Source organism: Typopeltis vanoorti, chromosome 21 (assembly GCF_054136105.1).
Source record: "Typopeltis vanoorti isolate ZY-2024b chromosome 21, IOZ_Tvanoo_1.0, whole genome shotgun sequence".
Taxonomy (NCBI): domain Eukaryota; kingdom Metazoa; phylum Arthropoda; class Arachnida; order Uropygi; family Thelyphonidae; genus Typopeltis; species Typopeltis vanoorti.
In genome coordinates this window covers 17744485-17816573 of record NC_143569.1, presented here as the reverse complement: position 1 = coordinate 17816573, position 72089 = coordinate 17744485, and the positions used below count along the sequence as shown (strand labels likewise).

Genomic DNA, 72089 nt, shown 5'->3' with positions numbered 1-72089 from the left:
TCGTCCCGTAAACTCAAGAAAATCGACCGTAGAACCCACAGTATTTCAGACATTAAATATATTGTGTTAGGGTTAGGGACCACGAGATGGCGGCACATTTGAGCCATCTCTCTTTACTGCGTACTGCTTAATTAGTGATAGCCTTGGGCCATCTATCTCTGATTGGTACCAGTGGAGATTGAACTGCCCACTCAGTCTCCAAAAGTTAGATAGGGCTAAATGGCCTCGCCTACTCCCCGTATACGGGAATAAAAAGGCGTTAGCTGATTTTTTTTTATATATAATTTTTTAATTATAAGAATAATTTATTACATTATTTTTTCATGTTACATAAGAGTATTATATCAATGATATTATCACATAATAGTCAGTATCTTCTTTATTGTTGTATACTTTACTAACTGTTTTATTACATAATCTGCTTCTTTGGTTATAAGGATTACGTGTGGTTGAGTGAGGCGAGTTAATCCCACCTACTTCGAAGCTTGGGTTAGCTTTTGTGAAGAGAGTGGGATTTAGGCTTCACTATTTTTGTTGTTGCTACTGTTTATGTATGGGATGTTGGCATTGGATGCTGGTGATTTGTGATGTGTATATTAGTGTTAATGGTATATTAACTTTGTTGATATATTTTCCAGAGTTCATGTTTTAATGTTCTGTAGTTATCTATGTGTTTTAAATTTCTTGGTAGGTTGTTGAGTTGCGTAGGTATCTGATGGGATCTCACAAAAGAACCGTATGAATTGTTGAAGGGGTGTAGGGATGTAGAGAGTTGTTGTAGGTCTTGTTATACGATATTTGTCTCTGTTGTTTCGATAGGTGATGTTGAAGTAATTCTTTGTTAATATCATGACACGATTTTCCTGTGTAATATTTCTAATTTTGTTAGGTGGATGTTTGATGTGTTTGCATAGACTATTATTCCGTATCTGAGTAGGGATTCGCAAATACCGTGATATAGGAGTTTTTTTATATTGGATGGAATAATGTCTTCAACTTGGAAAAGTTTTGCTGCGATGATCCTGAGTTTGATGTGTAGGTATTCTATATGTTTTGTCCATTTAAGGTGGGAATCTATATACAGACCGAGGTATTTTGCATGTTTTACAGGTTTGATTTCGGAACATCGGCAGGTATTTTTGTTGTTAATGCAGCGGTATGTGTGACAGTGTATCGATAGTGATGCGGGACGTATGATTCTTGGGTTGTTTATTATCAACAACTGTGTTTTGGTGCCGTTGATTAGAATTGCGTTTTGGTGGAAGTATGTTGTGATTTCATTTAGGTCTTGTTGTGTTTTGCAGAGAGCCGTGTTGATGTCTTTGTGGATTGCTAGTAGTGCAGTGTCATCTGCGTACTGAAACATTTGACTTCTTATGGATATGTTATGAACATCATTAATGTATATTTTGAATAGAGTGGGTGATAATATGGCACCTTCAGGTACGCCGTATTTTATTTGTATACCCCGACTGTGACATGTACCTATTTTTGTTACTTGCGTTTTGTTTGAGAGGTAGTTCTTGAACCATGTATGCAGTGTTCCTCTTATACCTATTGAGTATAGTTTGGTGAGTAGTATGTCATGTTCAAGTGTATCAAATGCTTTGGTTAGGTCCAGCAGTATAAGGACGGCGAACTTGTTTTTGACGAGAATTTTGTTTATTGTGTCTGCGATGTCTTCTAATAAAGTGGTGGTGCTTTTTGTTTTCTGAAAGCCGTATTGGTTTTGTGAGATGATGTTGTACTTCTGTAAATAGTTCTGTAGTCTGGTGTGTATTATTTTTTCTAGAATTTTTGAGATGACTGGTAGGGTAGCTATTGGTCTATAGTTCTGAGTATCGTTTCTTTTGCCGTGTTTGTATATTGGTGTAATTACTGCAGTTTTTAGTTGTGGAATAATGTCTGTGTCGAATATTATGTTCACGAGTTTCAAAGGTATTGGATTTATTTGTTTAAAGTGTGTTATAAGGTCTGTGAGTCTTATTTTGTGTATTCTTGGAGTAGTCTTTGGTTTTAGTTGTAGGTGTGCTTCTTTCAGTTCCTGTTTTGTTATGGGTGGAAAATACATCGTTTGTTGTTGACTTTGTGTCGGTAGTTTTTTGTTGATCGTTGGTAGTTTGTCTTTTTTTTTGAGTTGTGTGATGTTGTTTGTGAAAGCATGGTTGAATGAGTCTGCTAGTTCCTCTTGGTTTGTGTCCTGACCGAATCTTTTTGCAATAAAATCTTGTGCTGAAGTTTTCTTTTTTCGAGTTACTAATTCGTTGAGTGTAGCCTATGTTTGCTTAATGTTGTCGTTATATTCCATGAATTTTTGGAAGTAGTAGCGTCTTTTTGCCCTACGAATTTTTGTTGTTAGTTGATTTCTTGTGTTTTTGTATAAGTGTAAATGTGTGTTACCGGGTGACTTTTTAAGTTTTTTTCCATAGATTTTCTTTTACTGTAATAATAATAATAATAATAATATATATATATATATATATATATATATATATATATATATATATATATATATTGCATAAGGTCTTGATCAGGCCTCGTATGTATTATTGTGCACACATTTGGTCCACTGAATTTCACGGTGATGAGGATATGTTACAAATGCTCCAGAGAAGACTCACTAAGGTCGTAATTTGTCTTTGAGATATAGGATATGAGGAGATATTGAGGGGAATGCAGTGTGAATGGACGTGTGAATAAGAGGAAGAGAGGGTACACCATTGAGATATTTATTATCATTATTATTACGTGACACCTCCAAAGAGTCCAAAGACTCATCGAAGGGCACCTGCTCTACAATTCTTCGTCTCTACCACTCATTCCACCAACTAAAGCAACCCGCGTCATCTACACCAACGCCATCTACTGCCCGCCACCACCACTAGTATTTTCACAAACAATCACAAACATCGATGCCCACGGCGGGTTTCGAACCCTCAACCTTATGGCTAGAGAGCAGATACTCTAACCACTCGGTCAACCAGGGCGGCATTTAAGTTGGTAAAGGGTTGTTTCCAGGTTAATGTGGAAGACATTTTTCATGGAATAGGGGAAGGGGATATAACTGAAAGTTGTATAAGGAGGGGTGTGAGAAGTGGTATAAGGAGGTTCTTTGCATTGAGAGGGATTGGCCAGTCGAATGGTTTGCCTGACATTGTACATTGAATTAGTTTAAACCATTGCCTGATGGGCTTTGTGTGTGTAAGTGCTTGCCTCCTGTGATGATACTTTAGACTCTGTTTAGATCTGTTTTTTTTTTTTTTAACATTTTATTATTTCTCAGATAAATTACATACATTACATAAACATAATCGTGCATAACGGATACTTGCACGTACATAATGTTTTTTAAATAATAATAATAATAATAATAATAATAATAATAATAATAATAATAATAATAATTGTTTACAACGTATATTATTATAATATTAACAATGATGATTATTACAGATGTTTTTTTTTTGCATTTTGTACCCTATATATACAATATCAATGGATATAATTACTCTATATAATAATACTGTATATATTTTTTATAATAATAATTTTTTTATTATCATCATACAGAATATTTACATACGCACATTTAAGACATATTACATTTACTGCTCTGTACAAAATTCTGTACGCAGTTTAAAACACCTTATTTCTTTTTAATATTTTTTTCTTTAAATACAAATACACGTAATTTTTTTTCATATCAGTATCATCATTTATTATTATACTCAGTATTGACATATACATTACAAGAATTTGCAGTCTATGAGGATTAGTTGAATGGGGGGGGGCTAATCCCCCCTTTACCTCGAAGCTAGGGCTAATTTTTATGAAGAGAGTAGGATTAGCCTTCGCTAGGTGTTGGATGCTGGTGATTTGTCATGTGTTAATGCTATCTTAACTGTTTTGGTATAGTTTCCAGAGTTCGTGTTTTAATGTTCTGTACTTGGTTAGATGTTTTAAATTTGTTAGTAGGTTGTTGAGTAGCGTGGGTATCGATGCGATCTCACAAAAGAACCGTATGAGTTGTTGAAGGGTCTAGGGATGTAAAGAGTTGTGGGTCGTGTTATGCGATATGCGTCTCTGTTGTTACAATAGGTGATGTTGAAGTAATTTCTTGGTACCATTATGTAGTGTTTCAGATTTTTAATGCTCAGGATTCTGTGTGTGTCGCCATAAGCGTTTCGGATATTGGCTATTGTGTATAAGGTCTTCAAATCACTGTTGACACGATTTTCCTGTGTAATATTTCTAATTTTGTTAGGTGGCTGTTTGATATGTTTGCGTAGACCGTTATACCGTACTTTGTATACTGAGTAGAGATTCACAGATACCGTGGTATAGGAGTTTTTTTATAAAAATAAAAAATAAAATAAAAAATAATAATACTAATCTGTTGGAGGATTAAAAACTCAGTTTTTTTTAATCCTCCATAATTCGGAAAAGTCAAACATGGAATTTACAGGACATTTATATAATTCAATGCTGATTAGGATGACGAACATGACATGGTGGCAGTGAATTATTCTTGCCATCTTCTCATCTAACTCGCTGGTTGGTAAGAACTAATACAGAGTGCAGTGATCCAAATACGTTGTCCTGGGGTATACTCTTCCTTCCAAGTGAGCTTACCAGGCACCTTTCTATCCGAGAAAGATATTTTGTAGTCCCTACATTTCAAGATTCGAATGGTTTTAGTTCCTATATCAGGCTCCGATATATATATAAAACCCCTGGATCAGTTTCCCCATATTTTCTTAGCGCGTCTAAAAATCCAGCTAATTCCTTAGATACCCCATTCCCTGGTTCTAGATTTTCTTAGCGTCGAAATTCAGCTTATACCTTAGATACCCCATTCCCTAGTTCTAGATCCCTGATCTCCTTTGGCACTCTTTTAGATCCGGGCGCGATGTTTTAACCAGTTCTTAGCCAGTAATATGTACTGAAGCCTCTCACAGGTAAGAGGTTTAAATTTTTTATGTAGCTTCCATCTACGAAAGGTTTATTTGTAAACCTATAGTACATTCGTACCATGGGCGGGCTAAGGATCCCCCCCCATTTTTATTGATGTATATATATATATATATATATATATATATACACATGATATATGTGTATATATATATATATATATACACATATATAATTTATATAATTTTTACTTATTTTTTACATAGTCTAGAAACCCCGCTCTAGAGACCAAACATGGAACTTTTTCAATCCACTTCATGCCTCCAATAAGCAAGGGGATAGTCTCACACCACGTGAGATCAAATTCATCTTTTTCGTAAAGAAAACCGCCAACATCCATGCCCACAGCAGGTTCGAACGGGTAGCCTGTTGGTTGGAGAGCGTAGATGCTAACCACTCAACCAGTAAGGCTGAGTAGTTAGCTAGCGGTATCCGCTCTCATTTTACTTCCATCTATTACTCCTCGAACTGTTTTTAGTGTGCTGTTTACACACATCTGCTTCTTCCGATTCAGTACCGTTTAAATTAATACCAAGGCGAATTTTTATACACAGTTATATAAATTTTTAAAAAAATCCCTTTTCACTATCTCTGTTTATCAAATAACAAGTTGCATGAAATATTCTAATTCTTATCTTTGATTCTTCACTATTTTACACAACATGTAAACAACTCTTGCAACGAACCACAGAATATAATTTTGTCGTTAATATACGGTGTCTAAATGCTTCGCTCCTTTAACGCCAGGGACTACTCCTTCCATCGAAACAAAACAATAGTTCATATTGAGTTATGTATGTTTGTGCTTTCCTTATTTTTAAAGTTGCTATTTATGTTTTGAAATATAAATTTTTGTTTCTTTATGTTATTAATATTTTTCCTTTCAGAATCCAATTTTGTGATTTTATGTAATATTTCATGTTTTAATAAAATGTTTGTTTATTAATATTTATTAACTGTCAGTGTATTTATTTTTGAAAATGTAAGAAATTACCGGCAAAGTGTATTTATGAAAAACTTTATCGAATTTCCAATAATTGAAAAATTTGGTGAGTTTGCATTCCCTAGGTGTGACTAAACCAATTCAACTGTTGTCGTTTGCTATTATCCATAATTGTATGTGATCAGTCAAGTTCATATCTAATATCTAATTTGTTCTTTTGTTTCGAATTCTGTCCAGTGTTCTTTTTTTTTTTTTTTTTTGAGACACTTCATTTCGAAGTCCAGCTCATCATCTCTTCTAATTATCCAAGATGTCTTACCTTGATAAAGGCTAGCGGGAATGACGGCTGAATGATAGATATTTAGTTTCAAATGATTAGATACTTTATTAAGTTTCCACATTTTTTTATTTTTATTTATTTATTTATTTTTGTAATTTAGTCGTCATAGTCAACCCTATTGAGATTATCTGTTTAATTTTGCAGTGTCATTTACATTATATGTGATCAATGAAGCTAAGTTGTTAAGACTATTTACTTCTATTATTCTGATCTATATACTTGAATACTTAAAATTATTATTTCCTCTGTCTTTCTTCCCACCTTCATTGTTTTTGTTATGTTCATGTTAATTGACATCTTATATTTATTACAGATTTCTTCTAATTTTCTTATCTGACTTTAGTTTAGTATCTGCAATTATGAAACTGTAATCTGCATATTTTAATGAGTCCCATATCTGCCGCTTATCATTATCCCTTCCATTTCCTCTATCGCACTATGAATAAGATAAGATATTCTATGAGGAAGTTAAAAAGTAGGGATGAGAATGGAAACATCTGGGTGACAATGGGGACATTCCATTGCACATCCATGTGACCATATTATACAGTTAGTATTTTAAGTATTTCGTGATCTATATATTTGAGAAATCTCAAATCCAATGAATTTGAAAATTATTCCTAATCCAATGGAAAATTATTCCTAATCAAATTCAAATGGGAAAATTACTCCAAGTTCTAACATATATATATATATATATATATATATATATATATATATATATATATATATATATATATATATATATATATATATATATATATATATGCTAGAACTTGCACACACACACACACACACACACACACACACACACACACACACACACACACACACACACACACACACACACACAGTGACGCACCCTCCCTGGGTGCGCCACTACTTGAATGCTTGAATTACTTGAATTCAAGAACTCATTAAAATTATTTTTTTTTAAATTTATGTTGTGTTGTGTCTTCTATTTCTATACTTCTTATGAATTAGTGGTCGCATAAGGTGGGAATACCCTATAGCTCTCGGGAATTAAAACCGCAGTGAACGCAAGGAGAACGATGCAGTGCTAGGGCGGACTGAGCGCTACATCGTTTGCACGAGCCGGGCCAGAGGAGATCACGGGTATCATATATTGGCGAATACTGCAGATGCTCAGTCATAATTCGTATGCAATGCGTAGTGTGTATTCTTAGGATTTCTAGTATTTTTAGGATTTCGGAACATTTTAATAATTTTTATTATTAATGCAAACACTTGCTGAATCACTATAATTTTATAAATAAATAAATATATATATATATATATATATATATATAGGTTAGGGTTTGGATAACATGGATATACTGTATTTCATTTCATAGGTTAGAAGTTATGTAATTCAAACTTTTTCAGCGACTAGTAAAAGTATAATAAACTAATCCCCCCCCCCCCTTTATCTGACTTCTTATCCCTTCTTTTGTTTGTAATGTCTGTAACTATGTTAATCATTTCAGACCGGGCTCCTTTTATCTGCCCATCCACACTTGAGGATAGTCTTCCCGGATACATTCTGACTGTACAACCGAACCATTCCAGTTATCGTAGATTGATATTATTCATAACTGTATGCGATCTGTCAAGTTCGTATCTTATTTGTTTTGAAGTTTGTCCACTGTGTTTTATTAATTTTCCTTGTGAGACATTTCATTTCAAATTCCAGCCATTTTCTTTTAGAACATGTTTTTGTCATAGGTTTTCTTGAACTCCTACTACTTTTTCAAAGATATACTTATTATGAACCTCCTGCAGCAAAGCGATACTTGCTAGAAATTGCTTTGCTCTAAACAGGTTGTGGAATTCAGTCCAACTGTGGCATGGGTATTATAAATTCTTTCCTGCTTAGGGTTGATAATAAACAAAAAATCTTAATGGTTGAATGAAAATAATCCCGGAAGTTTATGTAAACCATGTTTGATTTTCAGAACTGGATTATTAGCTTATCTAACTCTTATTCACTGTACTAATGCGCTTTATATATTCCTTGCATTTTTTGAGATGTCAGTTTAAAAACAAGTAAAATGAAATTCACTTTAAAAGTTGAACCAATATTAAGCTAATGGAATGTTTAAATTATCTAAACAAAGTTGTATTTTTAGGATTTCGGAACATTTTAATAATTTTTATTATTAATGCAAGCACTTAGTGAATCACTATAATTTTATGAATTAGAAAATTGTTTAACTGTTTATGACGCGATCATAGAAATGAAACTGAAATGAAAGTAATTTACAGTTGTTTATTTTAACATACATATCGTAATCATTACAGAGAGAGAGAGAGAGAGAGAGAGAGAGGGATACAGTATATGATAAGTACATAAGTGCGTGTAAAAAGTATGCAAATACCATTCTTATGCCACTTTTTATATATTTAGTACTTTTTGCGAACTAACTCATCATCCTTTACCTGTTGATTGAGGTTCATACATCCGTAAGTCGAAAGAACGATAGCCAGAAAGACTGAAAAATCTAATCTCGTCAATGGTTTTTGTATGGCTTTTTTACACGGTGAATTGGCATGTCTTATAGAGATATCGACAAGTTTTTTACCTATTGAAAACTTTGGATTATTCCGCCCATTCAGTACGAACTTGGCTGATGAATATATGCAATTATCAGACAAAATACACTGTCCTCATAGCCTTAACTGTCTCTGTATTTATTATTATTATTATTACCTGACACCGCAAAGCAGCCCAAAGGCTAATCGCGAAAGAATACTTCACTCCACTTCACATAACCCACTGTCACACTACTTAATCCATCTGCGTTATTATCCATTATTCTAAAGGACCGTAAGTTTCATATCCTAGTTCAAAAAGAAATACCTAAAACATGTACAACTGGATTAGTAATTACTAGCAAATTTTATATTCTATATACAGTAGATTTAATTAATTTTATTAATTAAATTTGTAAGGAAAAATATACTTATTGAGCGCAGTGTTCACCAACTTGATTAGATTCTTTCAGATGGCACTGGCATTGTATGACACGCTTTAATTTGTGAGGAGGATAGCGAATGAACATGGTAAAAATTAAATGAATGAGAGTAAATAAAATAAAATAATGAAAGACTATTTTAGTATAGGAGGTGTATTGTCGTGTGCGTCACAGTATGACGTCATGTCAGTTACTGAAAATACGCAAGTTTAATTTTCTGAGAGGTAGTTATTTATTATCGTCTTATAATAAATACTAGTAAATATTAGTTAAATAATTATGACTTATCCAATATGTGAAGAATTAAGACTTGTGAATTTCCTCTTTGTTCGAGTATTTTCCAGCATGGCATTAAAATAATAATAATAAACACGAGTGAAACGTTATTTTGTAGTATCCTGAAGTTAGAAGTGCATAGAATGCATCTGTTTTCTCTTCGCTGTAAGTTCCGGATTGTGTTTCCAGGTAAAATGTCTGTAAGGAAAGGTACTGTTTTAATTTATTTTAATGTCATTAATAGGTTACTGGATCTGCTTGATTTTCTCCCCTCGTCATTGTAATGCACATAATAAATGCAGATATGTATTGTGTTATAAATAACATTCTACTTTATGCATGTTTAGTTCTTTTTATTTATTCAGTTTTGGTACGCGTTAAGAAAGCATAGAATTGGTCAGTTGCTTTTACTTGTATACTGCTTGTTTATCCTTAAAGCTCATTAACAAATCGGTGAAGTTGATCGACCAATGTCGTCAGGTATTAAGCATATATATAATTCAGTGCTATAATTAGACAGAATTGACGATGATTTTAATGAATTTCGGTTAACGTATTTATTGCAGTCTCGAAGAATTACTGGGACAGTTACTGCTAGTAGCTGATTTAATATGTCCACGGCGTCCATTAAGAATAAAGCGCCTGTTGTATAGTATAATTTATATAATTTGTTTTAATGATAATTTAAAAAAAAAAAAAAAAAAACAATGTTCGTCATCTACAAAAACGAAATAGTACATGCCTTAGACGTTTCCTCCACCCTCCCTTTAAGTACACACCTTTTTTAAAATGCGCAGTTCTAATCGTGCCTGACGGCTGCATTTTAGCTAACAATGAATAGTGAAGGTATCTGGGCTGAAATATTGAAACAGCTGTGAATCGTTAATGTCTTAAATTTATCCTGGCCAGGACATGCGGGTTTATGTCGTTAGTGTAGGATTTTTATTTATTGGGTTTAAGCCAAGCTGTCCATCACAGGAACTTTATTTTCATGGTAAATGTCAAGAACTTTTGACTGGCTAAAACGCTGCACCATTTTCTGCTAGTTGAAACATAACTTATTCCACTTTGAACTATTCGTTTCTTCGAGTACAGTGTTTATATGATTGGAAACCTAGTAAGAGGTAAGCTAAATCGAACAGAATCTGTTATTCATATTTGAACGTTGCGTGTTATGTTTTTAAGCGGATATGTTATCCACTCTTTTGGTCTACGGAATAACATACACGTTCTTCAGTCACTGAACTACAGGTAGGAATCCTGCTTATATCATCAGGTGGTACGGCGAACCATGTCTAGCCATAGTCCCTCACTATTTGGTGGGATATGCTAAGCTTAAGTGCTCGAAAATGTCATCTGCATTCGTATATGGAAATTATCAACAAAAAATAAAAAATAAATAAATAAATTACTTCAAACAATGATTTTTTTTTCTTTAACGATAGATAACAAAAATAAACTTTCCTTCAAACTGTAAGTGTAGATTAGCTGCTCGATCTAATAATAATGTACTTTATGTTTCGATAGTTTTATCAAAAACCTAGGTTTGAATCAGGTTTGCGAATTGAGTAACATTTATAAATGTATTTAAACCAAAAGTGAGTCAGCCGATCTCATACGGATGTGCGAGGGGAGGGGGTTTCCTTCTACAAAACAGAGAAACCTGCCAGAGATCATATGAAATTAACAGACGCAATACTCCCATAACGTTAATTGCTTTGGTGGGCGTTCCAAGTAGACCCAACCAGTATTTTATACGTAAAAACAAAAAATAATTCAGTGCATTGCCCAGCGAGAGTTTCCAAGTAGACCCAACCAGTATTTTATACGTAAAAACAAAAAATAATTCAGTGCATTGCCTAAAGAGCAACTACAGGAAGATAAATCATTTATTTTCAGTGTAATCTCCCCTTAACTGAATACAACATTTAAATCATTGAGCTTTTGGTGGCCATACCCTTCTAGATGACTTCCATTGAATCAAACAATCTTCCTTCGAATTTTAGACTCAATTTCGGAAACAAAAGTCTGTCAGTGCCATATATAGCGGGTGTTCGAGTACTGTGGTGTATTTGGAAGCGAGAAACGGTTTCACGCTTAACACGCAATGTGTAGGCGCATTGTCGTGCAGCAACAGCCACCTGTTTTGCTCGGCACTGCTCTACCTCTTATGGTTGGATTCAGACATCGCCTGACACCGAAATAGTACCGACTGTTTACCATTTGGTCTTTCGGAACAAATTCTTTATGAACAATTCCATGAATGTCGAAAACAACCTACATCTCGAAATCGTGCGAACCATCAGACACTCGTGGACTCACGTGACAGGTAGCACTCCCTGTACACCATTTTAAGATCATGACATGCTTCTGAATGGATCTGAATAGGAGTTCAAAATAAAATTTTATCACCGCTCGTTGTTTCATTCTCGAATTTTTGACACGAGGAACAGCACTGTCTCGCTTCAACAGCCTTTACGCATTAACTAATGAAGCTATCGCCACGTGTACATGCTCAACAGAAAGAGCACATAGCGGTTAAAATGGTTAAACACTTGGCAGTGTTTCATCTCAAAAAAAGAAAAATAAAGTGGCTTGTTAGTTTTTAACAGATACACTTCACTGTGTATATTACATACGTAAAAATAAGTGTGTTATATTTTTTATATATTGATGTTCATTAATGTATTATTTTGTATTTGATTTTCTAAGCAAAAATTATGAGCTAAGAGAGGATTTTGAATTTGAGGAAGGTATAATATAAATTCGTATATTACTCTCGTTTAAAAATCTGGGTATGGCTCCCACTGAGAGGAGACTTCAATAAAGGTCGGAACCGGTCTGGGTAGTGACCCTTCCCATAATGCATAGCATTATACAAGTCCATAAGGAGATGTGCTTTGCATTATAAGATACTAAGGAAAGTGATGAGAACTTAGTCCGCCTTTGCCACGAGTTGCCCCAATCCTGAAGATACTTCAGGTGCAAACTGTTTGCTTACACTTGGATAAAGGATTAAACTAAATATATAATTTATAGTCCAACCAAGTGGGAAAAAACTTCCAACATCTTTCTCTAAGCCAGAAAAAAAAATTTTAGCCGGCCTGGCTGGCCGAGTGGGTAGCGGATCCGCTCTCCAGCCAAAAGGCTGTGGGTTCGAATCCTGCCATGGGCATGGATGTTTGTGATTATCTGTGGAAATACCTGTGGTGGTTGGCGGTAGATGGCGTTGGTGTAGTTGCGGTCAGTTAGTGATTGGATGGTGGAGACGTAGTTGTTGAGCCCTCCTTCGATGAGTCCTTTAACTCCCTGGAGGTGTCAAACAATAATAATAATAAATATCCAGTTACTGCGTATTGTTTTGGAGTACTGTGTAGTTAGAGATCTGTATCTCTATTTGTCTCCTGAGCAGGGGCGACTCGTACATCGGAAATGCAGCACCCTATATTTTTCTCGATATATAAATATATTTATTAATTTATTTATATTTGCTTGTAATATTTAATTTTATCACCAACAATCCTATACAGTTCCCATATTTTGTATAAAAAATAATAAAAATCCATCTTGTAACACTTAGGAGGGCGAAGGACGCTAGCGGCACTGTGTTTCCCACAGTGTCATATTGCTTCGCGCGCAAGCCTATGCACGTCATAGTGAGATGCGAGCTATTAGTAATACAGCACTGTCCGTCGCGCAGTTCCACTGTTGTTTATATGCAGTTTGCGCCAGTAGTAGTGCTTATCGTGTTTACTCTGCCTCTTTAAATATTTGGACATTACAATTAAAGGATTTAATTGTAATGTCCAAAAATTGTAAATCCATTCCTTTAATTACAATTAAAGGAATGGATTTTATTTTTAAGTAATTTTTAATTATACCAAACTGTATAATTTTATATAATAAACAATATTTTTCATGTTTATTTTTTTTTTTTTAATTTTTACCATAATTTTGATATTTTATCCAAACACGTATACACTGTACTTACAGTGTGTATGTATATTTTGAAAGTTGCAGCACCCCAACGATTTCAAGCCACGAGCCGCCACTGATTCCAGCTGTTTTGAAATATGAAATGTATTTATTTGAATATTAAATGAAGTAATTGTCATGTTTAAATCTACAATAAATCCAGCTACTATCGCTTTAGTAACAAGAACAGACCATTAACTGATATTTGCCTATTAAGTAGGTCCTAATGATAGTTCAAGGATACATCTGCGTAACCTCATTTCGCAAACTGGGGTATGTTGTTCACTTCAATGGACTATTAGTAATAGCGGGAAATCCCAATTTGTTTTAAAGCTGGTTTCAAAAAATTAAATGTTTTTTTGTCGTCATAATAAATATAATCCTAATTTACGCTCACGCTTAGACCTGCACTTTTTACCGTGTAGGCATTCGGAACTGAAATCCTACGGAATAGGTTGGTTACTCCTTATTCCTGGAAGTATCCTATGACTGTAGCCTGTGTGTTCACGGGACCGGTTTGTCTGCTTGCGAGATGAAAAACTCCACTGATATAAAATAACATTTTTCTTAATCAATAATTTTCTAGTTACAAATGGCCAGAACTTGCGCTAAACAAGATGCTAAGCTTCCATATATATATATATATATATATATATATATATATATAGTGATAGTGATAGTGAAAATTTTATCAAAATGCGATGAAAAATATCACATATTAGAAGTAATGAACTTTTTCTAATTAAGCCTTTTGTTCGAAATCATAGCTGTTCGAGAATGTTAACAACTTATATTTTCAGAATTACAAATATGTCCTATATGTTGGGTAGAACTAAAAAGACAGTTATTTTTAGAGCAAAGTTATCTTTGTTACTAACTTTTTAAATGTGTTTTATTAATGTGTACTATGTATCAATTTGTCGGTCTAATTTAAGACTGGACTATTATACAGTTTCGAAGACCAGATTGTTAATATTTTATAATTATTCCTAGGTTCTAAAACAGTATTAAAATAATGAAGGTATATTAATGCATTATGATGTTTGTTTCAACTTGAAATTGGACTTTCAAGTTTTTCAGTACAAATTTTAGTTGTAAGAGGATGTACAAGCCATCGAAGAAAAAATTATGTCATATTCGTGCCTGATTGACCTAAATTGGATTTTAACTGAATATTAACAGGTCAGCTGCTAAACTGTTATTCCCTCCTGATAACTAACAAGGATTTTTTTTTTTTCGTCAAAGTTCTACGAGAGGATTAGTAAATATTTTAATTTTCTTCTAAATCTGAAAGTATCAGCATAGGCTGAAACGTTTCGGAACTTTTTTCATTCATTTCGATAGTTAGCCGATCGTTGGCACATGTGAGTAAGTTTTTTTTCCCTTCCAAGAGGAACTCATTTATAACCCTGCGCTTTTTTATAATTGACTGTATAATTCACACGAGTACATACAAATAAATAGAAGTTGGGTTTCGTAACAGCAGGTGACACCCAGTTGTAGTGATGGCAACAAAAGCCAGTGCCTAAGAGAGGCATTTTATTAAATAAGAGGAAAAAGTGAAACATTTAGAATCAGTCTGATGTAAAAATAAATTTTATGTATTGAAAATAATAAATATATATTAATTTATGAATTATGCATGTTTTTATTTTATTACTCGTCCAAACAGCGTCGACCCTTCACTATACCCAGATATGCGGAATAATAATTAAATTCAGCCATCTTTGATATTTTGCGAACTTTAAATAATATAAAAACCAAAGTTTTGCTTATATTTTTCGATTTTTGTCCTTATGAAGGTGTATTTTCCAAAATAGGGGGGAATGAAAAGGCGCTCGATTAATAAAAGCTAAATAGTTATTGGTATTAGGCAGATCAAAACTACTGTTTTCATAATTATCATAATCATTTTATATTGGAAGAGTCTGGGAAATAATTGAAAAGGAAGCAAACAGTTTCAGGTATATAACTGTGTATTTATCGAACCAAGACGTTTATTCTGTAACAGGGCATAACCTTTTATATATTGCATGATCAATTTCCTGATATGTATCCCTAAGACGTGTTCAGGTTACTATGACAGCACTACATGATTAAGTTTACAGTATTATTAATTTCCTATCAACAATTTTCCTCCAAATCAATCTCTTACTTGTAAGCACTCCAATATTGTTATATCTAACATTTCCTGCTTCTAAGGCACTTCTGACTGAATCAATCCATGTACACCTTGGTCTTCCTCCTGGATCTCTATCTTGCCATTTTGGCATCGAACACCTGTTTTGTTAACTTTCCTCACCCATTCTATTTAAATGGCCATACTACCTTAAATTAACTCTGCTTACATATTCTTGAATGCCAATAATGTCAAATTTCTTTCTAATATCTTCATTTTTAGATTAATATTAATAATAAAATGATTCTGCCATTGATGCCATCAGTTCACTTCCTTAATTTTTCTCAGAACCCTCATATCTGTGGTCTCTAGTCTTTAATCAAGTGCTTTATTTCTAACCCAACTCTCAGATCCATAACTTAAAATTGGTTTGAACACTGCCTTGCATACTTCTAGTTCGGTATTTCGTCTAATTTCTCTCTTATTTCTTATAAAGTTATTCAGCCTGGCTACCCACCATACCAGCTTTGCGTATTCTGTTGTCCAGATTTAATCTGCCATTTTCACTAAAAACTGTGCCTAAATAGCTGAAATATTTTACTTGTTCTATAGGATCTCCATTCAGAATGCAGATGAAGTTTTCTATGTTCCTGCTTATTTTCATAGTTTTGGTGTTTTTATTCCTGATTTTCATGCCAAATTTGTTACAGCTGTTATTCAATTTAGTTAGTGAATCCTAGAGACTTGCGCTAGATGTGTTTAGGAGTATAACATCAGAATATAACATAAAGCACAGAGATAAGTTTGATATCTCATATTTTAATATCAGATTGAATACCACTTCGTTGCATAATGTGATCCCTATAGATGAAGAATAAGATTAGAGATAATGTGCATCCTTGTCAACCCCCCCCCCCGATGATTTTACATCAAACCACCTTCCTGTATTTTCTTCGGTTCTAACTTTAATTGGCAACTTAAATATAGACTACGAATTACTCTGTATAATATTCATTCACCCTACAGAATTGTAGTGTTTTGAAAAGCTTTTCTCTGGGCACCTTGTATTTCTTTTCCAGATCTACAAAACGTAGGTACAGATCCTTGCCATATTCTCGCGATTTCTCAACTATTTGTCTTAAAGTGAAATTCTGATCTTGACTATCTCTATTTCACCTGTACCCAGGTTGTTGTTCTTCAAGTTTCTCTTCCACAACATTTCTTAGCCTCTTCAAGTATTCTTGCATAAATCTTACTTGGAACACTTAGAAGAGAAATTCTTCTGTAATTATTACGTTCAGCTTTATTTCATTTTTAATAGATGAGTACTATGAAAGCTCTACTCCAATTATTGGGAATTTGACCTTCTGACCAGGTCCTCTGAATTATGCAGTGTAGCCACTGTAAAACTTTCATACCTCCATACTTAAGCATTTTTGGTCGAATATCATCTGCTCCAGCTGCCTTTCCATTTTGATGTTTTGACGGTTTTTTCCCCCTCCAATATTGACATGTACTCGTCTTTGCATTCCTCCTGAAAATTTTCTAGTGTGGTTCTGTCACTGCTTGGTTCGTTTAAAGTCTTTCAAAGTAATTACTTCAGACATCTAGAATGTCCCTATCTTCAGTTTTCATGTCACCATAATCATCTTTGATTCCTTTTACAGTAGTCTTTCTTCCATTTCCACGCTCTTTCAACAGCCTCCATAACACTTTGCCATTTTCCTGATATTTAATTTCCATACTCTTGCCAGTCTTCCCATGGCTTTTGTTTAGCTACTTTTACACATGTCTTAGGGCTCTTACATTTTTCTCTGTATTCTTTTAGAGTATATGCCTACGTATTTGCTAGGAACCTTTTGGTATGCTTTCTTCTTTTCCAGCACTGCTTCTTTAACTTCTTGTGTCCGCTTTGGTGTTTTTATTTTTATATTCTTGCAGACAACTTCACACACCTTCCTAGCTGAATCAATCAATGTTTTCTTCAGAGTTTGCTGCGATACTCCAAGGTTTTGTTCTTGTTTTCAGTTTGTTTCATTTTTTTCTTCAATAATGTTTGCGTAGTCGAGTCTACAATTTACCTTTAAAAGCTGCTCAACTTTAATTCTTTTTAAAACTTTCTTACATGCTGTTCTTTTCAATGTGATATCCATTTTTATTCTGCTTAGTACTAAATAATGGTCACTTCCAATTTCAAATCCTCTGTACACTCTTGTATCCTGAACAACCATGAAGATATATCACTATCAACAATGACGTAGTAAATGGGGCTTTTCTTAATTTTCTTGTTTTCTCTCCATGTGAACTTGTGCACATCTTTATGTTGAAACGTGGTGTTAGTAATTATTTGTCCGTGCCCTGAGAAGAAGCCCAGTAAATGCTTACCATAATTATTAGCCTTTTTATTATTACCCTTTTCCATTATTCTATTTTATTATTATCCTTTTCCATTATTCCATTTTATTATTACCCATTATTATTACATTTTGTCCAAATTTTTCCAAAATGCCTCTATATTCTGAACAGTGCTTGGAGCGTTTTAACAAGAATAAAATTGATTTTGTGCGTCGATTTATTACTATGGATGAGACTTGGATTCACCATTGCACACCAGAATCCAAACAGCAGTCAAAATAGTGGACAGTAGCCGGTTATTCAGCACCAAAGAAGACAAAGTCGGTTCCATCAGTAGGAAAGGTCATGACATTGGTGTTTTGGGTTGCTAAAGCATTTCGTTTATTAATTATCTTGAAAAGGGTAAAACAATAACCGGGGAATATTCCGATCATTTAACCAGACTAGACGAAAAAATTCCTTAGAAAAAACCCAGTTTGAAGAAAAAAATCATCTTTCATCAGGACAATGCACCTGCCCACAAAGGTGTTTTGGCAATGGAAAAATTAAGGGATCTGCATGCACTATGAATTGTTGGAACATCCACCCTAAACCCCAGATTTGTTTCCCTCAGACTTCTATCTCTTCCCAAAACTAAAACCCTTCCTCGCTGGTCAGCGTTTTTCTTCGAATCAAGAGGTGATTGCAGCTGTAGATGGGTATTTTGCAGATCTTACTGAGAACCACTACAGGGACGTAATAATGGCGCTGGACTAAATGTATTTTTCAACATGATCTCCTTTAAGAGATCATGTTGAAAAATAAAAATAATTTTGAAATTATAAATTCGTTTTTTCATTGTTAGGCCGATAACTTTTCAGACCACCCTCGTATATCTGAGTGACTTTCTTCTTCTAGATGCTGAGTTGGAGCTTGGTTATATGTATATAAATATTTTTATAATACATTACAATAAATAGAACTCTTTCAGGTGTCATTATTATAGCACCTATCGATTAGAATAATCAATATAAAATTATAAGGAATATTTTCCATATCTTTATTTAGTGTTTATTATTCCTGACATTTAACACAGACATTTCCAAATGATCTTATCTAAGAGGAAATTTGCCCATACTTTGGTTTTCGAGGTTAGTGTAATATTTCCGGTGATAGCAGTGCAGTCTTGCAGGTTTAATTCTTCCCGATACGGTCACAAGAATGAAAACACCTGCTTGTACATTTGCTGATAATTATTGTGATAACCGGTTTAACACTCTACGTAAGTGATACGAAAACAGAAATATGAATTCGAGATCGTGTGCTAGTTCTCATAATCAGGAAGCATGATTCGGCAAGCGTTATATATATATATATATATATGATAGATTGAAAAATCAGTGAACGAAGTTCTTCACTGGTTTTCAGGTGTATTTCGCAATACATTCAGCCCTAGAAACATAGATTCTGCATAGTGATACATCTGTAGAACAGAATTATGGTTTACAAGCTAATTGGTTACAAAGTATTTTACACGATTCTTGGCCTTTGGGTTAAGGAGTTTCTTACCTGAAATTCTAGTTTGATATGCCACAAATCAACTGACTGCATTTTCAGCCTTATTCACAATTAGTTAATTTACACAGACACGCATGAACAAAGAAATATCCTAATTAATAGGCTTCGATATTACTGGCTGGCTGTTGTCTCTAATACGAATTTTTCCTCCTCAGTATTTTAACAGCATGATATTTGGTCATCTTTGTAATAGCAGCCAGCCAGCGAGATCTGATTTGGTAAACATTTAGCAAGCGCACTGTGGTTTTTTGAAATGTCTGCGTAACTATGAATCTGGACATCGGTTTGGGATATTTTTAGAGCAGTCTTGCCCACGAAAATGTTTTAAGCCGTACGTAAAATTAGTACTGTGAGACATAACTTTGGCATCTGAAACATGTTTTGCTCTAGAGACCAAACATATACTTTTTTTTTCATAGTACATCAGTATATAATGTTGGTCGATTAGTAGAGCCTGTGCTACTAATAGCTTAAGCAAGTTTGAGAGAGGTTAGTAGTTGGACGGGTTCAATCGTTCGATGCTGTTGGCACACTCTCCCTCGATGAGTCTTAGGACTCTCTGGAGGTGTCACATGATAATAATAATAATCACTGTGGTGGTGGTCTCTCACCGGAGTGATCCTTATTACATCTTGTTACAAAGGAAAAGATCCCATAAAACATGTGCAGATAGGAATTACTTGTACGATATTGTCGAACAGTCTGGAGATTGGAGATAAGAGCAGAATTTTACGTAATGATTCGTGCTGTTGATGAAGGGGCACATACACGAGTATTAAATGCAATTGATTTTTTACTATATATATCCGAATAAGCATGGAATTATTCTGGAGTGCGAACATCATAAAATGGATATATTTCGAGCTCGAACATAAATTCTGGTCATTAAATAGAAACTCCTGCCAGAATTATTAGCAAGGAATCTAAAGGTGTTGTCATCAGTGGTCAGAATTAGCGGTGTGAAAGCAGCAGGGATGGACTCACTATAAATAAACCCCCCGTAAAAACACTAATGCCACCAGCTTCTTCATAGCTTGATATATTTATGTGATGCAAGAGCATTATTGTCGATTTTAATTAATTAGTTTGATCATCAGCTAAATGGACAAACAGTGCAGTAGCATCAGTACCGTCGACAGGGTAGCATACAGGCAGCCTGCCTCACAGCGCGGCTTAATAAGGGCGCTCGTTCAGTCATATTGCGGTAGGCGCCGTCGCTACTCTAACAATTCCTGTTAGCGTAGCAAGTGCGGAAAGTTTTTCCAAGCTTAAACTGATTAAAAATTATTTGCGAACAGCAATGACCCAAGAAAGATTGGTCTAGCATCTATATCGATAGAGGCGGACACAGCTTATAATTTAAATTTAGAACAGCTTATAAAGTTTTATTGTGCGATATCCCCGTAGAGCAAACATTTAATTTATATTATTATGTAATCGTTTTGCATTAATGTGTCTTTTGTAATAAAAACAAAATAGCAATTGGAGATTTTCTTATAATCCATCAGGGGCGATATTTAATTGTTTGCCTCAGGGGCCATCTAATCTGGAGACGGCCCTGAGTAGCATATTTCATCTGGTTGTCATAATGAAGTCATTCTTAAAGTAAAATTGGTCAGAAAAATGCACACACTTTACGGCCATAACATACAGTGTTCATAGACTTAGTTGCTGCGGCCATAATTCTAAACACCATCATAACAAATAATGAATTCATAATTGGTTTTTTGTCCATAATACTGTCGAGTCCGTTTATTCGTATTTGCTTGGAATTACGGCTTAAGCAACTGCGGCTAGTTTATTATATCTTCAAATTGCGTGTGTTTCTGGGCTGGTTTTGCGAGTCGAAAAATTCGAGTTTCAGGGAGGAAGCTCTACCATTTTAATCTCTATCATTTGAATTTATATAAATCAAGTGGATATTAAATCCAACATTATTTCAAAGCCGAAATGAAGTATTTTGGTTCATTATTTTGGTAAATCTGTCATTTGATTAAAAAAAAAAAAAACTCTTTGCATCCTGGACGATATTTGATCTTAAGACTTTCGAACCAAAAGGCATCGCCATGGTCTTTAAATGAAGGTTGAGATAGCTGAAGAAATTTTGGTGAAAATGCGAAACAATAATTAATTAAATCTGTTTAACCGGAGAAGTTGACGTATGAGTTTGCCGAATCTTACTGGTGCTTATTCCTTCACTGAATACGAAATGAATCACATGTATTAGATACAAACGTATCTAATAGTACTTATTGTTACAAAAATAACTTAAAACAAGAATCCAAATTAACATGAACACATTCTAAAACATGTTATCGTGGTAGGTTTCATGGTATAAGTTGATAATACAGATAGTATCACACACACACATCGAAGTCGATTCTCATCACGGAATTTGTAAAATGACAATAACGATACACTGGGTTTCTTAGTATATGTTTTTTTTTTATTTTTATTTTGGCTTGTCTTGTTTGTTGTTTTATAGTTAACAGCCCTGGATCTTCACACATAAATTAATCCTCTGAAGATCAATTGATAAATTGTTTAAACGTGCTAAGACACGCACCTAATAATGCTACATTAAACTTTCAAAAAAAGAGGAAACAAAATCATAATTAACCTCTGAGTGTACTTTGAAATTTTTTTAAAAAAAAGGAAGTAGAAAGGCAGCATTAGCATTTTTTTCGTCCTTCAGTTCTCTTCTGATGTAGGTGAGTGTTGATAGCATAAGATATATCTATAAAGTGAAGGAGTAATGTAGGGGAGGGGATAACATGTTTCAAGGTCTTATTTCCCCCTAATCAGAAGAAAATATAAACTGGAATGAAGAGGTGGGGATCTTTCCTTCTGAGTTTTCTGTCGCTTGTAATGTTTACTGATATACACACATATTGTCTAAGAAAAAGATCTTGATTTCCCCGAAATGTTTACATATTTAAAACTCTCTCACGTTCTCACTGATCTGCGCTGAGGGGAGGAGCATTTCCGGACTGTTTCAATCCTCGTATTAAGTGTGTGTCGAAACCTGCATCACTCACTTGATGTACTTCTGAAAGTTCCAGCTATCCGTTCCCATTGACCGGACATTTGTCATTCGGTATATCGAAGTGTTTCATAAGGATGTTAAGTGGTTTTTCCTTCCGATGTCCAGTCGATGAAAATAGATTTTTCCACATGCTGTATGTTTGTCGAATGCGCAATACAACAGCCGGTCTATTATTTTCAGGAGCAAAACAAGCAGACCAACTTAACCTGAATAACGTGTAATGAAGATATTACAATGTAATATATGCAAAATACATGTGAAAGTTTGCTTTATTTTCATCCTAATTTCTGTACAGGATAATAGATCAATTATGGTGGATCTAATAGTCAGAAATTATGATACGTTCAATGTAAACCTGGTAAAAAGGAAGTGGCATACTATCAGTGAGATGAATATGTCAGATTTGACGAGTTTTCAGAGTTGGAGTGGGGAGATGTCAAGAAAAGTTAAGAATAAGGGATCACCTGAAGAAAATTCGTAGTCATCGGTTTGGAGTGACTGTATGGCATCCTGGGATGTCTAATGCAATTATAGTATGGAACAATCCCATTTTCTAAATCTGAAAATTTAGAATTCAATGAAGAAACTTAACTGTTTGAGGCAGTGAGTACAGACAGTGACCTGCAGAGCCATTACGATTACTTCATGTAAAGAGTTCTAAAAACAGACAGATTTATGAATAATACCTTTACTGATAAAACAAGGAACTTTACTCATATTCGCTTTATCGTAGTTTGATAAACATTTTGATGTTTATATGTTCCTAATTCCCTGTACATAACAGGGAACTACTTTGATAAACTAGTTCCCTGTTATGTATTATATAACTAATATTCACATTTTGAAACCAGTAGAAACACTATATTTTCTGCTACTGTTCTCTAAGATAGCTGGAGCGGATTTCCTTTAAGCTATGAAACATACAGTTACTGTCTTATGTCTGGTTGTCATCGCAGGACTTGCTGGCTCCTTCCCTCCACATGGTAAGTTAATATATTTATTTCATTTTTACATTTTTATCAGTTAATTATAAAATTTAGAATCCCTAAAACTGATGCTTGAAATAACTGGATTCTTTCCAAACTTTGAAACAAGGTAATGGGGACTAGTAAATAAATGGCGGAGAAAATTCTTACCGATGAAATTCTCTCAGCCTGTTGTTTAGCTTCCATAGTAACCTTTTTAAATTATGTTTACTTACAAAAATACTAATCTTATGAAAATCATACTCATTACTAGAGCATTCAGTCACGTCTAGCATCGAGGCCTGTTCAGTGAACTTCCATCCTTTGGTATGCATTTCACTCTCTGTAATTGGATAGCCAATGATCTCTGTCTGATCGGCTGCTATTTGTCATGGTGCATAACTTCCTCTCTTGGAGCTATCCATCAATACAGGATTGTCTCAGGGCTCTAAGATACCCTAATAATCCTACTCATAACTTTGCTGATGATTGCACTACATTCGTCTTACTCATTCAACAAACCGTGCAGTGCAGAAACATCTCAAACTTCCAGAACGTCTCTAATCAGTACTTCAAACAATCTCTATACCATTTTGTTGGTAGCTTCGTAGGTGACGATGCTACCAAATTGCAGTATTGTCATTCTCACAAAATGGGCTTTCAGATCCCCGTTCTTGCCTTTACCCGCAGTAATTACCCACATTTCATAATCATAAATCACCAGACAGATCAGATCTCTCTCTGCTTTCACTGACATTTACTTTCTGTTATGTACTACTATAACCTTTGGTTTGCCGCAGTATGACTTTTGATGTCCTTGCGATAATAAACCTTTAACTAACCTGTTGTCCCTTCTGCCATAAACTCAACACATCATTAGCTTCCTCGGCTTCCAAAAACACTAGGCATTATTTTCCACTATGACCATCTTTCACCCATCCAGCTACTCTATAAATCCGCACATCATTAGAATACCATTCACATGTTAGGGGTAGGTACACCTAAAACCCTACCTAAACTTCTTGGTACTATCCAGTGGGGGAACGATCTGGATAACAGATGATTCCTCCTCCACTGACTCAATTCATACCACTATCTCGCAGACATACTATTTCACCTCTGTCTTTCATGCAGTATTTCTATACTGATGTTGCTCCACTGAACTTGTTTCCGTCATTCCTCCGCCCTTTGGGCTTCTTAAAACACTAGTAGTTGATGTATAATAGCCCATTTCAATCGAATTGTAGACGCTTCGAACCTGCTCTTATTCCTTTATTCCATGTACCTCAGGTCCTCTGGAACCGCCTCCCTCATAAGTGTTCCCGAGCAAGTACAACATCAAACTCATCAAGCAAATCAGTAGGTTTTTTTCTTTCGCAATCCTCACCTGCACCTCAGATACAGCATTGATGTGCCTATAGGTTCTTCTACCTCTCTGTATGAGTTTGATATAAGAAAAAATACTAAGAGTTCAATTTGGCTGGAGTTAAGGTCGAAGCAAGTCTATTACTCGCGTGTATTATATATCTGGTTTGCGCAAAGAGCCTAGTTTCCTGGAGTAAAAACCCTGCCAATCGCGTGTAAGACTAGATAAAAACCTACCCTTTTGCGTTAGTCCGATTGGTCTGAATTTTTAAATTTCTTTAGGAAATGCTAGGAACAGATATATTTCTCCAGAATCTCTTGAGCGATGTGAAAGCCGTCTCGGGAAAGACGAGGAAAGCATCCCCCCCCTCCCATTTGGCAATTTTCACTATTGTCAAAGTGCTATTTTTTCCTTAATTGGCTTTCCTTAGGCTGTTGAATACCTCTGTCGAATAAAACATCACAGATAGCGTTTTCAACACGGGACGGAGTTACAGCACGTAGAAATTTGGCCCAAACGATTCATGTAATAATAAGAGTAGTAATGACTGTTGCTGTACTTGGTTTAGTCACTGCGGTAATTCCTGATAAATGTATTTCGTAAAGCCTATTTTCAATTCTCTCTCTCTTCTTCCTTTCATTACTTCCTTCATCTTTATGTTACAATACTTCTGGGAGACGTGTCTGCATGTAATTGTGATAGTTCTCCCGTATTAGGTATTCATATGAAGTTTTAATATGCAGATCAGTTTTGTGTATTTTTCTGCATGACTTGAAGAAAAATATGCAAGTTTACACCCGTTTCGTGGGCGGAATTCACTTCAAAAAGTAGTACAAGACTGTAGGATGCAATTTCATATACTGTATGTGTGTGTGTGTGTATTTTTTTTTTTTTCTGGTTTACAATTTCGATTACTGTTTTCGTTCTCCCAATTCAAACAGCTGCTACATTCTAATCAAATAATTGAACTAATTATAACAGGAATAAGGGCCTTTATATACTGCCGTATATACCCACTCCACTGCAAACCCCAACTTTTATCCCGCGGTTATCTACAAAATATATCCTTGCAGTCATCATTAAATATACAGCATATATTTAGTAACCGAAGTCAGACTCCAGTTTCTCATTCAGCTTATTAGACACTATGAATTTCTTACACTATAATCAAGTGTAAGAAATCATCAAATCCAAAGTAGAAAAGTGAGATTGTTTTAGAAGAAACTACAGATATCAGTTTTTAATAAAATGAATTTAGAGCGGTGTCATTCATGCGAACACAAGTAATCGCAGTGCTTGAAAAAATTTCTGAACTCCCCCAGTATGCGTAAAGAAAAAAGAAAAGGCAATGCATTTTCAAACATTGATAAAAGCTGAAGGGATAGCCGAAAATTCTTTTCTTTTACGAGTGGTGCAAAAATGACGGAGGTTTCTTTAGTTTGTTCCATTTTTATCGATTCAATCATCGACCTTCTTAGAAAATAATTAAGAATAAAATATTTATCTAAGAGCAATCCGATATCGACTGTTCACTTTACTGTTTTGTTCAACTTTCTCCAGGGGCCAAAGATGTTCGTGTCAAACGCAGTCCAGAGAGGTGGTCGTGTGACTTTAAAAACGACGCCTGTGGCATTCAAAACGATAATAAAATGCCTGGTCGATGGGAACGGATAGATGGAACTTTCGGTGGCACGTCAGGTGAGTATCCCATATTTCGCCGTATATCTGCTTTGCTGTTGTAAAGTTTAGTATTGTTAGTAGATTCTTCTTGTTTTTCGGCACTTGTTTAGAAAGCATCTACTTAATAATGGTCTTCGCTGCTAACTATTCTCCAGTTTCTCACCCTAAAACTGTACTTCAAGGAACTCGAAATACTGTTGATATTTGTTACCAAATAATATTAATCTTCATAGCCATCAGAAATATTTCGTGATGGTATAGTATCAGAATGAAAGATGATATCAATGTGTACAGATATGTAATTGAAATTAAATAATGTAGAGATTTCATAATTAATTTGTATAATTTGGCTGCATATTTATTTCATTTACCAAGAAATTATACACTATTTAATTTCACTGAATGTCAACGTTGTTACCATCGTATTTCATCATAGGATGGTGGCAATATAGGCATTCGGTGAAATTGAGATATTCAGTTATGGTGACAATCTCCATTCTCCTACTCAGTCTGTTATGGAGTAATAATCCAAATGTTGGCGAATAGTTGATATATCCTTCCTCCACCCATCATGCTGTTTGTTCGACTTCCACGATGGGCATACATGTGAATGTCTTTAGGTGGTAGGTGAATTTCTTCGCTCATTGAGAGACCGCGATCCTGCTTATCAGAGGTGTGAAGTGGTTTGAAAAAGTTCCACGTTTGATTTCTAGAGTAGTTTCCATATTATCTAACCATTAGCCATTCAGAGTACTGATATTAATATCAACGGAATTCGTGTAAAATTATAGCCCTTTTATAGGTTGTTATCGCAATATATTGAGTAATAATTTCAGATATTTATGCATGAAAACTGGTAAATAGCGCTATTTACAAGCTGGATGTCACATATGTAGTGATCAGACTTCATTGAGAATAGCCTACAGACTTGTAAAGCAACCCCTCATTCTTTTTACACAACAACAACAGAAAAATACGCGTGTGGTGGATAAAAATTACAAAAACTGATCACTTGAAAAGGCTGTCTGGTCTGATGACATAGATTTCCTTCTAGAAACCCAGACTTCCTTCCTCCCTGTCGAAGCTGTACTACATTACCAGCCTGTAGTAGGAATGCTGTAAGCTCGCGGTGTGTACCATAGTTTATTGTATGATTTTCTCTAACATTTGGGCCTCTGATCGCTTTCGATCATCATCGAATATAGACAGACAGGATATCAGAAAAACATTATAGACAGGAATAGCCTTTTGTGATGACGGTTTACGCCACTTGTAATGGCTCCTTCGATCAAGATAACGTGCACCATTATAGATCCAGCATTATGCTCTCCGATATTTTCCGTTATGCAGCTTGGTACAGAAAACTGGTTATTCTACAGACTATTTCTCATGTAGTCATTTTCAGTCTTGTCTCATTTGACATGATAATAGTTTCAATTAGAACCAACATTTAGGCTCATCCTGTCCAGTGCTGGATTATCGCGTGATCTTCATATTTCAAATCGTCCTAAAATTATTCTCGTCGACATCATACTTTGAATACTAATATGAGCTAATTCCTAATTCTCTAACAACAGCAACCGGCAGTCTTTAATGAAAATGGGTATACCATATTTGAAAACTTTTGCAGAGAACTAGAAATCACTGAAAGTGATTTCTAGTTCTCTGCAAAAACTTCACAACTTCAGTACAACTCTACTTTTTTCCCTTCTCTATCCATTGCATTAACAAATGACTTTTTTGTCATTGTGGCTGAAGAACATTGATAACCGATACATTTTTTTCTCTTTTACTAAGTATTTACATTATTTGTGAAATTCTGAGTAACAACCAAAGTGACCTTTTTCAAACAGCTACAATTGGCGATATCCGAAATTCTTCTCGATACCTGTGGTTCTGATTAATCCTCATATAGTAAAAACATATTTTTAACCTTTCTCCTATTCCTTCTGCATTTATGTTATAAATTGGCTCATCACATATTTTCTCCAAAAATTGAAGCCACTCGTTATCTTCCATTGCGCTTGCCCACATCCAAAAATAATGAGGAAATCATTAAAAACTGATTTCCATATAATCTGTAAGCCTCTCAGCTAATCGGTATGAATTATGTAATAGACAAACTGAAGAAGATCTTGTTTATTTTACTCAATTTTTGAAGAGTGCAATGGAAAAGTTCCTTGAAAAAGAGAATGCGAAGCTGCTTTTCCTGATGTGTCAGAGACTGGTCTAACACAAATGCATTTTGAGCAAACTCCCATCAGTTTGCTTCGTACATTTTGCAGGTGGAAAACTAAAACTGTAAAATAAAGAGGAAATGCTGCTTCCTTTCTGACAACTCGCCATATAGGAAAATGATCTCTCTCTCTCTCTGCATTAGCTAACCAAAAAAATCAGACCTTCTTTTGAAATGCATTTAAATAGCAATGATAATGATAGTTCGAAGAAGAAAAGCGATCACCTCAATATCCAGAACGAAAACGATTCAGGTGGATTAATGAAGTTAGTATTTCCTTAGAAATGCAAGATCTAGTAATATTGGAGTGGCCTGACAAATAACAGAATAATTTGGATGAAAACAGTTGATCGGAAATAAGTAATAACAAAATTATTTAGTACTAATAGTAACCAATATATTCCTTGAATGTGTATATCGGGAAATAATTATGATATATTAGCTTTAGAACAATCCGATCCGAAACAAGTATCGAGTAGTGTCATGCATGCACGGACCCATCTGGACAATTTACTATTATCGTAGACGTTGCATTTCTGCATTCTTCAGTCTTTGGTAGTCAGTATCTTTATTTCGCAATGCAAAAATCTAGCGAATAGGCATTTCACTCTGACAGTGCTCCTGCTAACTTAGTGTTACGCATGATGCAGTGTTTAGTCAAATACATCTATACTCAAATTAAAATCTACACCGAAATTCTATACGGATAATACAGAAAATTGCTTTTAGTAGTGATGAGACATGCATACATGCAGAAAGAGCTTTTACATTAAATACTGAATGTCAGTCTGACTGGAAAAAAACGTGCATTCTCTTTACATCAGCTCAGATGGAATTTTTGATTCTTAACAGTAAATCTTTGTAGATGTGAATATCTTTAACACATATTTTTAATAATTGTATATTATAATACTTAAATCACGTATTTAATATTTTTATATATTGTAATCATCACGAAACAAATCATCTTAATTATAATATGATTTTGTTTAGTTGCAGTGGCACTATTTGAGTAAAAGCTTTTATAGACTAAACCAGGGGTGGCCAACCTATCTCATTCCGTGCGCCATTTTTTTCGCGTAAGAGTTAAGATGTGTCATACAACTCTAGTATCCTTTAAAACTCCCAGTAAAATATGTTAATATAGATATGATATATTGATTTAATATGAGAACAAGATTTTCTCTCTCCGTAGTAACTCGGACCAAAGCACTCACACCCAAGCCTCAGTTTTTCTTCAATTTCAATCTGCTGTGTTTTATTTATAGTGTCTATTAAGATCATCTTTTATTATGTGAGAAAGTGTTTTCACAAACAATGCACAACGGTTTGCCTGACGTTTACTATAAATAAGAACTCGTTTTCCCACTTTTCATTGAATTAACGCTTACTATCACTTCTGTTTTTCTTTTGAACTGTGATCAGTACAGTAACGAGGGGTATGAAGCGCCTGTGTGGCAAGTGTCTAACTTGCTTCCCCCTAACCCAAAGATGACAAAAATTTAAATGTAACAAGTTAAATTTTACTAAATGCAATATGTTAAATACTTACTATTAACCCCGTCAAAATGAGGTGCAGTGTGTTGCAGAATTTGTGTGTCTAAAGCGGCGTATTGCCGAAATTTAAAAATACAATATAAAATACCGGACTTTTATATCTATTTATTTATTTTTATTTTTTACATTTTTTACGTGTGTAGCTCAGTGGATGTGGCGTTTGCCAACCACGGCGCTTGGCCGCACGAAGGAAGACTTGGCTTCGAGTTTAGTCGGCGACTAGAGGAAATTTTTCTAAGCCTTTTTTCGACCGGTTCCCGAGTTAGTCGATCTCTGGCACGGGCAAGCAGGTTTTTCTCCCCGGAAACTCGGGTTTTTCGTCCTGTAAACTCAAGAAAATTGACCATAGAACCCATATTATTTCAGACATTAAATATATTGTGTTAGGGTTAGGGACCACGAGATGGCGGCACATTTGAGCCGTCTCTCTTCACTGAGTACCGCTTAATTAGTGATAGCCTTGGGCCATCTATCTCTGATTGGTACCAGTGGAGATTGAACTGCCCACTCAGTCTCCAAAAGTTAGATAGGGCTAAATGGCCTCGCCTACTCCCCGTATACGGGAATAAAAAGGCGTTAGCTGATTTTTTTTATGACATTTTTTACGTTTTGCGCCCCAAACCTAATTACACTCGTGGCGGGCGCCTCTTTCGCCACGCCCTCCTTACGGCACTGACTGTGATTGATGACTGAATGTAAAAACAAGGCTTAATTTTCGAAAGAGTACGACTATAAATGTTCATAAAGGACAAACAGAGCGCAACTCCGTAGCGCACGAGTTTCAATTGTAAACTGACTGACAAAAACCTGTTACACGCCGCTGTTGCTAATGCTTGACGCCTCAGGATCAAACAAGTGAACGTGCAAAAGATGTGCATTTTAAAAAATAATTACTAAGTTTTAGCTTATTTTTCTACAAATCGGTTTATGTTAATACTTTTTGCATAAATAGGCTTACTTTTTTATTATATCATTAAGGTCTAATACGCCACTTGTAATCATTCAGCGTGCCACAGGTTGGCCATCTTATGGACTAAATTACAACAGTTTTAAAGAATTATCTGAATCCTATAATTGACGTAGCTCCTGTTTCGGAGTATTAGCAATTGATTATTTCTGGTTTTTAAGCTTATATGTTGTTTATTATTCATGATGTTGTTTAAGTAAATTAACAACTTAGACGATATAATAGCTAAATAACTTTGACTAAATATTGGAAATAAGAAGCAAAGTTAAAGTGGTATCATCAGGGGAATAATACAATAGCATTTCTGACTGGGTGCATGTTGATACTATTGGATTATTCCCCTAATGTTGCCAATTATAGAGAAATATTTTGGAGAAATATTGGAAACAAGAAGTGAAGTTATTTATAGTTATTATATCGTTTTCGTTGTTAATTTCTTAAACATCATTAATAATTCATTAATGGTCTTAGCTTTATGTAGCAGCCCCTTAACTTCCATCCCTCAAACTTAGTTTAAATTATTAGAAATGTTGATTTTCAGCATTCTGAAGGCTTGGATTGAAGTGGTGGCTCCATAAACTTAGTTTATAATCACTTATTAAGAAACTAAAGACAGTGTTTCCTAATGGTTTATTTGCTTTATCCCAAACTGATAATCGCACTCCAGTTATATTATATTCGTATAGTTTGGTAATTATATATTTCTTTGTAGGTTATGCTATGGTTCTGAACGCCAGCACTGGCATGGGTGTAGGAGGTCGCATGATGACCAAATTTTTCAGAGTTGATATCTGCGGTACTCTATGCACAACTCTTAACTTTTATTCTGAAGGAAAAGGAGCTGAAGTTTTAAATGTGTATACTGAAGATACACAATCCAAAATACAGAAGGTTTACAGTTACAAACCACATTCTGCCCGTTGGGAGCTGAATACTAAAATATGTTATAACGTTGTGTATGATCTTCGGGTAAGAATTTTTTTTTTATCAGTATATATTTTAGTATTGTAAACAGATTAAAAATAAAAGGATCTCATAAATACAAGATTTCTGAGAGCAGTGCACTTTATGCAACTTGACACTTCTGGTGTGCTTATTCATTTGTATCCACTAGAGAAGAGAATAACAACAAAACGATTATTACGATTAATTAGTGGTAAAGCTTGAAGAAAGCATTAAAATAACTGTATCATTTGTCAAAGTCAGAAGCTTTTCCTTCATAAATGCAAACATAAGTACAAAGGATTTTAGTAAAGCTATTTGGACGACACGTTATCCGTTTACGGAAAAGATACTACGTTTTTAAAATTGATAACTTTCAGAATGGATGTTATATAACAAAATTGTCTCTTCTTTATACCTTGTTATGCATATCGTGGTTTCGAAATGTTTACTACACTTTTTTTTTTCTCATGTTATACCTAGTTATACTAGATATAACTAGGTATAACATGAGATGTATCGAGTTCATAACTAGATGTATCGAGTTCATGAGGAGAAAATCACCACACCAAAGAGAACTGTTTTGAAACGATCCTACTGCATGACAGGTTAAGAGTAAATCTGTACTTTACACACACACACACACACACACACACACACACACACACACACACACACACACACACACACACACAGAGCCGTGAGATAGGAATATCCTATCGCACTGCTCATTGCATTGCATTCTAAACAGCAATGTTTAGAATGCTTCTAAACAGCAATGTTTAGAATGCATTGTAATATAAATGAATATAAAATTCTACTTATATTCATTCTTCGTTTTCATTTTTATTATTATACAGGTATCTCCATGGAGTCAGAAGACTCATCGCGGAAGATCCCGTATTCACACGATACTTATCATGCCCCTTCTTCAATTCATTCATTGACGAAATCCTTTAATAACTTATATGCACCTATCACATTCCTTTTTTTTTTCTTCTATCAGCAAGTTTTTGAAGCCCACAGACCGCAAATCTGTTTTCTTAAGGAGCATCTCATAGACTTACCACGATCTTTGTCACTCGCCTGTGGATCCTCTCCACCACCTCACCATCCCCACGGAATCATGGTTTCCAGATCTGCGTGCAGTAGATGTGGTCTTATTAAAGCCTTATGTAGGGGAACTTCCCTATCCCTGCTTGTTAGTGTGTTCTCCAACAACCCCTTCATCTGATGTGCTGTTTGGCTACCTTTACAATATCCCCCTCTTAACTTCAACTCCCAATTCATAATCACCCAATAAGTCCCTGTCCTCACCAATGTCCTAACTGACTACGCTTTATATACAGACACAGTAATACCCATAGCTCAGGAGAGAATATGGAGGGCATTTTATTTACATGAGGAGCCAGAATGTTGGTCTTCGCAGAAAACCCAGAGCTAAATAGGGAATCGTTAAGAGGATGTTACTGTGTATGTATGATTACACGAGAGGCCGTACAGCCTATAGAAAATCAATGCCATGAGTAAGCAGGGATCAAGAGAAAACTTAATTTGTTGAAATTCTTTTTCAAACGCTGGATATTATAGCTATTGGAGAATACTTCATGACAAGGCCATTCCACAGAATCGAAGTGTATGGAATGAAGAATGATTGGGAGTAGCAGTTTTGGTGATGACCTTAATCATCTCTACTGTTGTATAACGTAGGGTAGAGATGACAAGGTACAAGCGTTAGCTCAGGAGCACATTTCTTGAGCACAGTTGGTGGGGATAAAATGAGGTCAGGAGCACTTTAGATAACGTCGAGTTAGAATCACCCGTACATCCTTTTAGTTAGTGGATATCATTTCTGCCGAAGAGCGCCCATGGAAATATCTGTAGATGCGAGAAAATGCGGAAACTGACCATTTGTGAGACGGCGGTAGGAGAGAATCTTCTTAACCCTAAATGTGAGGATAGTATTCCAAGGTCGAGCTTGTTTGGGATTTCTACAGAGTTAGTAGTTGGAAAGATGAAAGTAACTCATTGAGAGAAAAGAATGCTTTTTTTCTAAGTTAAGAATGCTACATAATTGATGATGTTTGTAGCAAGAAAGGCTAGGATGAAGTAGGTTTTTTTGCAAAGAAAATAAAAAGAAAACTCTATTTTGAAGCATTAAAGATAACTAAGTTGTTATCACACCATCCAGAGCTGGCGTGGAGATAAGTGTTTATTGAACTGATAATGGATGACCTTGAGCTGAGATGTTTTAAGCACAGCAAGGTTTGTTGCTTGAGTAGGAAGCATGGACAGTGCGTTCATCGACAAAACTGTCAATAGGGTTCATTCTTCTGGCCGGTTTGCCTTGTTTGCGAATGAAAAAAGCTGAGTTTCCTTGCCTAAACGGTATGAGACTGGCTAACTCTCCAGGTGAAAAAAATCCTTATAAAGATTCTTACCGTCCTAGACGGATTTTGGACACAGGTATTCTAACAAAGGGCATGGTCGATACTGACTGATAAACACATGCATTCTTCTTGTTCTTCTGCAGCTTCTCCCACTTAAGTGTGGTTACTGTTGATATGAGTCTCCTCCACACCTTCCTGTCTTGGGCTGTCACCACATCCAAGTTCTTCATCCTCAAGTCCTCTTCTACCAGCTCCCTCCATCTCTTCTTTGGCCGCCCACGCTGCCGCCTTCCTTGCACATCCATCTGTATGACCCTTCTTCCCACATATTCGTCCTCCCTCCTCATCACATGACCAAACCATCTCAACCTTGCCTCCTGTATTTTCGCTCCTAAGTTCGTAACTTTCACTGTTCCCCTGACATAGTCATTTCTCAGACGATCCTTTCTGGTCACAATGCACATCCACCTAAGCATTCTCATCTCTGCTACTTCCATCCCGCTGATATTATTTTTCCTCAGGGCCACAGTTTCTATAGCATATGTGATAGCTGGCCTCACTATCCTAGAGATTTTGCCTTTCAGATTGATCCGCACCCTCTTATCGCATAACGCTCCAGCCATCTCCCTCCAGTTCCTCCAATCCGCTTGTATCCTGCATCCCACTTCCTTCTCAGCTCCTCCATCTTCTTCTTCCATTGTTGAACCTAAGTATCTAAAGTCTCTCACCTTCCAGCTCCAGATCGGTCTCCTGTCCGCCGCCCACTGTGCAACATATACACTCTGTCTTACTTCTGCTCAGTCTCATATACCTCTCTCTCTTCCAGTATTTTTTCCCATCTTTCCAGTTTAGTTCCCGCTTCTCTTAAATCTGCACACAGCACGATGTCATCTGCATACAACATTGTCCAAGGCGCATCTTCTCTCACCTCCTCTGTTACCACCTCCATCACAATATTAAACAGAAACGGACTTAATGCTGACCATTCATGCAAGCCAGCTGTTACTTGAGAACTTTCTGTCTGTCCCAGACAGGTCCGAACACTTGTCTTCATTTCTGTACATTTTCCGCACCAACCTGACATATTTCTCCGGCACCTTCTTTTCCCTCAAACACCTCCAGACCTCTTGCCTTGGCGCTCTATTGTATGCTTTCTCCAGATCAATAAATGCCAGATGTAGCTCCCTTTGTTTCTCTCGATACTTTTCCATCATCTGCCGTAACCCAAAGATATCATCTGTTGTTGATCTACCAGGCATGAAGCCAAATTGTTCCTTTACAATCTCCACCTCGTTCCTAAATCTACCATCAAGAACCCTTTCTAGGATTTTCATTGTGTGGGACATCAACTTTATTCCTCTGTAATTTTTACAGTCTTGTGCATCCCCTTTACCATTGTAGATGGGGACAAGAGTACTCTCCCTCCATTCCTTGGGTATATTTTCCTGTTGGCAAACTTTCATGAACAGGTCCCACAGCAGGTCAATTCCCTCTTCCCCCAGTGCCTTCTATGCCTCCACTGGAATTCTTTCGGGGCCCACCGATTTTCCATTCCTCATCCTCTTCATGGCCGCCATCACTTTCACTCTACTGAAGTTCTGCACCATCCCCTCAGAAGGCTGCCCGTCTTTTCTGTGAGTCTTTGCATTTTCCTAATTCAAAAGTCCCTCAAAGTATATTTTCCATCTGTTTCTTATATCCACATCCCTCCCTAATACTCTTCCTAAAGCGTCTTTGATCTGCCTCACATGTAAGATGTCCTTTGCTGCTTTATTTCTACATTTGATCATACAGATCTTGATATGCCATGGCCTTCGCCTGTGCCACAACTCTCCTGGCTTCTTGCTTTCTCGCTCTCTCTGTACACCTCTCTGTCTTCTTCCACTCTTGACATCCCACTTCTGCTTTGCCTTCCTCTTAGCTGTCACTGCCACTTGTACATTATTATTCCACCATCAACCCTCCTTCTGCTCTCTAATCTTTCTAGATTTCAAGCACCTCGATTGCACAACTCAGGATTACTTTTAAATTATGTTTCCACCAATCTTGTACACTTTCCAGTCCATCCGGAATCCTCTCTAACACCCTCTCCCTAAAACGATTCCTCACATTCCCCTCTTTTAAGCGAAACCACTTGCTTGTCTTCATCCCATGGCATCCAGAGGTTTTTATCTTCAATCTTATTTGAAAGTCTGCGCACAGCAGTCAGTGCTGCTGTGCTACTTGATCTGTTGGAATTACTTTACAATTTGTCACAACCTTAAGATGTTTTCTGCTAGTCAAAATGTAGTCAATTTGTGAACTGTTGTTACCACTCCTAAATGTTATCAAATGTTCTTCCATATTGTAGAAAAACGAGTTCACAATTGCTAGATCAAACGCTACTGAGGGAACTGGAAGAAAATAAGATGGTGATTGTTGGAGGAGACTTGAACGGGCACATAGGAAGACAGAATAGAGACTGTGAAAAAGTGCATGGTGGCCACGGAGTGGGAACGATGAACCAGGAAGGAGAGATGGTTGTGGACTTTGCAGTCCACAACCGTCTCTCCTTCCCACTCCGTGGGCATCATGCACTTTTTCACAGTCTCTATTCTGTCTCCCTATGTGTCCGTTCAAGTCTCCTCCGACAATCACCATCTCATTTTCTTCCAGTTCCCTCATTTCTTCATCTAACACGTTCCAGAACTCATCTTTCTCATCTGCTGTACAACCAACTTGCGGGGCATATACACATAATACGACCACCCACTCTTCTCCAAGACCCAATTTCATACGCATGATAAACACATGCATTAATAGGAAAAAATCTGAAAAGTGAACACCCTCTTCCATAACATAACAGTGAACGTCCCTAGAGAAAACTGGCAATCCAATTACAAAGCGTGAAAGTAGACCATAACCTTGAATTTGCTGAGAAGGTCTCGATGTCAAACTCTATCAAGTGCCTTGGAAACATAAAGTGTAAGTAGAAGTTTTACCAAACCTTTTCATGGCATATGTTCAGAAGTGAGTGATGCAGGCTAGATCTGCCGTGAATCTGGTCTGAGGTATCCATATCAGTGAGAGCAATAAGTTGATAGTTTGATGGTATGCGCTTGCTCTCTATTGTGGGATGAATGTCGGCTGAGTAGAATATAGGAAAGAGATGATGAGGCACAGGCAGTAGTTCAGGAACACATTTCTTGAGCACGGTTAGTGGGATTAATACCATCATAATCAGGAGCGTTTTTGGTATTCAGTTTTTTCACGACTTCTGACTTTCTGATAGAAGGCCACAGAAGGAATGTGATACAATATTCCAAGTAGAAATGGAGGTAATTACCGTAGTCATCTATGGAGCAGTTAGATAAGAATATTGTATTATCTTTAGTTGGCTTTCGCATAATGTCAATTAAACGAGAGACTGATGCCGGAGACAGATCGGCAGATATTGCGCTCAACAGCTTTTTGAATAGGACCAGAAGGCACAATTTCCAGGCGGCAAGTTGTTTTTTTTCTACATTTAACCCTTTCAGAGGTAAGCTTAGTACTGTTAATGTTTGTTTTGAAAATGTTTCAGGACTCATTTGCAGTTATTGTCTCAAGCCACTTACGATAGCATTTATGGACCACCCTGGCACATCCTTTGGGAAATCATGGTTTGCATTTCCTCTGACTCATTTTGACGGCGGGATTGCTCGCTGATAGCGGTAGTGCCCCTTTGGTGGCAACAGGCTATACCTCGAGAAAGTGGGATTGACTTGATTGAGAAATATTGTTCTTCACACATTCACTGTGATCATTTTGTTATGAAAGTACGGTGGCTCATATGCTACCAGGATTAAAGATGGTAGTTTCCATTAAGTGGAAACAAGTATTTTGGTCCGTTCCTCCCATAAAATGTTAGTCAGTATTTCTGTTGAATTTAATAAGTTCATTTCGCTCTTCAATTAACGTTTTTGCTCTTCGCAAACGTACTATACAAGTTTAAATGACTCTCTGCTGGTCACTCGAAACTTTTGCACCCTCTTTTCATCGAACCATGTCGTCATAACCAGGCAGTGTGATATAGTATATTATTGTTCTTGCACACGGTTCTGATGTTTCTATTGAACCGCCAGTGGTGGTGGCTATACAGAAGTTTACCATAACATACGGTATTCATATTTTCGGAAACTGTGAAAAAAGGGCACACAGGAAAACAGGAAAAGCATCCCACACAATAATTACTTCCGAACTACACTTAATAGACGGGAAGATAAACTCTGGTAAATAACATTCCGAAAGTTACAGTACCCTTCCATCCGATTTGACAAGTATGCACTCTTCTTATCACAGTTTTCCAACAGTAACGAGAATCAGCTGGGAAACTCGTGTGGAGCTGTCTAATCACGCCAAAATTGCCCGACCCAAGTCGAATGCAAACCTGTTGTAATGCTGGACTTGTGCTAATGCACAGTGGAGAGCGCACAACTCTACTATTACATTCCGGTCTCTTTTTGTCACTTTTTTTTTAATTGGGGGAGGGGAGTTCTTTTCAGCATTACATTTCCATCTTTTAATGGCATCAGCTACAGCTGATCTTGTATTGAATTGTACGAACTGGTTGACATGCAGCCTATGATAACACCTTGCTAGAATTCGGTTAACTGTAAACTATGCCATTATTTCCGGTATCCTAAATAGCTAATGCAGTTCCTTGCCTTTATGCTCACACCTCCTGAAAATTTTTTCAAATGTGTGTTTATGTGAGTAGGGGGAAGGGAAATGTGATAAACCGTCCACACAACATACATACTTAAGCTGGATTCATAGACTTGGTTGCTTCGACTTGAATCCTAGTTAACCACTTTTTTTTTATACCTTGCCGCGCAGAGTTCTTACTTGAACGCAGTATTGGAGAATAAGAATGTGTATTTGTCTAATTTTTGGGATGTTGCATATATAAAGCGAATGATTCACGTTTTAAGGATTTTTTTACAAAAAACAAAAAGTACAAAGAAATGATACCATTAGAAGATAACCTTCAAAACGTTTTGGTATACTAGTGGATATCATCTTTCATTTAGCCCAAACGATTACTTATTTTCTGGACAACGCTTGAAGTTGGTTCTCTGCATTGATGAGTGGGGATGAAAGATTTCTTTGCGTCTAATTCTTACTTCTCTTCACCAAAACTGATTTTCAATTGTTAGGTCGCATCTTTATTGGCCTCTTCGTCTCATTGTTAGTTGAGTCGATAGTCCGCCCGTTCAACCATTAGGCAATGCGTCGGATTCTCCAGCGTGCATTGGATGTTTTGTGAATGTCTTTAGGTGGAAGTTTAATTTCACCTGTGTGAAACCACCAGCTGGCTCATTGAAGCCTGAAGTGGCCTGAAAAGGTCTATGATTGGTCTGCGGAGCACGGAACAGAATTCGGGGTACCTTTCCTCATTCACATGATGCACTATGGGGTTCTAACCTGTGATGATCTGGATTTACATGAAAAAAAAAAATCTGCGTCAAGATGATCCATGTCATAGCAAAATTCATAACGCAACACTTCCTCATTTATTGTAATGCCTTATAAGAGTTTAAATTTATCAAAATTGAGGGCGAGACATTTACTCGGAATCCTCCATAATGTTCACTGCGGAAGGTGCAATTACCTGGACTCGTTGATATTTGAGGACTGTGCAGCAAACGTCGCCAAATTCGTCAGATTTTTTTCTTTTTATTTTGTCAAATACAGCTGGAGTTCTGGAATTCCAGTTGAAGTTTATCGAAAATTCTCATTGTCGAATTAATTTGACCAAGATTAGAGACTATCTGTGCAACATCTGTGTTAATGTAGGTTAGTTGATGTACCGTATGGAAAGAAAAACCAGCTGGCAAGTAAGAATAACTTTAAACCTCACTTTTAGAATCACCTATAGAATCAGATTAAAACGTTGATCATTCCCCCCCCCCTCCAAAAAAAAAAAACGGTCAAATCAACTGCATGCCTGTATGACATTTATATTTTGCATAAAAGAGATATACTTAAAACAAATAAATAAATCTGTATCCATTGTAGGAGTTTTGTGTTTATCTAACCCATTGCACAACCTGGAATATTCGTAATGCGTCGTAACACGTGTATTGTAGACTTTAGTCCTTCAGTGGATAGCTTGCTGTAAAAAAAAAATATACGGCATATAATACTGTGATATTGATAACTTGCCTCCCTCCCTTCTAATAAATTAGTATTTGAAGAGACCTGTGTGGCTGCAGTTACTAAGCGTTGCTCACATACGAAGAAACGATTGCTTTTCTCAGTATACCCGTTCATTATGCTTAAGCGACTAAGTCATGCAACTTGAAGGAGGGATCCTTAATTTAGTACCACTGACCTGAGGGAGGGTACATCTCTTACTGGGTTTGATTTGATTGTAATCTTCTCCCCCCCCCCCTCATACTGCTAAGGTTGTGAGGTCACTATATTATTTCAATCAACTGTGTGTGTGTGCTCTTTTGAATTGTCATCTTGCTTGCTGTATGAAAATCCATTTTTAAATCTATATAATACTGACCAACTCTCCCTTCACTTGAAAACTTGTGGTATTGACTGCTTATTAAATATGCTACTAATCAAGATCAACTTTTGTTCCTTTTGGAAACTCAGAAATTTCATCCCGCAAAACAGGCAGAGTAGCCAGAAGAACATACCAATTAAGTCATAAACAGAACCTTAATTGCTTTGGCCGTAATTTCAAGCAACTTCGGACCAAAGTAGTTTTTATTGTAAGTGCTTTCCCAGGTTTATAGTGCACATTATTTATTTGCAATACCGTGCAATGTCGAGCCCATGACTCAGAACTTTAAAAGGAGCAACCTGGGGATCTTCAGACTGAAGACACTAGTTACCCTTATGGACTCATTAAATGAAAATGAACTTATTTTGCATAGTTAAACTTGATGTGCATAAAGCACTTTGAATTAGATGGAACTTTATTAAGAAACGAACGTGGCATTTTCGCACAGATCATTTATCTACTATTTCTTGAAATATTTAAAATACACTTACGAATAACGAGAAATAACAGCTGATATGAGCTCATACATGATGAAATTGCCTTACATTGTTATACTGAATAAATGCTACAGAATGCCAAATCAGCTATTATATTATCATATTTATCAGCAGACTCGTGCACAGGTGTTTTATTTCTCCGTCCGAATGAGGAAGTGCAAAACCTGTCAGACCACACGGTTATCAGCTGAAATGTAGAACCAAATCTGACCTTGAACAGAGGAACAGCGAGGTACCTCTTGTGAGATTGCTTAACAGACAGGCAGAATATTTCAAAAAGCGTCCAGAATTAGTAACAGAGGACAGAGATACTGGGAAAAGAATAAGAGAAGAAAGCACCGAAATAAATATTACTGGAGGATTCCAAGATTGGTATTAGAGAAAATAGTTATTAAAACCATGAAGAACAAACAGTAAATCCACCCAGTGAAGATAACAATAGAATTAAACAAAACATGGAAGATAAAAATAAATAAATAAATAAACCAGTATCTACAGTATATCAGCTATTCAAAGAAAGGAATAGGAAAAAATACTAGAACAATGGAAAAAAGAGAATTTTATATCCAACTTTATAAGAATATATCTGATTACATAAGAAAAATGATAAAGTCTGCGAGACCAATTTCATACAATTCGCCATAGTAACCATAATAGCTACAACCTTTCACTACTGAGCATAGTAACATGTTATAAAGTGATTAAAGTGGAGAAAAATAAATAGATACTAAATGGGAGAGAATCTTAATAGCAATGACTTATATATCTACCACTGGAAATAATTTTTTTTAAAAATTATCAGGTATAAAACAAGATTTGATGACATAAGACTTGATGAATTCAGTTATTTGTGTTAAGTCAAAATCATTAATAAGGTATTGGTCCACGGGAAAGGAACATAAATTCTTTATAAAGATTCTGCATTTAAACAAATAAGTATATAATTATCAGAACATTCATTTTTTTTTTTTCGAAAACAAAGCTAAAGGCTAAAATTACAAACGTCCTGCCCACGAGACTTTGTAAATCTAAATACATTTAGTATCCCAATCATGTCACATTTTTTTTTAAAAATCTGAACTCGTTTTAATTCTTCTTAATTATTTTTTTCCGTAATTCAAGATAAACGGTATCGTTATATTACACCGCTTCAAGTTATTTTATTAGTAGCACAACAAGACTCAACAAAGTACAGTATTACCGGGTTGCCAGTCCACTGGCAAATTCAAAGTCATAGAAAGCAGCTGTATCGCACTAAATAACTAAATGAACGGCTAGTGATGCTTTTAAATTTCTGACAATAAAATCTAAGAAAAAAATCTGAATTTTTCGATAAAATCGAGTAATGTTCTTCGACGTTTTATGAATGCCACAGAAAGTAACGAAGTTTTCGTTCTTGAGAAGAGTTCATCCAGTTGTGAAATAAGACTAAGTTCTGCAACGGTGCTCTTTGGAATGATTTCCATAAGATTTCCATGTAGCCAAGAATTTTATAACATCATTGCTTTACTGAACATACTTATTCATAACGAGAATGTTTAAATAATGACAGGTTGCCTATTGCGATAACGCTTTCTCTTACATAATGACGAACAATGTCGCATTACCAGAAGAAAGACATGGAATCGAATATACTCGGCAACTAGACTAACATTTTCTAGTCCCCCCCCTCCCCGCCGCGCACACACTTTCTTTCCAACCGCTTTCCGAGTTAACCGATCTTTGGTGCAAATAAGCAATTTTTCCTGCTTCGCTCGAAAACTCCTCCAGTTATTAATCCGAGTTGCCACGAATAAAACTAAATCTTTAAATCCCACTAATGCAGAAAATAATACCAATAGGTGTTAGGAATACGAGATGGTGCAATTAGCTGCCTGTCGTGCTTCCAGCCAAAGTCTCGAAATCGTTGATAGCTAGCTCATTCGAGATCTACATACTGTCTGCCTACTGATTTCTAAAAGTTGGGAATGAAGGGATAAGCTCTTTGAGTGAAGAAGAAAAAAAATATTAGTGGGTTCGTTTTTTTAGAATTTTTAAATATAAAAAATCCTTGACTTAAATAAATTTAAAGGATTTAGTTACTATTTGGAGCTATAATGCAATAATGGAGGGGGGGGGAATAAAAGGATAAAGCAGTTCTTATCACCTAGGCCCCAGGTGATAAGAACTGCTTTATCCTTTTATTTCCTTTATCCATTTGTTCTTTTAATTCAAATTTATACTCCCTAGGTTCTAAGGAGTATAAATTTGAATGAAATCGTATAATATCGTATAAGATTATACAATATTATACGATTGTAAAGTACAGATTCCATATTATTACAATTGGAAAGTTTTAAAGCTATTTTTAAAAACATGCATTGCCTTTTCATAAAGCACACTTATTTAATGCACATTTTCCTTCCTATAATGCACATTATCAGTCATTAACAATTTTGGAATACCAGAATTTGTCCAGATTGTAGTAAAAATAAATAAATATATGTATCCAGTAATGGGGATGCGATCTTCAAAGATTTCTGGGACGATCTTGAACAACGGATCACCAGTGCATTAAAGGGCATCAACGGTACTCAACCTCATTTCCCGAATACATGTAGAATTTGGAATTCTCGGTCACAGGAATGGTCACTACTAGCAAAAAAAAACTGGATGAAACAATCGATTAACTTTTGTTAATGCAAATCTGGTCGCATTAAAATAGTTTTTATAAGTATTATGCCTTCCTAAACATTATTTGATGGCAAATTTTCATAAAAATGTAATACACAGGTGTTTACTTATTTCCTTTTCAGATCAGTGAGATATTGTAACTTCTAGTGTGTTATTTTAAAAAGAAGATGACCTCTAAGATGCAGTATAATAATAATGAGATCGAAATATTTAAACTGATTACCGATTATTTCTTGTGCATATAGTATAATGCCACTTTATGAGCATACTCAATGTCAGATTTGAAATAGTACATGAGTGAATATAGGTTTTGTAACTGTCAAGCGTACACAAAAATGAACCCAAGAAAGTTGCAAGTGCTGTTTTTGCTAAGAATGATTAATTGCTTGATTTCCGTACTGTTCTGGCAAAGTGGTCAGAACAGGAGGTACACTAAAAGGATAACAGAACGGGAAGTAAAATAACTAAAGTGCTTCACTTTTTAATCATTATCGCACATTTACAAAACCTTTATTGATGTGAAGGAAAATGGTCTTCGGGACCATTAAACGACTTAAGATGCTTACGTGTTGTTAGAGTCTAGTCAGGGAAAAAAGGCAAAAAAAAAAAAAAAAATGCCAGTAGCTTATTAGTTCTTTGTTCCAATAAAGTGGCCAGTTTATGAATTGATTGTAATATGTGTACGTCTAATAATAAATAGAAGCATTTAGAAGCGTAGTAACTTACTGGGAGCTTTTTACTTAAGCAATTTTAAAGCAAGATTCATACATCCATGTTGTATAATTAATTTTAAACGATATTTTCTTTAACAGCTCATTGTCGAAGGGAAGACCTCATACGACAAAGGCCTCTTTGCGATCAATTACATCACTTTTAATTAAGGCTTCTTCAGTTGAGTTACAAAAATCTCATACTTGGTTCAGATCGAAGGATAAATTATTGTAATTTTCAAGGAAAGTCCCTGTAGTAATTAACTGAATAAAGTTATTTTAAAAAAGGAATCTTATCTTGTAAGTGAAAATAATTTGTTGTCATACCAAATAGCACACCAGCCTCAGTACATAAAACCTGACAAGTGGAAATGAAATTCTCCTGTTAATACTCCTTTTTATTATATAAATTTAAAATATCAAATATTTGTTAGGATCCTATAAGAATAATTTTATTTAATCAGCTTGCAATATTGCATTACATAGATGAACACAACAGGACAGCAAAAGTCAACCTTTTTTTACAAGATATAACAGAAGAGTCCACCTGTCAATTTGCCATATTTTAGTATGATGAACCTGATGCTTTTTTGGATTGAAGACATCTTCAATGCGATGCAGCATCAGACTGAATAAAGTCCCCCCCCCCATCTGGAATAGTATTGGTCAAAATGTTTAGGTGCACAAGAAACACCTAAGTTACCTCCCAAAAAGTCGGGTGTTTCTTCCTGCAGTGAAGACAAATCAGTCTGAAGAACATAATTATTAACAGAAAGACATAAACGACCTCCAAAGCCTTAGTTTCTTTACGAAAAAAAAAAAAAAAAAAACTTTGATAACACTCTTGTAAACAAACAACTGCAAGCCTGACTGAAATTTGGCATCTTTTTGTGTATTTCTGTGTCTTGATATTGAAAACAATACTTCTAATTTTTTTTGTAGGGATACCATTTCGGAAATAAAAAATCGTCCTCTGTTTTATTATTAATAATAAATAAAATGAATTGTGAGAGAAAAAACATAGAAGTCCTACTCTTACTTCAAAATTATATCTGTGGTGATTTTGAAATATGAAGTATTTTTAGACTGTTTCTATTTTACAAAATGTATAATTATTATCTCATTAAATAATGACCTGTAAATATGATACCTACGCTAGTAATAGTCTGTAAGGCCGACATAAAACTTGAGCTGAGTGTCGTGGCTGCTTGCGAAATGAGGTTACATTTTTCTATCCTTGAACTGTCATTAGAATATAGTTAACAGGTAAATATAACCTAGTGAACTGTATTGTTAATGAAATGGTGGCAACCTGGATTATTAGTATGCCATTACAAATTTTTATTATCGACACATTTGAAAAGGCTGAACTATGCAACTCTTAGTTGCATCTAAGAAACAATACGCGCTCTGCAGATTTATGTAGATCTTCAGTAAGCGAAGTTTTATTTAACGAAAATGTTTTTATTTTAGAATCAGTGTCAAATATATTAAACACTTGTAGTTATAATTCATAATTATGTACCATAATGTATTTTTATAGTAGTTGAAAAGCCCTGGGTTTGATCCCTACTCTTCAATTATAATTTGTTCGCCGAGTGGATAGCGCTTGTGCTCTCCAATCTAGAAATTTTTCATCGCTTGGTTTGAAACCACTACCCTGCTTTTTTAAAGCCTGAAGGGCTTTCAAAAAGCAGCTCAGTAGTCTCACATATGTGGGATATATATATATATATATATATATATATATAAAGAGAGAGAAAGTTTTTTATCTTGGGTGTATTGTTCGTTAAAGATACCAAGAAATTTTATACTTGGTATCTTTAACGTATAATATATCCAAAGTAAAAAAATTTCTACCTCTTTCTCTCATGCAGAGATTTTTATTAATAAGCTCAAACACCGTTTATCTACTTGTATATGAGATTTTCAACTGATGAGACTTCAATGTCGAAAGTATGGAGGATTTGGACTTCCAGACTTAAAATTCTGCTATTTAAGCAATACAACTTCTAAAATCCATAAAATATTGCAGACTGATCACACATGTGCAGACCTTTCTCTGTTACTACTTGGGTTTTCATCTTCCCCTGTTTGGAGTTAATGATTATACAGGTCCCAAAGCTGAGCGCTGTATATAATTGTAGTGTTTTGAAATCTTTTCTCTGGCCTCCTTGTTATGTTCCTTTACAGATCAACAAAACTTAAGTATACAGATCGTTGTCATATTCCCATGAGTTCTCATCGCCATAAACTGAAAATCTGAACTTGACAACCTCTGTTTGGCCTGAACACCCAGGTTGTTATTCAAGTTTCTCTTCCACAATTTCTCTCAACCTCTTTTCAAGTATGCTTGCATAAATCTTACCTAGAACACTTAGTAAAGAAAATCCTCTAATTCTCAAATTCAGTTTTATTCCATGTTTTATAGATGGAACTATGAGAGCTCTACTCCAATCATCAGGAATTTGACCTGACCAAAACCTCTTAATTTTGCAGTGTAGCTACCATATTTTGGTTGAATATCATCTACTCCAGTTACCTTTTCACATTTCAAGTTTTTGATGACTTCTTCTACTTGAAGTATTGATATGTACTTCTGTTTGCATTCCTCTTGAAAATTTTCTATTGCAGTTTGTCACTTCTTGTTTCTTTTAAGTCTTTCAAAATAATTACTCCAGATATCTTGGACGTCTTTAACTCAATTTTCATGTCACTTTTATCATCTTTGATTCCTTTTACAGTACTCTTTCCTCCATTTCTAATTTTTTCAATAGACTCCAGAACACTTTGCCACTCTCTTGATATTTCTTTTCTATATTCTTACCGAAGTCTTTATATGATTTTGTTTAGCTGCTTTTATCCATAGCTTAGTTGTCTTACATTTATCTCTGTATTATTTTAGTGTATCTGCCGAGTTATTTGCTAGGAACTTTCTGTATGCTTTCTTCTTTAACTTTATCTGTCCACCATGGTGTTCTTACTTTTCTACCCTTGCAGACAACTTTGCCGCATGCTTCCCTAGCTGAATCAGTCAATGTTTTCTACAGCGTTTGCCACTTTGTTTTCTGTTTCATTTTTTCTTCAGTAATGCTTGTGTAATTAAGTTTATAGTTTACTTGTAAAAGCTGCTCAACTCAAATTCTTTTTATAACTTTTAGCGTATCCGCTCTCCAGCCAAAAGGCTGTGGGTTCAAATCCCGCTGTGGGCATGGATGTTTGTGAATGTCTGTGAAAATACTAATGGTGGTAGTGAGCAGTAGATGGCATTGGTGTAGATGATGCGGTTTGTTGGTGGATTGAGTGGTGGAGATGGAGAATTGTGATGTTTGGACTCATCAAGGGCTCTTGATGAGTCTTTGGACTCCTTGGCGGTATCGCATAATAATAATAATAAAGATCGCATAACACTTCGAAGCTTGTTTAAAATTTTAAGCCTGTGTTCAACGTAGCAACATCTGTTTATTTTAGAAGAAATTTCACGAAATATTAGTGCGGTGTGTGTCTTAAGATTGTATCCTTTAATGAAAACTTAAAATCTGATAGGTGCAGTAAAGAGCATTTAATAAAACTTCTCTGAGTTTCATTTATTAACAGTCATGTTTTATTTACTGCTGAATCGTGTATGTGTTTATAATTTAAATGCTAATTATTTTAGTGTGCTGGTATTGGTTTGTTGATTGCTTCGGTTACCGCGCGGTTAGCCTAGTGGCTTTGCGCTTCGCAAATATATGCATGGGGAAGGAGTGTCTTATGTTCGATTCCCGTCCACGACGTGAAGAACTTAAGAATCTTCCTCAGCCATAGCCAAGTTAGCCGGTCTTGGGCGTGGACAGCAGGGTTTTTTCCCGCCAGTTTATCTAGGGGCTTTCATCCGCAAGCAGGCAAACCGGACCCGTGAACACGCACGGATCCACAGCCATAAAAATACGGCAAGGAAGGCAACGGGACACCACATTGTGTCATTATCTCCCTAATAATAAGCTGCAACCCTCTCAAGAGAGGAAGCTACAGAATCAAATCAGATATTAAAAAATGAGATTCATATTTCCTGTTAAGTTTTATTGAATTATATCTTCAGCAAATGTACTCAGTAGAACTGACTGTAATTGGATTACTTATTACCTTATAATTGAGAAGAATTTATATTGAATTATATGGATTCCTTCTGGGAACACATGCAATTATCAGGCAAGATATATTCATGTCATACATGACCTTACTTAAACAATAGCTAATGTAGAATAATATTTTTAAAACGTATTTGGTTCAAAACGGACAAAGATTGTAGGGATGAGAATTACTTTTAGCTTATTGTAATATATGTTTTTTTTTATTTTAAATTTAATAAGATGTTAGTGAAGAAAACCTTGGAACTTACGTGATTAACTCATTAATTAAGTGAAACTGAGAATAAAACTCAGTTAATTTACTTCCACGAACATTCCTAAAACGAAAAAAAAAAAATCTGCATGACAGAAATTTATCCATTTATTGTCTGTTGGTGTATACTCGTTATAAGCAAACTTATTGGCGTAGTTTCTATACAAATAAAGTCTTTCCGGAAAAAAAAATCAGTTGAGTGCCAGTATTGTGATTTAGATTAGGTGTTGAAATCATTACCATGGAATTGTTATGAATAGTGTAGACTTTAATAACAATATTTAACAATCTTCTGAAGTTGCCAAGTTAGCAACTGAAGAAACACAAAAGACTGGGCAGATATTGCTTCTTTAGCAGCTTGTCAGACGAAACCCAAGGTTGTTAAGAGCAAACATTCCATCTCCTTCGTCTGAGCTAGTCATTCCATCAATCAGGAACTGTTAAAAAGAGATAGGGCACAATAAATAGTTAATATTTTATACTCCTTGTTACAGATTTTAATGTAAATGTTTCATAAATATTAAAATGCTTAAATATTACTAAGTAATAATAAATCTCAGAATCCAAGAAACAAATCCTTAAATATAACATTGTTATGTTTCATGTTAGGTGTTAGGCCTGCTAGTACGCGTTGCATCTAGAAATACTGGACTATCTCCAAATGCAAATATTTTCTTTAGAAAAGAAGCAAAGGCTTCCGTATGATAAGTGGAGAAAAAAAAGTAAAATCTGTTGCAGAAAATGGGATCAAATTAAAGCGTTTATTGATGTTGGAGAAACGAATTCACTAATGCTTTAACTGATCTTTTCTAATTGAACCAAATCCAAACTTATTTCATAAAAAAGTATTAAGAAACTAATCATTCAAATGCAGCTGATGTGAAGATTTTCTGGCAAGACAGTTTAACCAGGTCAGGAGGGAGCAGGTGATGGAGTTAGTTATTTTTTCCCATGAACACAATTGCTTGATTCAAATACAGAAATACGAAAGGCTTGCGTTAAGCCACAACCTTGAAAAAAACGGACACAAGAAGTTGATAGATATATCAAAGTGATGAATTATACTGGAATATTTGTGTATATTTGATAGATCTTGGAAAATGATGGGCAAGTACAGTTAATGTCAAGTTAATCTTACCTTGTTAATACCAGTAATGTCATTATAATTGAAGACGGCGTTATACTGTAGAATGGAACTAAACTTGGACTAGCCGCTATCTTCATGTCCTTTTCATATTATTAAATTCATGTTGTTTAGGATTAATTTTGTATATCCTATTTACTCAAGCAATAGCATATATATAGAGAGAGATGTAATAAAAGAAATCAGAATCATAAATCATTTACATAAACTATGCAAGTATCAAAACAAAAATGACATCACATTCATTGCATGGCACTAAACCAGAAACAAAATCGTTTTTTGCGCACATCGTATGTATAATAACTGAGCCTGTTGATATCTCTAGAATGGTATACCAGCATGAAATCCATCCGTTTTCTGTGTCTGGATCAAAAGCCTCTCACAGCCAAGTAACGTGGCTTCTTTGAAACTTCATACTGCTTATTCATTCATAGAGCGGTTAATCCTATCTGCATGTCTGTAAATTGCGCGTGTTCTTCTGGTCGGTTTGCCTGTTTTACGGAATGAAAAACGAGCAATCGAATTTCAAGGAGGAAAAAAAGCATTCCACCGGTAGTAATCACTTTAATAATGGAAAGCTCTGATAAAGGTTCTTCTTGTCCTCGACGGGGTTCGAACCCAGGTCTTTCACACCAAAGGTCATTATCGATACCGACAGCTACAGAGGCTCACTGGCAGCAAATAAAAATGAGAAATCGATGAGCACATTTGAGTCACTCACTCGTCTGGCTAGTAACATAGCATCTATTTAATCATATATAGTATACACCCTCTGTCCAATTATGATATAATTTTAATAATGTCTCTTTCTTCTCTCTCTAAGCAATGATAATATATATATATAAAATACTTACCCGAAGAGGTTGATTTACATCAAAATTAATTCTCACACTTCTCCAAACTTCCTTGTCCTCTGGTTCATAGGAAGAAATGTGTCGCACTCCGGAATCTTGAGCGTAGACCTTTAGTTCCAGTGCTCCTGCTCCACTGGAATACAGATCAAAGTGGAGACAGGCATGGGCATATCTATCCACATTGTAATATTTAGTAATCATACGGGCTACATAGTTGCCAGCTCTTCTGGCGTCTAGAACCATAAAGTGACCTACAAAGATGTGTATTAACAGTAAATTTGTGCAAATATTCAAAACGTTCTGTACACAAATTACTAGCTATTCAGTAATAAAAAAATTAAAAGTGAACTAACGTAATGATTACTATGAACAATAGTAATCAATCCTAATTTTGATTACTATTGTTCATAGTAAATGAAAAATAGTAACGAACTCGAGAGTTTAATAAGTCTGGATTTCTAGACAGTTTTGAAATGTCCTTTATAACATTTTATTATAAAAGGAACAAAAAGTGAATAATCGTGTGATAGAGCTGGGTGTAATAAATTCAGTTAACGTACATTCAACTACACTCATTTGCAGCCATCGATATGTTATGGGAAATTTGTGTGTGCGGTATCCAAGTCCCTTACACCGGGACTTGGACACAGAACGAATTCTACCTCCCAGCTGTTCTTTCGCATTAATATTGATATATCGCAGATTCATTTCATACTAAATTGCTGATTACTATTTCCATATTACAGTATAATACAAGTATCTTTAAAATAAGTTATCTTTATTCCGATGAATAAAAATATTTATAAGTACTGAATTTATAGGTGAACCTCTACCTTAGAATATGTCAACTGCAACTGTCGCAACCATGAGGATATAAAAATTCTGTATGGGTATGACTGGACCGGATTGAAACCCGAGAGTTTGAGCCAAAATTCATATTTTGCATAAGTTGTAAAACTTATGGCCGCATCTTAGATTTTTTCGAATACTTGCAGTTAAAGATCGAGAAGATGTTGATATTATGGAGTGTTTGAAATGCATTCATGAGTATGAAAATGAAACTGCAATGCCACTGAATCAAGATCATCCAACTTCTTTCTAACCATATAACAAAATTTAAAGAAACACAGATCAGTTTTTGAGCAGTAGTAGTCAGAACAAATCTCACAGCTTGCATCTAAGCCATCCAGAATCTCCGAGCAAGAACCTCTAAGAAGCGAATTCGTACAGAAAGAAGTACATATACAAATATAAATATTGAGATTATTTCTATTCCCTTGGCTGAAAAAGCAATTTTGTTTTTACGATTTCGCTTATTTTCGCTAACAAGGTATTCTCTATTTCATCAGATATGTCGGTTACAGTAAATTTTAAGTAAGGAGGACAAAGTTGAATGGGGAAAAAGGAATAGTCATTAAAATTGCAAATTTTCTTCTTGTCAAAATGTAAAGATTCTGTATTTTCTTTTATGTCAAGTGCATGTCCAGTTTTGCTAACTTTATTTTCTATAAAATTAACCTTGCCGTCTATAATATTTAAGAAAGTGCTTGGTGGGAGGGGAGGGGGGAACTCCACTCCATGAACATCTTCAACAGATATATATTTCTTAAAAGTAGTTTCGAAGATATTTAAAAATAATGAATGTCATTTACTAAATTTTATTGGTATTAAAAATATTAATTTTTGTATATTGAATGTCTGGTTGGCTAAAAGTGGTGCAACATCTCCACACGCCAACCACCAGGTCTTACGTTTGAATCCCGCTTAAGGGAATCCATGCCTTTAGGTAGAAGATGAAATGCATCGTCCGATGGGAGATTTGAAGTGTAAAAGTTCACATGTTTGGTTTCTAGAGTGATAGTTCGAATAAAGTAAAAACAAATAAAAATATAAATTAATAATATAAAAAACAAAAAACCTTAGTTAGAATATAAGCACATAAGGAAGGAAGAGAAGGGAAGAGAAGAAGAAGGAAAAAAAACTATGTACCATTGGATTTTATTATTATTTTTTCCTCGCGAAAGTGATTGACATGTTATGCGCTAAACCTAGTTCGATTACATTTGATCAAAAATCGGGTCTTGTTTTTCAAAGTTGATGCTTCGGTTCTAAAATTTGTATTCCACATTTCTGATGAACTCAAGCTTTACACATCAGGCCAGATCGGGTTCAGATTTATGTATAAAGTTAACTTTACATTAATTACAGAAATCTGTCTGTGGGAATTTCGGCAAAATGATGAGAACTGTTTGATTTTTAGCTGCTTATTTGCGATATCATGATACAAGGGTTGCATGATAAGATATGTTTTGACTTCCACCAGAATTGATTGCATATTAAATGAATGTCATAAAATCATCTCATGGAAGAAAAAAATGAGAAAACGGGAAGTTGGCTGCAATTTAGAGGCGGCTCATTTACTGACATTATTTCTAAATAATTAGTGATGACGCTTCTGGTTTTACTGCTCGAATTTCAAAGGAGAATTTGCATTCTTTAGTATGTCAGCTAGGGGTTGCTCCTGAGTTACTAAAAACTTCTTAGCGTAAAATAGTAGAGAAATAAATTGCCGAAATTAGTTGAATAATGTTAATGAATAATGTTAGGCGATGTCTATGGCATTTTACTTCTTGCTTTCCCCTAAAGAATTCCACTGTTTTGTTGTATATCGAAATTGGCAGGGGAACTTTAGTGAAGTAAGAACCAACTATATTCCAGTTGGTTTTTACTTACACCTCTAAGTTATATTTCAGTTGAAATATAACTTAGGTGTATGGAAGAGCAATCCACTCCTTACGCTCATCCCTTTGATTTTAGTTCCGTTGAGCTCAGTTTTTCACAGGACTTATAAGCAAAGTCAGAAACAACAGTATTCCAAGTCTAGTCAAAATCAATTGAACAGTTCTACTTGTTTATTGTCTACGAATGACTCCTTCAGCGCCTTTAATTTCTGACTTATTTAGCTGAATTATCATGTCGAACCTTCAGTAATAACGTAAGGAAAAAAGTATACTGTGTTCCAAATTTGGGTGAAATCAGGTGAACAGCAAAAAAGAGAACTGTTTCTGGAAGTTTCACTTATTGAAAGCCTCTAGTTATTTATTATTAATTAGACTTAATTAATTTAGATTTACTAAATTTTTATTAATTAAATTAAGTATTATTCATTGGCTAATATAAAATTGGCTAGATAATAAAATTGGCAGATTCAGTGGCATTTCCACCAGTTCGACCAGTTAGCTGGTCGAATTGTTCCTCTAATAATTATCGTTATAGGAGGTCAGTGACTTACTACGGCATTCGCTTAAGTCACTGCGATGACTCTAGATTAGCCTGCTGCTGGTAATGGTAGTAAAAAAAGGAGCGTTCGACAGTGATTTTGCAATAGAAGCTCTTGAAATGTAAAAATAAACCTATTGTGATCAAGTAATGTCATAATCAAGGCAGGAAATCCGATGAAAATAGAGAGTAAGAAATATGATTTTATTCATAGTCAATTTAGTGTAGATGAACAATAAACTCGTTTTCGTAGAAAATTTGAACACAAGGAAATTTTCTCACGATAATGCAGATACTGTTAAGAGATAAATAGCATATTAAAGCAGAAAAAAAAAAGAATCAGTCAGCTGTAGCGAACATATTCTTCAGATTGGACACTAAATCACTTTTGACAGACTGAAGTTCCTTTGTTTTTATAACGTCAGGCTTTAAAAATATATATATACAAATCTATCGTATATTACTACTGTGGGCGGATTGAGGAATTGGGTAGGAAACTTACATTAACATAACCAAATATGGTTTTTATTTAATAGTTCTATAGCGTTTCTGTAGCGCAATCGCGATGGCCCATCACTGAAAAGACAATGAAAATGACGGGCAATCTAGAAAGGAATCTCTCTTTCTCTTAAGTTATTTAACCCTTTCTGCCCTAGTGATTCCAATTGGAATCACTAACTTTCTTGGCCTTCATAGCCCATATTACGTGGTGAATGATTCATTGAAAATTTCATTTTCAATGATTCATTGAAAAAAATACATTTTTATTTTCTGAAAAATGAAAATGTATTTTTCAGAAAAATACTTGATACCCTTACTTTTTTAGACCTAAAGACAAAATAAATAGAAAGAAATTTTTTTTTTCACTTGGAAAAAAATATTCAGGTCAGAAAGGGTTAACCAAATGTGAATTATTCAGTTCAATACTGCAATGCAGGATTTCTTCCCAGAAATACAGATTTTTTTTCGTCGTGCCAACCTGTCGAAATACACTCAGTTAAAAGACATAATACACTGTTATGTGCTATATAATACAGTGTGCATGATACATTGGCTTCTTAGCCTTGCTTGTTTCGGGTAGTAATTCTACCAAACCCAAGCCTCCAATAAGCATGGTGGTAGGCGCTAATGGACAATGAAAATAGTATAGAACGTAAAGGGAGAACATCTTTCTACCCCTATTTTGTGTATTTCCACTAACCCCCTAATTGGAAATAACCAGTTTCCAGCAGTTTCTGATTCCAACTTTATGTTATTCCAGTATGTTCGGAACAGTACAAAACTTTTATGAATTATTTATTAAGAAATAAATTTACCAAAATCAAAATTTAAAAACCGAAGCATAGTTTCTGGATTGAAATTTTCATCCAATTTCTAAAATAGCGTATGATACCATGTACTCAAAATGAGTTGGATTTATCAGTCGGTTTCAAGTGGAGAACAGTATGAGTACAGACCCATGAGCGTTTCTTATGCTACTATTGTCGACTTCAAATTACTGAAAACTAAAAATAAGCAATCAACATATAGAATGCGTGAATGATGCAATGATAAGTGAATTTGAAGCCGGTTAAAAAAAGAAAAAAGAAACAACGAAGAATCGTTCCCATAACTATTGTTTAAGCTGGGGAATGAATTTAGCTACTGGAAATTACGAGCTCGTATGTTCTCCTAATGAAGTCGACTACGAGAGTTGACTATTTTTATATTTTCACTATTAAAAATTTTACGAATTGAACACAAGCAACGTTAGTAAACTTTAATCGCGGTGCCAAGTACGCTCCTTTTTTAACTAGCTCGAAGAAGTTCAATGAGTTTCTTTTATATCCTAAGATTGACTTTGAGTAATTTCATTTGGCTGAACATATTGATTTCTGTCCTCCTCACATTGCATTAGTTTTATGAAAAAGCAGTTACGCCACTTCTTCATAGTGAAAACTGTTCCAATCCTAGTTGGGAAAAAAAAATGCAACGTTGAACTGAACATAGCGATTTGATTTTAACATAATGATTTAAGGTAAGCTTCGTTGAACTTATAACATACAATGTGGGCGCAGAGAGACGCATTGTCTCATCATTTTTATAGGCTATGGTTGCGAATCTCACCGACCATGATTCTTTGTAGGAGTCTTCGATCGTCTGATGTACAACGAACATTTTGCTTGTTGTAGAATTGAATGATAAAAAGACAATTTTTGATCTCTAGATTGTTACTGGCTTATCTAGCCCTTAGCCTACGGACAACACTAATATGTAATATGAGATTCGAAGTTTTCGTAGATTGAATTCCATAAAAAATGATCTATTTAATAAATGAATTCATATTTTGTTAGTAATATCCCCAAATATGAAGAGTTTTAGCATTCCTTATGGACCCCCCAATTGAAGTATGTTTATTAAGTTTCCGTCTTTTGAATCCATTCCTTAAAAATTCACAGATCAAAGAAAAGATCTGCGAAAATATTGAAGTGTTATAGAATTATGGAAGCTTGTTAGAGAAAGAGAGAGAGAGCTTAAGAATCACTAGGAATAAAGCATTTCCTTAATCTTGATAACCAGTAGCTACTAATGATGATGTTATACGTACTTGTTCTTCCGCCTAGATTTCCATACATCCTCTCCCATCGCCCAGGTAAGTTCTCTTGGTTTACGATGCCACAGTCATCAGTTTCGAAGTCGCAGTAATTATCCGCAAAGTCCTCTTCGGCGAGAAAGACATCTACACGAAATAAATTATGTTATAATTATCTGTAGGTAAATAACCAGTGGCAATAATAATGCTTAAAAACTTAATAGGAGGTTCGCTTTCGAATTAATCTTTGAAGAATAATACTTTTCCAATTGTATTTTCATTCCCTACAAGTATTTAATATTAAATATTAAAAAAAAAATTCAGAATTTGATTTTATTGCTTATAATTCTCGTTCAGTTCTTTTTATTTATCAACAGGATACGTGTTTGAGTAGCAAAAATATTTTCTCCTCTGCTTAATAGAATAGGAGAGTGTTGAAAAAACCGTCTGGCGTTTATCCCGTAGTGCATTAGTATATTCTCTCTAACAGCGGTTCATTTACAGTAGCCTTGATCTGTTGAAGTTTGTGTTATAGCATTACACGTACTGAACCTCATAACCTTTTCACAGAAGGGCTGCTGCGTACACATTCCCAATAGCGCTACTAAATAGTGTTTGATTTCTACACGCGTGATGCGAGTTCGTTATATCCCAGTAGATCGTCAGAATACTTTAATATGGTGTGATGTACTATATACACTTTCCAAATTAGATGGACGTATTAGATATAACACTGGCAGCAGAGGAATATAGCTGACTAGTTTATTCTTCTCCCATCTGTTAAGTGTTGTAGGGTGTGTCGATGCTTTTTTCCAATTTGGACAAGAACCTCTTATCGAAATGCATGGGAAAATAAACACTGACCGTCATATTAACATTCCGAACAATTCTATGCTTGTCACTTCTAACACACTTTGGTTTGAAAAATATGGGATTTGAATCAGTAGCGGACTCAAGATTTAATCTTGGGGGGGAGGGGTTGAGTAGACGATTTGAGAAGACACACTACGAATTGCATACGACCTATGACTAAGCATCTGCAATGAGCTCTAATTTATAAGTAGTATAGAAATAGAGGACATGACACAACATAAATAAAAAATGAATTTTAACTAGGAAAAGATGTTTTTTCCTTTTTCTTTGGGGAGCCAGGCCCCCCCTCTGGGTGCCTCGCTGGTTTGAATCCAGTCTAGGAAGCGAAACATCATTATAAAGATTTTTCAACTGAAGGCGAGCTAGCTAGTTTCAGTCTCATACACAGGAAGTAGGGCTTTTAGCTCCATAAACTCGAGTATTTCATTCCGCAAGACTGGCTTGAGAGTACACGCATTTCATAGACACGTTGACTTTTCATCTAGGTTATACAGGCTTTAGGGGAAGATGCATGCACGGTCAGCAAACGGAAATTAATATTATTTATATGTCAGATTGTTTCGTTTTATCTTTACTTAAGACTTTTTGTTTAAAAAAAATTCTACACGAACAAATAAGTTGTACAATATACAAATAATAATGCTACATATTACTGCTAATGTCGGTAGTTTGAATATGATTGAAGTCGAAAATTGTAATAATATTGGAGAGGTGGCCTAAATGGAAAGGAAAAAGAATGTAGATATTCTGTAATAGATATAGGATGCTCTGTAAAATAGTGATCAGTGTCCACTGTTGATATGTAAAAATGAATAACTTGATTTAATTCCACGGTATCGAGCAGTTAGACGAATAGAGATATTCCTCTAGACAGGACCATTGTTAGGGTATATGCCGCCCCTAAATTCAAGAAAATATGTAATTTTTTTTATAAAAAAAAACGGCATTTTTATTATTAAGATACCATTTTGTTGGCTTTTGCCACTCTTAAGCATTCTCCTAATTGTTTAGTGGGTTATGGCAGTCTGTCTATATGCATTTTAAAATTTAAATACATGCGACAATAAGGTAACCATATTTTTAAATCATGTAAACGAGAGGAACTTTAACTATTATTTTTTTCTTCGGGCAGCCTATCACTATGGATGCAAACGTTATTTCCTGTGTAACCCTGTGGAAGTGACGTTTATCTCCATATACAGCTAGGTCGCTTGAGAAATATAGTTTTAAGTTCGATTCTAGTTACCGGTTAGAGGAACATTTTTCTTAGCCTTTCCTTCAACCATATCCCGAGTTAGTGGATCTCTGGCATGGACAAGTAGGGTTTTTTCTCCCGAATTATGGGAGGAAAATTCAGGCAATGATATACTGTGTTAGTTACCACGAGGTGGTTTCAGTTATCTGCCATGCTCTCTTCCCCAAATTTCAATGAAAATCATTGATTATCTTGGGCCAACTATCCATGATAGGTTAACAGTGAAGCTTGACTATCCTCCAGTTTTTCAAAAGCTAGTTCGAGCAAAACAGTCCCTGCTCCCTTTTGAGAAATAGAAAAGCGTTAACCGTTTTTTTTTTTTTTTTGTAAACTAGACACATGGTAGAAAAACTCGAAATATGCCACCATGCCTACTACATAATGTCACTTGCCATCAGTGAAAGAGCAAGATTGTTGTTCAGCCCTTTCTTAATAGAACTATATTCATTTGGGAATTCTTTGTTACTCTTTGTAACATTTTCACCAGAAACAGTGAAATTTGTGAAGCAGAAAGAAAGTATACTCGTACATTGATAAGAAAAGTTCATCCTTGATTAGAAATTATGAATTGTGAGAAATCTTACACCGTTATAGTGCAAAACTAATTCAGTAACTAAACTTATTCGTACTCTGACAAGTGTAGGAAATGCCTACTTATAGCTGATTTAGTATGACGTCAAATGATGTTGCCAGTTGCGACAGAAATAAAAGGCATCGTTTATAATATTGTAAATTATATTAAGCGGTTACCAGAAGATTACCAAAACAAGCCTTAAATTACAAACCATTGGGGAGATTCAACGATGGCTTCTAAGGCAGGAACAGGCCACTCTTGGCCTAAATCCTTGACAAGCATGATGATGATATTAAGCGGTATGAAGAGAAGAGTTAGTTATATCAATGCAATAAATAAATAGTTATTTATGCTTCGCCATCCATGTTTAACTGTACATTTCTCATTGACAGCATCCGTTGGATTTGTCTGCATATTTCCGAAACTAGACAGATGCAAAAGGTCAATGCCTATTTTAGCGAGTGTGTCATGAAAATTAGTAGACCTGAGGAACCTCACGTTGAGTATGTTATTATCTATGATATAATGATAAACCTAATAGTAAAATTATGCTTCTCATTAAAATTAAAATAATAAACAGTACTAAAATTACATTCTAATGAAAGCAATTATTCCCTTAATAATATGAACAGTGTCAATTTAATCCGAATAGCACATAAACAAATAGGGACTGTTTTTTCAAACAATCAAGAGTTGCTAAACTACTGTAATAACAAAAACGGCATCTTTATTTTCATAATGAAAGTAGCACATAAGAACGAAAAAAGTTTCCAATTACAATATCTAAAAATCTATTAAAGATACATTCTTATTGTAAACGAGCGATTTCTTTTCATTTTTTTTTAATTTGTTTACAAAAAATCAATTTCAGACTTCAACGAGTCTCGAATTAGCGAAATTTTTTTAAATTTATAAACTATATTTTAGACGATTTTTTCCCGATATTTCGAGGCCGATTTGCACCAAAAACTGTACAGTTATTTCTAGGAGTGTGATGAACCTATGTTTGAAATTTTATGAAACGAAGGGGCAGCGATGGATGCACACACACACACACACGCTGTTAATGCTACAGCATATTTAACTGTATCAACAAAGCTTTTTTCGGGATCAGAACCCAGAATGTTGACAAACAGGAAACGATTACTACACATTTCGGTATAGTTTTATGAAATAATATAATTAATTGCTTAAAAAATCGAACTAACAAATGCTCTATTAGTAACAAATATTTTACTAATAAATACTTTACTGCCTTTGTTTGAGACATAAATCTTACTTAGTAGGATACCCAAGAATCTGAGACAGTTTTTCCCACGCTAAAAGTTTCTCTTCTCTCTCTCTCATCAGTGCATAGAAATGCCTGTAATCTATAAACCCCGTAGTCTGTAAGTTTATAAATTTTTTGTAATACTCTGTTTAAGAACGAAGAAGCTGTGACGGATTTAAGAAAAGAAAAAAAAATTCCAGGCGTTTTTGGAGAAATACTCCTAAATAGCAGTAATATTACCCTTCCATAGAACTAAAAAATAAAAAATAAAAAATAAAAAAATAGACTGCCTTTTGTAATGTAGCTTGCGAAATATCTGACAAAGTAAACAAGAATCAACACGACATGACTAGCTATTAAAAGGTACTCACCATTTTTAGGGAAAGAATTGGTTAGTCCTGTTAGGACTAAAACGGACACTAGGAGCAGTATGTACATCGTTTCTCTTAACCAAGACAATTCTTTCGGAAAGTCCAGTTATTCTATATGTATACTGTATATAAATTCCTGGAACTATCAGTTGGGATATCGAAATGCGATAAATAGATCCGGGAAATACTCGTCTGTTTCGATGGCGATTGGGCAACTAGAATATAACGAAAGACGGAAATGAAAGCTATTGGCAATCAAGCAAAACAGATGAGCTCGATTTACAGGTGACAATAGTTGCCGTGAAAAGGACAGATGGGTCAAGATTGCGAAATTAAGCAGAGCAATACAGATGCTTAATCTCATCTTTTTTACGTGCGTGTGCACACGAATTTTTCCTTTCTTCATTTTTTAATCATATTAAAAAATTCCATTGGACTTTTGAGAAAGTACCAGTCATTCTTTTTCCATATTAGAGATAATGTTATGCGCATATACTTTAAGCTTTTCAATGGCGTTAGTATTAAGAACAGTTCGATTCGTTTATTTTTTTTTATCCAGGTGTCTTTTATGTTATATTGTAGTGACGGTGTGCTCTTGCACATTCAGGACAGTAACATTTTCTGAAACATTTATTACTATTTTCAATACATATTTAGTATTAATCTGAAGTCCCAGTAGTTAAAACATTTAAATTTTAGAACGAGAGTATTATTTCTGCAAACTGCGTTTTCTGGCCATTTTGCACGTTATGTGTGTATTATTTTCTGAGAGAAAAATCCTGCTATTTCCATATCGAAACTAATTCACCTTTAATTGAAAAGCCCTCATAATACTTTCACTTCTGACTGTGCTATTTTCGCTTGCTTTTGGTGAAGAAGACAAATGTGGGTACTTGTGAAAGCCAATAACAAAATTTCTCTAAAATTTTAGTGAATTCCACTCCTGATTACCAGTCATCTGAACAACATCGATGTTGTTATTTGTTATATTCCAGTGTTTTCCAAGATCAAAATATTAAATTCAATTAAATTTTTGCGAATTATCATGTGTTAGGTAAGATTATCCATTCTCGAGGACTTGGTTACAGTCTCAAAAACTCCTATAAAATCGCCATCTCCCTTCTTTTCAACTCCTGTGTCGGGTGAGAAACTAAGCCAGTTCATTACACGACATGCATCTTTTTTTTTTATACATGCCTGTCGCCCGGAGCAGTTCCTAAGTTTGCCACCCCTCTCATTACACACCAAAAATGCTACAAGAAGTCAAGGGAAGTAAAACCTTGAATTTAAACATTGTAAAATATTATTTTTCTTGCTTTTCTGTTAGCAAAATAATCGATGATATTGGCAAAGTCTATTTCACAGTAATGTAGGTAATTCTTAACCAATTTTATTTAGAAATTCTCGAGACTATTTTAGAATTAACTGCAAAAGTTCAAAAAGGCTCATGAACCCTCCTATTTCATTTTGTTTCTAAACTCTCTGTGTGTGTGTGTGTGTGTGTGTGTGTGTGTTTTCGTTTTCCTCCCAATAGTAACCCTACCAGGAGGTAATTCATTCCTACATGCTCCATTGCATTACAATGCTTATATTATATGTAGCTTATAAGTACTGATTAACATTTCTATTTATATTTTTGAATTAATTTTCATATTTACATTTAGATTTTTATATATACATATATTAACACTATACGGTATAATTCACATAATAACTGTTAAATATGGTCTGTGCGTGCGCCATTGTTAAATATGTTGTTACTTGCTTTTTTCCCTATAATAATCTACTTCCTTTATGAATTTACCTCTCTACAATAACTTACAAAATTTCCCTGAGTCTAATATCTGTATTACTTCTTACGTGTTCATTCTATAAGGAAAGCAAATTCTATATCTCTAGCCGGTTCCTAATTTTACTCACGTGCTTACCCTGACTGATAAAGTTCATGCCTTGCTAAAAGAAACGAATCCTCTAATTTCTTTCTGGGGCCATCTCCTCTTCAGATATTGACAAATTTATTTTTTAAAGCTGCGCCAGCCAATATCTTAGAATAGAGGGGACTCTTATTCAGGGAGACTTTTCCAGACTTTGGTGCACATAGGTGAATAAATTTAATGCTTAAACCCATAAATTAAACGCTTTACTGTGGCTAAGTAAATTCTGGTTTGCAGTCGTAACCTCTATAACATGTTATACCTTTCTTTCAATCCCCCCCCCCGGCCATGGTTCAGATTAATGAGTGGTAATTTTGATTCATATCACAGGCAAAACTCAGGCATAGAAGAAAAAACATTTATTGGAATCTAAAGACATGATATACACTTAGACCAATCTCACTTTCAATTAGTTCAATGACATGCTAAATCAAACTCTATCAAACTGATTAATACTCTAATGCAAGAACAATAAATCCTTCTTTTAAGTGAGAGATTAAACACACATAATATACACATTATACACTTGTACTCAATTTTCTACCTACTATGTTAGTCTTGCACATTAAAACAGTCAAAATCATCTATAATCATTCCAGACAATTTGTCATATGGACATTAGCCATTGCTAAATAATCACTTAAAGTTCTTAAATACTGTCCATACTCGATTATTACACTACAATGATATTTCCCTTTTACTGACTGGGTAATTATACAACAAAATCTGTATTTTACCATTTCTTGGGGCAGGATCTCAAGGTTTGTCTGAACTGTCCTTTGTTTGAATTACCTCTGGATTCCATAAGCCTGCATCCACGTGGTGGGTCACTATGGTCATCAGATTAAGCTATGCTCTGCACCTGGCGTTTTTTCCTCGTCTATTCTCGATCTGTTTCGGACCATTGTCGTTCCTACTGCCGGTTCTGGTATGCATCCGCGATATTATTCCGTCGGAACTTTCAGCGAAGGAGCGAAGGCAGCATATGCTGACATCTCACGCTTTTGTACCGGCAGAAATTCAGACATCCAAGGGAAAGGTGCACCGTCCGATATCGTACTATAGCCGAGAAACACCATCAGGAACTTCCGGTCCACGGGAGAAGTCGACATCATCATCCAGCAAAATAGGCAAAACAAAAAGCCTTGAGAAAGGGGTGCAAACCCTTTTTATTCTTCCTTCACTTCCCCCCCTTTTTAGCAAACTGTTACTAGCTGCAATAGTGCCCTCTTATTTCTGTAATCTTCCCCCCCCTCTACTTTCTTCGTCCGCGGGAATTTTGGCACATCCCGAGATCTCTAGCAGCGTCTTCTGGGAAACGAATATGCGTCGCATTCCGAGATTGCCAATGCCTCAGGCCCGTGACCTTTGGACTATTGTTTACATCTAACCCATTCATTGTATACATGATGCATTCATATAATACTAATTCATACACAAAGTTCTTTACATGGTATTACAATTCTACTAAAAGGAGGTAATTCTATTTCCATTTACAGTTAGTATTTTATTTCTTCTGCTCCAGTACAAGTTGGTTCTCTGAGCTGATTTTTCTGACTTGTTAAATCCTGAATGAATTGTTTTTTTTTTAAAGTTCTTCATTCAGGATGTAACAATTGCATTACAATGCATATATTACATGTAGCTTTTAAGTACTGATTAACATTTCTATTTATATTTTTGTATTCATTTTCTTGTTTACATTAAGATTTTTATAGATACATATATTAACACTATACAGTATAATTCACACAATACCAGTATTTATGTTAGATCACAGGGACTGGAAATTGATTTTATTAGCAAATTTAGTTAATTCTATGTAATAATTTTCGATAAGTCTCTGTCTTGACACTGGCCATTTGTCTCCGGAAGTGATGACATGTTGTATTAGGGGCATCCAGATGGAGTCCAATATCTGACAGTCGTAAAGTATGTGGTCAACAGTCTGTTGAAGGTGTGGACTGCAAATGCACGATGGTGATTCCAGGATATGGAATCTGTGAAGGTGGTGTCTTAGTTTTCCGTGTCCCATTTGTAGCGTGGTTAAACCTGGAGAAATGGAGTGTCTTTTCAGCCGAAGTCTGATTCTAATGCTAGGAAAGAATTCTTTTGTTGTTGATCCGTTTTTTGATGTTTTCCATTCTTCTTCCCACATGTCTACGCTTTTCCCTTCTGCAAGTGTTTTTATTGCAGATTTCGAGAATTTCTGGTAACTTGTTTCTAGCCATTCGTTTCTAGCTGCTTCTTTAGCCAACTGATCCGCTCTCTCGTTTACTGCTATTCCAGTATGTGCTTTACCCAGCAGAAATTGATTTCCCATCCCTCTAGAGTGAGATTTCGAACCAGATTTCTTGTCTGTTCTATCAATGCAATATGGTTATTCTGGTTTTTTATGCCATCTATAGTGCTTCTACTATCGCTGTAGATTGTTGCTGTCTTTTGCTGAGAGGTGTTGAGTTCTAATTCCTGGAGATATGTGAGTGACTGAACTATGGCAAGTTGTTCTGCTTAATTGTTGGAACAGAGAGGATGCAATCTAGAACAGCGTTGTTGTATTATGGACTGCCTGTTGTATGGAGTGAACGAACAACACGTTCCTTTCGGTTTTGCTTCCGTCAGTCTATATTTAGAATTCGTCACTTTCAGAGCTTTCCTTTTCCTTAATATTTGTTTTCTTTGCTGGGTGAGGCCACTTACTGTAGTGAAGCGGACGTTCGTAGCAATTTGGATCGATTTTGTAACTTTCGATATATCTTCCGGAACTGACTTCATATATAAGAGATAATTCTTGTATTTTCAGGCAGATCGGTGTTAGAGCTGCAATAACGCAAGCTGCCTCGAAAGATATTGTCCTGTATCCTTTGATTATGCGTATGGCTATAAGGCGTTGAACTCTGTTTAGTTTTTGTCGGTTTATCTTTGATTTTAGTGTATGTTTCCAGGCAGGTGCAGCATAAGATATCAGTGGTATATCTTCCGGATATATATATATCGTTTTCAGCGCTCGTAGGCCTAATCCCCACTTAATCCTTGAAGGTTTACTATTTGTAAACCTAATCCCCACTTAGCTAGAAGGTTTACTATTTGTAAGCTTTTTCGGCAACATATGAGATGTGCTTATTGAAGGTGAATTTTTCGTCTATTGTTATTCCTAGGTATTTTATCTCACTGGCTACCACGAGAACTTCTCTGTTTAGGAAGACTGTTACAGGTTGTTTTGGTTTTTTTTCGTGAGATGTGGAGCACTTTAGACTTATTGCTATTGAAGGTCACTTTCTTCTCGCGTGTCCACTCTACGATTTCAAAGAGTTCTTCGTTGGCCGTTATTTCTAACTGTAAGCCGTCGCGTCCCCGAATCATTATCATCGCATCATCGGTGAAGACTATGACTTTTGTTTCAGTGGTGACAGGGAGTCTTAAAAGCGAGTCGTACTGAATGTTCCAGAAACCTGGCCCACAGCAGGAATCTTGCAGACAGCCTCGTTTGACTTTTTTCGTTAGAGTTGTGTTTTTTAGTGTCATGGTTGCTCTTCTGTCTGAAAAATAATTTTTTGTAAAGCTGAGTAAGTTTTTAGGGCATTTTAAATCTATTAATTGATTGATTATGACTGGCCACCAAGCAGCATCGAAGGCTCCTTGTACATCGAGTGAGATCAGCAGTACGTCTTTTTTTTTGCTGTAGACTGTGTTCTGGGAACTCTTTCACTTCCATAGCATCTACTGTGCTGGACAGGTCTGAATGCGTATTGATTGCTGCTTAGTAAGTTTCTTGAGTAGACGTGGTGCATTATTCGGTTTATTAGAAGTTTTTCTAGTACCTTACCGGCAACATTTATGAGGCTGATTGGTCTGTATTTGTTAATTTCGTCGGATGTTTCTTTTCCTGGTTTGATTGTAGGTATAATTTTTGAGTGTTTCCATATTGAAGGAAATGGTCGTCTTTATAGGCATTTGTTGTAAACTGTTGTTATGAATTCGGTGAATTCAAGAAACGCTGTTAGGAGTATGTCGCTGCTTATTCCTTCTTCTCCTGGAGTTTTTCTTGGATCCATTGATCTGAATATTGACTCGATTTCATTAGTTGCAAATGAGACGTCGTCAGGAAAGTCTATATCTATTTCCATTCTTTGTCTGCAAGTTTTGTGGATTTCTTCATCTGTTGATTCATCGTCATCGGGAATAAACTTCTCTATCATAGTAGCTGCAGTTTCTGTTAAGTTTTTAGTGTAGGTGCTGTCTGTTTTCTTGCTAGTTGATAGTATAGGTGCTGTCTGTTTTCTTGATAGTTGATAGTGTAGGTGTTGTCTTTTCTTGTTTGCTGCTAATTTATATATGCAATTCCAAGGATTCGATACAGTTGAAACTGTACAAATTTTTTTCCATGATTCTGTTTTCGCGTTTGTAATTTTGGACTGATAGCTGTATTTGGCTTTACAGTAGTTCTGTCTTCTGCTCTCTCTTAAATCTTGGTTATTGTATGTTCTTTGGTATAATCGTCTGAGTGCGTTGACACGCTTTCTTAGGACTGATAGTTCGTCGTTCCACCACGGTACTGATTTTCTTCCATCGATGTTTAGCTTCTTGGTTGTTCTGAGTGTTTGATCGCTGGATTTTTTCAGACCTGATGAGAGTGCAGAAGCAAGGAAGGCTCTATCGCTTTGTGCCGATGCCCAGATGGCTAGGTTTTTGTCTAAGCTGAGCTGTTTTTCGCTGTTCGCATTAAAGTGATGTTCTGAGATTAAGAGTGAAAATTCTCTTTTTAATGCTTTTATAAATTTCTCTAGGTTGGTTTTATTGGTGAAGTATTTGATGTTAATGCGGTGGTTTTTGTTGTCTATTCCGTTTATATTTTTGTTACTGACGATGAAACTTATTATGCGATGGTCAGAACAGCTTTCCTCTTCTTCGTATTTCCATTCAGAAACCCGGGGTAAATATCGCTGTTTACCATTGTTAGATCGATGAAGCTGCTTCCTCTGGTATTTTCGAATGATGGAGTGTTACTGTCGTCGTTTAGTATGTATAGGGAATTTGATGCTATGAACTCTTCCAAATTTTTACCTCTATTGTTTGTGCTCTCGTTAAACCATAAAACCGAATGGGCGTTGCTATCTATTCCCATAATTAAGTCGTGGTTTATGGTAAAATCCACAATATTGCTCATTTTTTCTAAGTCATATTTTATGTCAGCGTGATAGTTTAGTACATACTTGCAGCGAAAGTTTTAATTCCTCTGTACGTAATTTCAATTAGTACCGAGTCCTGGTTGTGGTGCTGAGAAAATTAATATTGCCTCGACTTCAGAGTTGATCACTAGTATTGCAGCTCTCTTTCTTTCAGATCGTTTGGAAAATATTCTAAAATTACTTGGAAAGCCGCATAATTTGTTGTTGATGTTTTAGGGTTCTTGTATTAATGCCAGTCCTATATTTGTTCTATTTATGAGTTCTGTTAAGTTATTAACAGCCTTGATAGAGCGTTGTAGATTTATTTGAAGGCATGCCAGGGAAGTAGTGCTGTTTCTGCAAGCTTTATTATTGCTTTCCATAATCTATGTTTTGAATTTTGAGCTGATTGTGGTAGTTGTATGTCGGGCAGTCTTTGCTTAATGCCATGTGTTTGGTGTCGTTTTTAGTTTTGGCATGCTTGTTGTGATTTTGGCAATTTATGCAAGTCATCTCGGAAATTTATTGCAGTTAAACCATCTCAGAACGCTTACGTAGTCTGCTCAATGGCAAATTCTCCATAGGATTTTAACACCGGTTTTCAGCAGTTTGGTCCTCATCATTGGATCGACTTCTATAATCAAGTTTCTTTTGTTCGTTTTTTATTTGTCATGATAAATTTCTGTGTCATCTTTGTGTCGCCGATGAAGAGTTCTTCGTTCTGCATGCGGATTGAGTCTATTGCGTTGTCCGTATCTATTTCACTGGGAATATCATATATTATCAGCCTTGGAAGATGTTTCTTACTGGGATTTACTACTAACATGTCTTTGCATTCCTTAGATATTTCGTTATGTAGCAAGTCTATATCAGCCTTTTCTTTTGATTCAATTAACACTCCTCCTTTATTAATGCTTTTCATTTTTGTGATTCCGATTTTTATTTTTCTTGGGTCTATTTTTTCTTTTATAAGATTTTTGGTTTCTTCGCTGTTTAGTTGAGCTATCGGTTTGACTATTAATTTATAGCAAGGATTGTTTTCGGATTCAACTTTATTTTTAGCATTGTTTTTAACCACTTGCGAGTATAGCTGAGTAGGCTGAGCTAAGTTAGACTGTCCCTCCTTGTTTGTATTAGTCTGTTGTTCTATCAATACTTTAGTTTTGTTTATCATTTTCTTGAAAACCTTTGTTAATTCACTTATTGCGGTTAGGATGTCCTTTTTTAAATCGTTCCTTAAATTGCCACTTACTTTGGCTACGTTACGCAGCAAATCTAGGGCTTTTTCGAATTCTAATTCGTACCGGACCGCCATTTTAATATTACTCGAAGTTGTAGTATTGTATTCTCCTATTGAACAGCTAACTTTTCTAATATACAAAGTTCAAGAAAATGTACTTAGTTTTGCAGCTTGTTCCTAGAAGCGACGCTTCCATTGAATTAGGTTTCCAGTGGTAGCAGTTGGGAGGGTAGCAGCTAATCCTATTATGCACGGGTCGTTGTTTTGAGGGTAGCTGAACAATAGATATATATCTATTGTTCAGCTACCCTCAAATGGGTAGCTGAACAATAGATACATATCCTTTATGGACTGAATACAGAACTGCAGTATTCAGTCCATAAAGAGAGAATGAAATGCACTCATATGCGCTTAGAACTGTGAAACTATAGAGTAAATTACTCACTGTTAGATAGATCACTGTACAAGCTATCAGTCGATACCAGATACAGCCAGTTATTCTGTTAGATACCGCACAAAGCAAGGTAAAAGCAGGAGCGATTTCAGGCACGTCCGAGCCCGCTGTGTGTGTGTGTGTGTGTGTGTGTGTGTGTGTGTGTGTGTGTGTGTGTGTGTGTGTGTGTGTGTGTGTGTGTGTGTGTGTGTGTGTGTGTGTGTGTGTGTGTGTGTGCGTGCGTGCTTGTTCATGGACAGAGTTTCGCACTCTTGTTGACAGGGAAAACAGCAACAAAAAAGAATTACTGTCCCAGAAATTGCCTGACTTAGTTACTGTCTCAAAAACTCCCATAAAATCGTGAACCCCCTTCTTTTCAACTGCTATGTTGGGTGAGAAACTAAGCCAACATTCATTCGACATTTGACGTTACTGACCTAAAGGGTGAAGTAGATGCTCCTCATATTCCCGGCTATCTGATGAGGAGAACTGTGAGTGAGAAAAGATTTATGAGCCTGTTGCTTTCCCTGAGGATTAATCATTGGGGTTACAGTTTAAGATAGCTTTTGGTCTTTTATGCTTAAAGTAGTCTGTTGCGTCGTAATTTGACGCTAGTTGAATTAGTTTATTAGGGTGCACAGATGCTTTTGAGAAGAAGTTAGTTGCTGTAGTCTGCATGAAAGTATAGACATAGAGAACATTTGTGTCCCGGTGAAGTTGCACAGTACGTACGAACCATGGTGCATTGCAGATCATTCTGAGACATTTATTTTGCACACGTTGTAGTTTGAGTATATTGGTATTCACAGTATGGCTCCAGGCCAGAGAAGCATAGGTGAGTATAGGACTAATCATCATTTTATATATAAGTAACTTGATTCTGGTGCTCAATTTACTGTTCCTATTAATTAAAGGATAGAGCTGGGTAATAATTTTTGATGTCTTTAGACAGATAGTCTTGACATCGGAGCTGAAAATCAGTTTTTTGTCCATCAATACGCCAAGATATTTATCATGTCATATCACTCAGTAAACCATGGGATTTTTGTGTTAAATAGCAGGATGTCTCCAGTAGGAAGCATTGGGCTTTTGGTGAATAGCACTGCTACGCTCTTTTGAGGATTTACTTGGAGTCGCCATTTGGTGAAATATTGTTCGATTAGTAGTAGATTTTCCTGCAGTTTCTTGATTGCTAGATGCGGTTTTAAAGATCTGGCCAGTATCGCAGTATCATCTGCATATAAGGTCTTGATAGATGACAGTGGGTTGTGCGGGATATCACACACACATATATATGGAAAAAAGAGTTGGTGCCAGCAGAGATCCTTGTGGGACTCCAGCCAGGATGTACTTTTGTACTGAGAGTGCAGCATTCAACTTGACTCGCATGTGCCTATTGTAGAGGTATGATCTGATCAGTTGAACCATTCCCAATGGTGTACCAAAAGATATTTTGTGTAGTAAGCCATAATGCCAAACCTTGTCAAATGCACTGGCTATGTCCAAGAAAACAGCCCCAGTGCATTGACGCCAATTAAATCCTGTGTGGTAACGTATTCCACCAATCTATATATCTGTTGTGTGGTACTGTGAGATTGGCGGAAACCAAACTGCTCCTTATGAATAATGTTTAGCCTGTGCACTAATTCTTGGAGTCTTGT

At 35.5% G+C, this 72089-nt stretch overlaps 2 protein-coding genes across 2 annotated transcripts; one reads left to right on the top strand and one right to left on the bottom strand.

Moving 5' to 3' along the window:
- Window positions 1-23342: 23342 nt before the first annotated feature.
- On the top strand, window positions 23343-45369 carry LOC150094653 (uncharacterized). The gene is made up of 4 exons (XM_090411485.1): window positions 23343-23540; window positions 26449-26586; window positions 32041-32297; window positions 45181-45369. The coding sequence occupies exons 1-4, from the start codon at window positions 23471-23473 to the stop codon at window positions 45247-45249; spliced, it is 534 nt and encodes a 177-aa protein (XP_090267611.1). The 5' UTR covers window positions 23343-23470; the 3' UTR covers window positions 45250-45369.
- A 4339-nt stretch (window positions 45370-49708) lies between these two features.
- LOC150094652 (uncharacterized) lies at window positions 49709-61792 on the bottom strand. Its single transcript, XM_090411519.1, has 4 exons — window positions 61654-61792; window positions 57326-57457; window positions 51460-51710; window positions 49709-49898 (listed from the first exon to the last, which is right to left on the bottom strand). Exons 1-4 carry the CDS (start codon window positions 61718-61720, stop codon window positions 49812-49814), a joined length of 537 nt encoding a protein of 178 aa, XP_090267645.1. The 5' UTR covers window positions 61721-61792; the 3' UTR covers window positions 49709-49811.
- Window positions 61793-72089: the final 10297 nt, after the last annotated feature.

Coding starts and splice junctions, on each gene's coding strand:
- LOC150094653 (XM_090411485.1), top strand. CDS start 23,471: ATGAAACATACAGTTACTGTCTTATGTCTGGTTGTCATCGCAGGACTT. Junction 26,587..32,040: donor AACTTTCGGTGGCACGTCAG/GTGAGTATCCCA, acceptor ATTTCTTTGTAG/GTTATGCTATGGTTCTGAAC. Junction 32,298..45,180: donor ACGTTGTGTATGATCTTCGG/GTAAGAATTTTT, acceptor TTTCTTTAACAG/CTCATTGTCGAAGGGAAGAC.
- LOC150094652 (XM_090411519.1), bottom strand. CDS start 61,720: ATGTACATACTGCTCCTAGTGTCCGTTTTAGTCCTAACAGGACTAACC. Junction 51,711..57,325: donor AAATCTAGGCGGAAGAACAA/GTACGTATAACA, acceptor ACATCTTTGTAG/GTCACTTTATGGTTCTAGAC. Junction 49,899..51,459: donor ATGTAAATCAACCTCTTCGG/GTAAGTATTTTA, acceptor TCTTTTTAACAG/TTCCTGATTGATGGAATGAC.